This window comes from Amphiura filiformis, chromosome 14 (genome assembly GCF_039555335.1).
Source record: "Amphiura filiformis chromosome 14, Afil_fr2py, whole genome shotgun sequence".
NCBI lineage: Eukaryota > Metazoa > Echinodermata > Ophiuroidea > Amphilepidida > Amphiuridae > Amphiura > Amphiura filiformis.
In genome coordinates, this window is record NC_092641.1 from 32,721,732 (window position 1) to 32,790,656 (window position 68,925).

The 68,925-nt window shown below is 36.6% G+C and overlaps 2 protein-coding genes across 3 annotated transcripts; both read right to left on the minus strand.

Annotated features, from left to right (window-relative positions):
- Window positions 1–7,792: 7,792 nt before the first annotated feature.
- On the minus strand, window positions 7,793–37,091 carry LOC140169977 (uncharacterized). Of its 2 annotated transcripts, XM_072193290.1 has the most exons (11): window positions 36,751–37,091; window positions 30,212–30,240; window positions 25,379–25,486; window positions 23,984–24,097; window positions 23,539–23,652; window positions 23,092–23,205; window positions 22,645–22,758; window positions 16,747–16,860; window positions 15,055–15,171; window positions 14,515–14,617; window positions 7,793–13,538 (listed from the first exon to the last, which is right to left on the minus strand). In XM_072193290.1, the coding sequence occupies exons 1-11, from the start codon at window positions 36,819–36,821 to the stop codon at window positions 13,313–13,315; spliced, it is 1,224 nt and encodes a 407-aa protein (XP_072049391.1). In that variant the 5' UTR covers window positions 36,822–37,091; the 3' UTR covers window positions 7,793–13,312. The 2 variants fall into 2 exon arrangements, with proteins under 2 accessions (XP_072049391.1, XP_072049392.1); XM_072193291.1 differs by lacking the exon at window positions 25,379–25,486.
- An 8,875-nt stretch (window positions 37,092–45,966) lies between these two features.
- LOC140169978 (uncharacterized) lies at window positions 45,967–60,248 on the minus strand. Its single transcript, XM_072193292.1, is given in 3 exon segments — window positions 45,967–46,622; window positions 46,625–48,272; window positions 60,002–60,248. Coding segments are annotated over 2 exon segments (1,707 nt in total). The 5' UTR covers window positions 48,212–48,272; window positions 60,002–60,248; the 3' UTR covers window positions 45,967–46,502.
- Window positions 60,249–68,925: the final 8,677 nt, after the last annotated feature.

Consider the following 68,925-nt stretch of genomic DNA (forward strand, 5'->3'; position numbering starts at 1 on the left):
ATACTTCAGCTTAAATGCTATTTAATATTAAATCAACATATTAAAACCCTGAAAAAAGAGCTAATATCATAGAATGGAGAATCGTATACATTCACAACCCTCTTCAGTTTCTACATGAACGTGCGACCCCGCGTGCGACGATGTGTATGTAAAATATCCATTTTATTACAGCCCGTAAAAAGTAGCATGTATTTTCCAGGTGTGTGGATTTGTACTGTGCAAATTATTAATATTTTATATTTGCGTCTAGAATTTAAAGGTGGAATGATGCTTATCGAGAGGTCTAATCACTCTTCAGTATTTTGCGAGTGATAGCGTGTAGACCTACTGGGTATCTGAAGACTACTAGTATACTGCGCCAATAAAGTATCCTTACACTTGGAAAAATATTCACAATTTCCAAACTGAACAATATTGGGGTAAATTTGTTTTCTTAACAGATGCACTATTTAATCCTGCACATTATGACACCACATTGAATCCAATGTGACTTCAAGAAGCAAAGTTACAAGCATTTGATTAGAGGAAGGTCCAGTTTTAAAAGTGACAAACTGGCCTATTCAAAACTGCACAGACTGGTTTGAGAGTGGTGAATGGCTAATTTATGCGTTTGGCTTTAATTTAAAACAAAAGGAACAAAATAAAACTGAAACAAAAGAACTGACAAAAAAAATGAAAAGTACAGAGAAGTAAAAACTGAAATAAAAACTGCTTTAAATAACGCTTCATTGAAGAAATTGTGTTGTCTCTTTGTTGCGCTTGTTGGAATCTTTTTGCGCTTTGTATAGGCCAGTTTGTCACTTTTAAAACTGGACCTTCGCCTATTCAATTGCTTGTAACTTTACTTCTTGAGGTCACATTGGATTCAATGTGGTGTCATAATGTGCAGGATTAGATAGAAATTTCCCCAATATTGTTCAGTTTTGAAATTGTGATTATTTTTCCAAGTGTAAGGATACTTTATTGGCGCAGTATATAATCAACTGCCAGATTATACGGAAAGATTAAAACTCTGACCACCTTGTATTCTTTTTCAATTAACAAGTTATGCATTTCTACGAGTACACCGTTGTTTATTAGTACCAGTCAGCCGGTCCCTGTGTGATTGGTCGAGCTTTCGTCCGCTCAGCCGACTTCATCAGGACTGATGAAGTCTAAGACATATCTGACGAAAGCTCTACCACTCGCACAGGGACCGGCTGCACCGGTAGGCCTAGTGTGATAATCGATGGCGTACTCGTAGAAATACTATAAATTATGAATACCCGTCCAAAAGCTTATCTACTTAGGGACGCACCATTAGATTCTCAGGGTGGGGGTAGGAAGTTTTTGAAAAAAAAACTTCACCCACTACATGAGCAAAAAACAAAAAAAAACTTCCCCCACCTAACTGGGTATAAATGCGGCGAAAAAAATGTCTTTCCCCGATCCCAACTTCCTACCCCCCTGAGAATCGAATGGTGCGTCCCTTATCTTTCTAACTTATAATTGTGCATGAAATATGTATTTTAATCTTTTCTTGGCATAAAATAAAATTGGAAGACACTGAAGAAAAACGAATTTAGTGATTGTCAAAAGTGAAATTACTGTATGGCGTTTTAATGCAAAAGGGGTTTTTCTGCCGAAAGCAGTATGTATTGGAATTGGAACCTGAAACACGACGGAATTTGGCGGAATAATAGCCGGATTGCCATGACAAATCATTCTGTCAGGTACTGTAATATTAATAGCGCTCATGTTTGGGCTACCTTTTCCATGTTGCCACGAAGTTCTTACGGTACAAAATGCTCCATGTGTCTGCATGTCAGGCTAATGAATTATGCATTAGAAAAGCCGTATGGCAGGGACGGTCATAAATTCTTTATACGGGGTTGTAGTAAAATGTTTGCCTTGAAGAGTGATTATAAAAATGTTTTACTTTAGAGATCAAATCAAAACTCGACCGCCGGTTGCCCGCCGGTTCCGGGCGGTTCCGTCCGGTTGTAAAATATACACAGTAATGAGGTCAGTCGTCACACCCTGGTTCATATGGCCGGTTGGTATCATCAAGTGAGTGAGTGAAGTGATTTCAAGTGGTTTCTTTTCAAATTTAGTACAATAGGAATAATCGATTTCCCTTCTCGGAGTTCTTCTCAATCAATGAAGCTACTTTTAGCATTTTATTTTGATAAAATATAAGCAGAGACTTGGTCTATTTATTTCTAATTATTTTACATCGTGACAGGTTAGACAAGACCTATTTTAAAGTTTCATTTACGAGGGGAAAACGCAAGGGTAATCCATTTTTCATAAACTATGTTTATAATCGAAGGAAAGAAATCAAAAAGAATCAAAGAAATCAAAAAAGAATCAAAGAAAGAAAGAAAGAAAGAAAGAAAGAAAAAAGAAAGAAAGAAGAAAGAAAAAAAGAAAAAAGAAAGACAGAAGAAAGAAAAAAGGGGAAGAGAGAAAAAGAAGGGAGAAAGAAGGGGAAGGGAGAGGGGGAGAGGAAGCGGGAGGATAGGGGAGAGGTGGAAAAGTGGTGAGAGTATGAGATGTGTCTCTCACATCACAGAGAGAGAGAGAGAGAGAGAGAGAGAGAGAGAGAGAGAGAGAGGGGGGGGATAAAAAAAAGTTCGTAACATGGGCCATATTATTATTAGGCCGGTATATTGGGCCTATAATGATGTTGGCCAGGTTCGTTGAGGTGATGTGCAAGAAGACTAATGATGCATAAAATATATGCGAATCCCATCACCCTCGGCACCGCGCCCTTCATCAGCACCAATGAAGATTAGCCATGGGAGCAGGGTGGCAAGTCAGTCCCCTAACCTGCTCAGTCGACAGAAATGTTGTGACAAAATCTTCCTTTTGGCCCATTTTGGGCTATCATTTTCTTCGGAAGGGGGGGTCATATATTTTTGGAAAGAAAAATGGGTGGGGGTCATAAAATTTTTGATGAACAAAATGTAGGGAGTCATAAGATAACCACAGATAGTGTGTTTATTTTATTCAAAAAGACTGATTTCAATACAATTTTACATAAAATTGTTGTTGCCGAAATAGGGGGAATCGCATTTTTTGTTGACGCCGACTTTTTGTCAATTTGGGACCCCTATTCCGAAGAAATTGATAGCCCCCATAGTATTAAAATGCCAAATTGCCACGCGCTTCTATCTCGGTAATGCCATTCTGTGAGTAGATTTGCGAGAAGTCCCCTTAAAAATTCCTTTTTTTTAAATCTCGAACTTTAACTTTAATCTCAAAAATGAGAGTATAATCATAAAATCATATGAGTGCTTCAGTTTCAGTTTCAGTTTCAGCTCCTTTGATATAATACTCTTTAGCTGGATCAAAATAGGCCCACCGGGACTAAATTAACCAAAAGTTGTAAAAGGCCTATCATTGCCTATATGCATCTTCCTTTGGCACGATTTTAGGACATGATTGTCCTCAATTTTGTTCATTTTAGCATTGAAGTTGCAATTTTTGGCATAAATCACAAAAGAAATCCCCAGTTGAAGTAGAAAGCAAATGAGTCCATCAATATCCCTTCAACTGGGGATTTTTTGAGATTTATGCACGCATCATGTCTTCTGGAGGTAGATTTGAACTAATACAGGCCTATGTGATTCACAAAATTATAAATTCACAACTTCTAAATTACTTAACCTATAGAAATCATTGAAACAGTGTTCTGAACTGAAATTAACTGATCTAAACAATGGTGATATATTCAAACAATTTTAACCATAAACACGAAATCATTTCCAAAATTAATTTGCTTTGATGATAAGTCAATAGACACACGACTAAGAAAAATCGATCACTGTGTAGTACTTTCAAGTATGCGCTATTGTGACCGTGAAATTTCAAGTATGCGCTATTGTGATCGCGAAATAAACATATCGAAATTTTGTTAATCTCTCCGGTTATGTGCTTAAACCAACCGGCGGTTGCTACTCATGCATTCTTGAATATTCATATACCAATGACCTCTGCCAACCGGACGGAACCGCCCGGAACCGGCGGGCAACCGGCGGTCGAGTTTTGATTTGATCCCTAATAATACTTGATTCTGGACTTTGAAAAGAATATAAAGCTTTGAATATGTAAAGTTTTTATTGTTTTAAAGAAGTTAATCTGAAATAAGGTATCTGTGAAGGATTTTAGGGATATTTAGAGGGCCTGCACCCCCGCCTTACACAAATGTCGATTTTTTTTTTGGTGAACGGCACCTAAATAGTTAAGCTTACCGATTTTCTATAATCTATTACTAGTATACCGTAAAATTCCGTCTACAAGCATATATATGCCTCTAAACGAGGTTTTTTTGACACAAGAGACAAGAGGCAGACACTCTCAACAAAAACGTTAGATTTGGAGTTTGAACAACTATATTACTGATAAAGGCGGCTGTACAAACATGTATATTTGTAAGACCAATCTATTGCAATGTTTTTGAGAAGGGTATTGGCCTTTCATATCTTTCGTTAAAAAAACCCCTCGTTTAGAGGCATATGCTTCTAGACGGAATTCTACGGTATTGTGAAAAACCAAGTAGCTGTGGTGTTTCATTTAATATACTAGGAAAATAGTATAACAGATGACCCCACGTTCACTTTGGCTAAATCAGCTGTATTTTTGCTGAAAAGGGTACGTAAAATAGCACTCGACATCCGCCATCTTGGAGCAATTTGGTGTCAATCAAATACGGGATTGTCAATTAAATACGGGAATAAGTCTGTTTCACTATTGAAGTAGTACGCACAACGTTCGTCGTGCACACGTACGTACACTTTAGGCTAAGTGTTACTATGTGTATTGAAAATGCCTAGCAACTGTCACTCAAACTTACGATGTGTCAATTAAACTGCCAAAAGTGATTTTTATACAGGTATTGAATACGAGTGTCACGGCCCTGGTTTAGTGTGCATTCAAATTCAGCCTATTGAATTCCTACTGAAGACCTACTCGTATACCATGTACATGTCAGATGTATGTGCTTGGCATGTGTAAAATACATCTGACTGGGCGTAACGCATAAAGGCATTGACATCATCGAATGGCTGCCTATAGTGCTGTTAGTGTTAGGCCTATGTGGGGAGGGGGGGCTGTGTTTAGTTTCTATAATACATTTATTTGTCATTCCTTTCTTTTTCTTTCTCTGTACTTATTCTTTCCTTGCTAAAGTATCACTCCCTCTTCTTATCTCCCTTCCCTTCTCCATCCCCTGTTACTTTTTGTCCCCTCTCATTCCTATCATTTTCCTTACCTTTCTATTTATTTACTTATATTTATTTATTTCTCTTCATTTCTTCCTCTTTCTCTCTTCCTCCAGTCCCCCTCTCATTTTTCATATCCCCTCTTCCACCTCTTCCTCCCTCATCCCCTCCCAACACCTCTCACAGAAGAGCTGTTCCCCTTTGTTGGTGCCAATTTAGGCTTTTAAGCATTTGTATGTGTGGTGCGCCCTTAAATTAAGCGATCTAAGCTCATCTCTGGACTTGCGCAGAAGTCGTGTAAACAATTCAGACAGACAAAATGGCGGAAAGTTACCCGTGGTAATTACAGTATTGTGAATAATCAACGAGCAATAAAGAAGTATTTGTTAAGTCAATAGCGTGTTTGGTGCGTATGTTCTATGAATCCCAGGTACATTCTGCAAGGGAAAGATCTGTCTCAACTTAAATAGGCCAAGAGTTCGTTCGTCAGGGCGAAGTTTTGGTAAAACCCCTACACCCTTCGGTACGCCACTGTTTATGACATTCTCCTTCTTAAAATAAAATAAAATGTCAATTTGTGAAACAACTTTTATATACTTATTATATGTTACATGTATACAGTACTATAGACATGCAGACATGGCAGCCTTGATGTGTAATCATTCAGCAAGCGCATTCAATTTATTTAAATGAAGCACCTAAAGTCAGTGGGGTGACAGCGAACTGTACATCAGCGGCTAATGTGTGCCTTTTGTGCTAACGGCTACTCAATCACGCGACTTTCGTTTGATCACTTATTGACAGTAGCTTGCTAGGTAAAGCTTTAATACATTGTCGGGTCAGCTTACCGATTTAATGGCGGAAGCCCTTTGTCCCAAACAAAAGGTACCTTTCGATGAATAGCTTGTCAGATTTCAAATCGGCACAAGTGAACCATGCGTTACATATAGTCTATTGCTTCTCCATCTTTAACAGCTCCATTGTGGTGATCTGGCGGGCGTTTTAAAAGGACCGTCTCTGAGCACAACATGATGCGTGCATGGGCATATATTACGATCAGTACGAAAAGTCCAATGCGATTTTTAATGTATTTTCTAAAATTAAAAGAACCCCTTTTTAGTGGGAATTGTTGTAAGTTACACAGCTGAAGTTGTGAAAGGGTTTATTCTATTGACTCTAGTATATGGACAATATAAGTGTGCTTTTTCATTTAATGACATAAAATTTGAAAAATATTGTAAGGAACACTTGAGGTTTTGACTTTTAAAATCTACATTTTGGTCAAAAAATGTGCTTGGATAGGTAGTTTTCAACATATTTTCCACATTCACCTTGCTATAACATTGAATTGTGTTATCTGTTGACCTAGTGACTAAAAGTGTTTTTAGGGGGAAGTGTTAGCTTTCGTTTGATATAAAGAAAATTCCGATTGGATGAAGGGAACACTTGAGGTTTAGACAAAAACCAATCAAAGAGGCCCATTTCTTATCTAGAAGCTTCACAGCTCCTACATTGCTATGCACTCAACCGTGTAGTGTAATTAAATACTGTGGTGGAGACATTCGCTGCTTGTTGTTCTTTGCTTGGAAGTTCTTGGGAAGAAAATGTGTGCTCAGGTGTATCGAGGTGGAAACTGTGCGCATGATGGTTTATTATAGGAGAATCGTTTTTGTATAGAAATCTTTCCATATGGGGAGGGTTAGGGTAGGGAAATTAAAAGTAGAGTTGCACCCTACTCTGTAATCGCTCCAATATAACCAACACAACTAGCACTAGTACCACCGGCAGCAACACGAGACCAACACCAGAACCAATACCACCACCAGCACCTGCACCAACGTAACACTACCACCAACAACAGCACTAACCCGCAGTACTCGCACATTATAAGGCATACGGGCAGTGGCGGCGCTACGGGGAGGGGGGAATCAAGGGGGAATTTGCCACCACCCAACCCCCCAAAACACACACATTTTCACTTTTTGTTGCAATTTTGTGCAAAATTAGTTGATTCCCCTGAAATTCACTTTTCCCCCATGCCCTCCCCGAAAATAATTCCTGGAGCAGCCACTGTATACGGGGATGTGCCGCTCCAACAGGTGAGTAGGTAGGTTTTGAAATCCTATACTGGGTTTATATCTTGAAGAAAAAATCCTTAGATGCGGGTCTCCTTCTTAGAAGTTTCCACGCTACGCGCGAAAAATGCATTACAAGCTCAAATCCTTAAATATGGGTTCCTATTTTCAAAAACCATTAGGTATGGGTACTTATTATCGGAAACGCATAATGGTTCTTAGAAATGGGTAAGCATGGTAAGGGTTCGGAAGATAGAGTCGTACGTACCCGTCGAAAAATAATCCAAGTAACCGCCTCCCCGGATACCAACAGCATGCAATAGCAAAACGTACCACGAAGACTACAATAAGGACGGTTACAAAACTACAATTACAACTATGATATAGCTAGCTCCATCTTACCTTCAAATATACGTAAAGTTAAAGGTTCTTGCTCGGCAGCGAAGACGTATTTTACTAAAACATAATCTTACTTGTCTGGTACATGACTCAATGAAACTTTTATACAATATATTGCTTTACGTACACAGTATTTCTGTTTACGAATCAAACGTGATGAGTGGAATCTATCGAGATGCATTATAACATTCACTGAAATACAAAACACAATCTATAATGTAGAAAATAACTCGCTTATAGGGGACTACCATAAGGCCTATCTACGTGACAAACAACACAAGAGCAGCACATTTGCGTAAAGAGGCAATCTAAAGTACCACGCTTTTAGTTAGTACAAAACCTACTCAATAATGTCAAAACTAACTCGCTTACACCATTATCAACGTAACAAACAGAAAAAGAGCGGCACATGATCGTAAACAGACAATTTAAATTACCACACTTTTCGATTATACTATATATTTATAACTGATGAAGTATTGAACACTTTTCAATTGTTAACTAAAGCTTTCTTATAAATATCTATCAAAAAGTAGTTATCGTATACCAAATTTGGGATGTATTGATGTCGAAGCATACATTTAAATGAAAGTAACCTTGGATTTTAAAGTTGCAGCAAAATCCTATAATAGGATTTTGCTGCAAGTTTTAAATCTATGGTTACTTTCATTTAAATCATGTATGCTACGACATCAATATTGGAACCATTGCAACAAATGAGGTGTCATAATGAGCAGAAACAAATTCTGCTTCGACTGCATATCCCAAATTTGGCATACGATCAACAGCTTATGGAGACGGATTATGTTTAAAATAACATTATTTTCCCTAATTGTAGTGATTTTTGCTTCCTTGTAGACTGGTTCTATTTTGCGAATATGTGCTTATTTAAGCATCAAGCGGCAAATTCACATAAAAGCTGGCAACCGAATTATTTCGGTTAATTCGGGTATATGCCGAAATCACACAATTTTCTCTGCCACGCTATATCAACACCGTGACCCTAAAAAAGACCCACCAAATCTCTTCATGATCATACGATGGCAACAATTAAACAATTTATTAAAAACATGTCGAATTAATTGTCTGGGCCTTTTATGACAAAATGTAAGATATTTGCGCGAAGGACATAATAGTTACCAAGTTATGAGCCTCAACAGGTCCAAAGTCAATTTACATGTTGTACAGGGGTGAAAAAAGTCGCTCCGATTTTCGTAAAAATGATGCAAACTTGTTCTTAAGTACAACGGAATTCAGGAAAAGAATAGTTTTTATTATATCCTTCAATAATATATTCTCGTTCGTTAATTGGTTAAACGAGTATCATGTGACCAAAAATAGTTTAGCTATTTTACAAAACAGTCAAAAAGCCGATAGATGAGGGAACGAGGTACTATTCAAAGTACTATCTCCCCGGGAAATAGTTTTACTATCTCCTCTGAGCGCGTATGACCTCATATCCGCGTCGCAGTTCCTAGTGGTCCGTGCAACTCGCCACATACACGGGATATCACAGCCGGCTCTGGGGTATTAATGTGTCGCAAGTCATGTTGTCTTATACGAAGCACACAAGCAGCACAGAAGTGCAACTAAAATACGGCGGTTTCATGCCATAATCTGAGTTACATCAGGATTAGTATCTTAATATTGACGGCAAAATACTGACAGAGAACATGGTTACTCGTTTCACGGAGATATATATATGAGAGGTATAACAACATTTTCACGGTAAGCTTTAGCCACTCAACTGTGTGCGTGTTTTGTGCATGTAGGCCTACGTGCATTCAATCAAAACAAAGCGAGGCCAGCCTTGACTAGGCCTAGCCTAGATTTATACCGAGGCCTATGACTATGATAAAGGCCTTGCGTTTCTAATATTTTAACCAATTAATGAACAAAGAATATATTAATGAAGGATATAAAACAAATATTTACTGCTGGTGGAATCTATTGGTCCCCTCGGTGAACTGGAGACCGTGAGCCTACTATTTTCCCTCGACCTGGCGGTCTCGGGAAAATAGTAGGCTCACGGTCTCCAGTTCACCTCGGGGACAATAGATTCCACCAGATCCCTCATGAGCAGTAAATATTTGTATACTATCGGCGATGTGAAGTTCATTAAGACAGATGATAAATACATACAAATGCCATTGTATCCAATGGAATCTTACATATCTTTTAACTCTTTGCTGTGTAACATGCTAACTAGACATCGCAAGTATTGCAAACTATTCTTTTGTCTGAAACATCTAAGCTAGGAGAACAAATTGTTTCAACTTTTATGAAAATTGGAGCAGCTTTGACTTTTGACAATACACAACAAGCAAATCGACCTTAGATCTTTTGTGCCCCATAACTTCTTAAATATAGGTCGCACACGTACAAACAATTCTGGGATCCGTGGGGCCAGACGCATAACTTGATATGTTTCAAAGTGTTATTGGAATAAAATAAATTTTTGCCCCTACACGATCCAATAAGGGTCATTTTGAGGTCTTGTTGAGGATTACGTTCTCAAAATATTGCTTGCCAGACAGCAGATTCGAGTTCAGCATACCCAAATTAACTATATAAAATAAGCTGGTTGCCAACCTTTACATAAACTTTGTTGGAACGCGATTTTTCCAAAATAGAACCACTCTTTTGCAGTATACCGTAAAAAATATTTAGCATATGTACTTATTATCGAGCGCTTTTGAAAACATTTACCAACTGAGCTAATGGGGTTGAGATACACATTTACAGGTTTACTTGTTCGATGTGTATCGATGATTTTCTCAAAACCCTTTACACTTTTGTGGATGGGGCTGTTTGCATAATTATTTTAAAAGCGCTCCATAGTAAGCATATTAAAAGGGTGTCCCAAAATGATTTATACCGTGTTTGAACAAAGTATAAAAAATATATAGTCAACGATGTATCTAATTTTAATAAGTGCAATACAATGACACATATATGTATCCTACCTATTCTGTGACTTTCATGGGAATAGCTTGATTCGTTTTGGCGTGACATTGATATTACTGAAAATGGACGAAAACTGCATGTGTGTAATTTACAGCACAAAGGCTTCATAACACTTGGATCCTTTATCACCATCGTCCAGCCGCACTGTGCAATATATTGGAGAAATCCTACATTCTTTTACAGGAAATACACCAAATTTGGCACAAATTTAGAGCTTACAATGCTGAATAATTCTGGATACGGGATTAAGTGAAACATTTCAATATGACTTCAAATATTTAGGTTGAAAAACGTCTGTGATAAAACCTATTGTTGGACTTGCAGTTGAATATATGTGTTGAAAGAATCTGTTAATCTCTTGTCTGTGCCTTCCCAAGTCAAAAACCTAATACGGAATTTGGTTTTAATTATTTTTTTATTTTTTTACTTACATTTTTGTATCTGTGTCAAGAATAGACCACCTTTTCAAGGAAGTTGCACTGTTAGGTCAATCAAATCAAGGAAAATCAGGGCTTAACCCACCACTAATTGCAACAGAAACCATTTAATCACCATTCATTTCAGAAAAGTATGAACTTATAAAGAAAGGTATAACCCAAAATTTAGCTAATTTGAACACTTTTTCCAGTGTCTAATTAATGACTGGGTGGGCCTTATAAAACAATAGCCAGTGGGTGACTAGTGTTCTGAGCGTTCTGCTTTGAGCCTAGTATGATAAGTTCTGTTTTGCTTAATGAGATTAATTGTGTTGTAATTTAATATTCAAACAAGGATATAATAGTTTAAGGTTACACGAAGAAACGTATAAAAAGCGTATAAAAGACGTATAAACTTGTTCTCTAAAACCGCGTTTTCTCAGCAATCAAATATCGCAGTGAGTCAAATGTTGGTGCATGGATGTATCTTTACATTATTTTTGTGTGTTTATACACATTTTTAGAATCCGTTTGAAAATCCTTCGTTTAAATCATTTTTACGCACCATGTTCACAAGATCAAAAACGCGTTCCATGCAGTTTTTTCAAATGTTCGCTCCGTATAAAACCAAGCAGAGTGATTGTTTTCTCCTTTTTTGTATTGTATTACAAATCGACCAAAGAAATAATGTTGCCATGGGGAAGAACCAAATACAGTACCGATTAAATTTTATTAGCCCGTTTTTGGGAACAATTTTCGAGAATCTTGTACCACAAAACACTGTTATGTTACATTATCGATATCTGGATTGTGGAACGTTAATTTCGATTTCTAACTGCCTACATTATTTCTCAAAGGTCTGTCGCTTACTTTACCATTTGAATTTCACTCCAAGTTACTTTTGCAAAAAACGAGATTTTTCGCCATCGATACCTCCGACATTTACAGCGGTGATGAGCTTGTTTATCATAAGAGCCTGTTATGCACTATTCCATAATAGTCAGTTTGAGATCAATCAATTTCATATGTACCCCAGTGGCTCAATCGGTTAGCGCGCCGGACTCACATTTGACTATATAATACTATATTTTTGCATGAGCTGCAAAACTTTGGTACGTGTTCGAGTCCCTATGTGGTCCATTCCATTTATTTTATTTTATTTTTCTCTCACTTTTTTTCTTTTTTCTTGTTCGTTTCTTTCTTTCTGACTGCAGCGATTGATTGTTATTGCCCGGTTTTTTTCATTATATAATTCAGGAATTTTTAGGCTATACTATAGTCTAATAGGCGCGGCCTATGAATATATTTTTACAAATTAGATTAACAAAATATCGGTTGTTGGTTTTGTGATTGTTGTTGTAGTTAATATTGTAGGCCTATATATTGCATAATCAGGGTATAAATAGGCCTACTAGGCCTATTATAGCATATAGAAGCATTGATTTATTTCACGACAGATATCATCCAGGATAATTTTAAAAATTGAAAATTTAGAAAATCCAAAGGAAAATTGCCGAAAACGGCTGCCCACAATCACCCCCCCCCCCCCCCATCAGCCCATATGGTCCTATCATGGTCGCCCCCTCCCTATCCCTGCAACATATAGGATGACTCAGTCACGAGCCGCGGTTTGTCCGTGGCACTAGTTCAGATTGATACACTATTGTACGCGTGAGTTTAATCTTTTCTACATGGCTGTTTCCATTATTAACTTACGCCCCTCTGGAATCAAGCCTTCAAAATCAATATTTAACCTTAAATGTTTAAAATAGAAATTAATCAAAGTATCTAAAATATGTTAGCACATATTTGGTGTAAAGTTAATAATCACAAAAAAAAAAGATTATTTTCCTCAATTTTGTGGGACACACTATAGAAAAAGGAAAACATAAAATTTGGATTATGTAAAATAGATGCTTCATTCTATGAAATGTGTTGTTCTTTTTTTGTGACATTGGCCCTATTGGCTTTATTGAGCAAAAGGTCAAAAATATGACTTTTCTACCATGTTTGGCTAACAATGTCATATTCAGTTGAAAATTGGTATTTTTAAATGGTTAAAATGTCACAGCACCTTCAAATAACGCATTTCTGAGAATGCACAGTCCCCTTAAGACTTAATTTATTGCGTGCAAAGTTCAAACTAACTAGTAGCATTGCTTTCTATTACTATATAGGTAACTCGCTAACCGGTCATAAACCTTCTCTTTACAAACCTACGTGGGTTTATTTGAATGGAAATCAATTTTTTTTAAAGTGGCAATTGATTACTTTTTCTGCAGTCTTGAATTCTGTTGACTATTTTAGTTTTGATTCCATTAATTACGTTGAATATTTTAGTTTCGATTCCTGAAATCTGATCGTAGATGCTTTTGTCGGCTTTACCACTGTTACTCTCAGAAGAATGCGGTATTCTGTCACGGTTATCATTGCCGTGGTTATCTTCGACCCTGGGTGGGGACTGATTGAGATAACTTCTGTAAAATATTAAGATATAGATACTTTGTTTAGTATTATTTAGGTGAAAGAACTGATGATAAAGAAAACATGAGAAGGCGAAAGAGTAGCGGTTTATCAAAACAGGGTACAAAGCAGAGCAAGTAGCAGAGAGAGGAGGAATGAGAACAATTAAAAAAAAGTGAAAAGTGAGAAGGAACATTTTAATAAGAAAAGGCGTATAAGAAATGAACAAGGGAGTACGAGGTGAGACCATCAAAACAGAATTTGAAACAAGGAAGAGAAAATCACCTTCACCTGATAAAGTAACGGTAGACACTTCTGACGAAAGTTCGACCACTCTCACCGGTACTGTGATAATCGACGGCCTACATGTACAGTCAACATTAAATAGGTAAATGGGTAAATTTTCTCGGGAAAATTTTCTGGACACGTAACCAATGCGTATCAATGTGGGTGTAACCTCGAGCCTGATCCCTGACCCCCGGCGGTGACCTCGCTATTCAAGTCTTGGTCATTTTCAATTGGAATAGTATTCTTGGCCGTAGTTTCGATAGAAATTCTTGCATTGCAAATGTATTGAATATTCAGTTATCTTAATTTCTTCACATTATCATCAAAACGTAATTTTAAAAATATCTACCTGCGGAAAAATATTTATCTATGGAATGTCTTACCATAACATTATTAACTTGCGACAAGTAACTTATTTTGCATCAAATGAGGAATTCTTCTTATTCAAATACATTCGTAGACCACCCGCTGTGCTCGGGGTCACATTCCATATGCTAATATATCTGCACCCATAGGTGTCACCTGTCCAGAAACTTTTCCCGTGAAAATGTACCCATTGATGCTGGCTGATGCACTCGTAGAAATACTACAGCTTATTATGAACTCCCGTCGAGAAAGTCTATCTACTTTAAAAAGGAAATGAGTGTAACCAAAGATCATGTTGGTTTGACCCAAAGATGAACAAATGAACAAAATTCTTACCGTCTTTTCCAGTAGCGAAATAAAATTGCGCCTAGAATTGTAAATCCCAAAAATTCAAGGTAAAAGAGTGCTGATGATGAATGTGCAGCACTTACTGCTTGTCCTGTAAGGCAATAAATGATTCGTAGGTAATCTGATGGAAACTGCCGTAGGTTTTCGCTGAAGTTATTCAATTAAAGTTTTTAATATAAAAAAAAGACAAAACAAAAAACAACATCAACAAAAATAAAATAAAAAAACAACAAAACAAAAACAAAAACAAAAGCAAAACAAAAACAAACAAACAAACAAACAAAAAATTGAAAAACAAGACAAAATAAAAAAACACGGGCGTACTTAAAAACAATTATCATGTTTCTCGACATGATTAACATGTTTATCCATATACCGGAAAAGTACCAGTAGCAGTTAACAACAAATTGATCATCATATTAATTCAGTAGTAGCTCTGAAAAGGTATGTCATTTGTCGATGCGTCTGAATATTACTTGAATTTTATTACAGTAACTTCATGCGAAACGTATATTCTGATGCACTTACCACCTTTTTCGCAAACATTTCCGGAGTATAGGCCGTTACAGGTGCATGAGTAATTTCCCACGTTGTCATGGCATGTACCTCCGTTCAGACAGGGGTTGGACGCACACTCGTTGAAATCTATGAAATGAGAAGAAAACAGGTGAGCATGTTGAGTGTCATAATGTCATTTAACGTTTGTACGAGTAGGGGTGATCAATCCCCCAATGATAACTTATATGATAGTGTTTCATCAATAAATTCATTAAATATAATAATAATAATAATAATAATAATAATAATAATAATAATAATAATAATAATAATAATAATAATAATAACACTAATGATAATAATAATAATAATAATAATAATAATAATAATAATAATAATAATAATAATAATACTAATAATAATAATACTAATACTAATAATAATAATAATAATAATAATAATAATAATATAAAAGTCCCTTAACAAATATACATCTTGCAATGTTTTGTATTATTGTCCCCAGTCTTCCCAACAATTTATATGAAGAGCTTTGTTGCAAAACCCCTGACATCCACTTTTGACTGAGAAAAACAGCCTTTTTTAATTGTGCAAGTATTACTGGTTCGATTTGATTCAATTTGGGTTTGGATAAAGTGTTGATGAATAGAAACTAAAAGAATAGGTTTGGTACAATTTTGAAGCCTTCCTATTTATTTTATTATATCTTTTATATCGCGCCTTTTGTGGATGTAAGGGCTTTTGCAACAAAACAAATTTACCCCTTTTCTAGAAACCACCTTTGCAATCATATTTGAGCCCATTTGTTTGCACTACTTTATGTAACTTGACTAATGCTTTCCAAATCAAAAAGAAAAATTGAAATATCTCATTTACTTTTCTAATTATGAATTTTTAATTAAATTCGGGAAAATGGCATTTTTTGAGTATTTCCGAAGCCACACCTTTTGTTAATTAAAATGATTTTTTCAAAAATAGTGAACCCAAAACAGTTCCCTTTGGTTTTAATAGGTAAAGAACATTCCATGCTACTAGTATACATCAAAAAATTAAAGCAAAACAATTCTATATTAATTTTATGTTCAGATTTCCGGAAATTCCCTAAGATTTCTCAAACGGGAAATATACCATAACTCCGGAAGGGAAAGTGGTATGAAGGTCAAACAACCACCAAAATGTGTATTTTTACCCACACTATAATGTCATATCAATAACTCAATTTCAGCCAAAAGTGGATGTAAGGGGTTTTGAAACAAAGCTCTTCATATATTTATATAAGAATTATCAATGAAATACCCAAACAAGTTTTAGATATTTAACAGTAGGCACCACTTATAATTTTGTATAATAATTAATGAAACTTGAATGTTTTGAACTGAGCAATTGAGATTTAATATGTCAAAATAAAATCTGTTTTTACATTTTCTTGTTTGGGTAATATTGCCCGTCGTAACATATTTTAAAAGAAGAAACAGGAACACAGATTCAACTCGATAATTCATAAAGAAATGATGTGCGAAACATTCTTCCTAAATTGGAGTTTCATGATTTTGCGATTTTTAAAAATCAACAATAATTTGTGCATGTCTTCCCTGATGATCAAAGGAAAACAACAATGACAAACAATGGTACATGTAGTAAATTATTTAGTCAGCGCACAGTGCGGTACTGCCACGTTATACCTGCCGGTATTCTGTAACATACCCTGCTCACACCATGATCCAAAAAAGCCGCGTTGGCATACACACGTAAAACCAGCTTTTCTATCCGTACACTGTCCACCATTAAGACACGGTTGTGAAGCACATTCATTTTTTTCTGTTATGAGAATCCAGAAAGTTGATAATAATTAACAAAATAGTGAAAATATTAATGATGTTGCATGGAGCTGTCTGGCATTTGTTATACGTGTGCAGGTGATTAAACAGATTAAACAGAGACATGATAACTATTTACTTCAATCGATTTTCAGTAAATAAAGTAAAATTATTACTTGTATTTGACGTTCAAAAGCGGTGTAATCCCCCCCCCCCCCCCTCTCTCTCTCTCCTCTCTTTGTGAAAGCAGCTATCAAAATGCAATAATTTTAGTAAATTAATACCTATTGTAATAACCTGATAGCAGTAGCATAAGAGATTCAATAGCTTTTTTTCTATTCCCTTTGAATTTCAAGTGCGTGCATGACCTAATTTGAAACGCGCGTCAAGATAAATCGAGTAGTGTTATAGAAAGATTGAACTGAATCATTGATTTTCTGAAAATCGGTGGAATTGCACCCGGTATGCATGGTATGCCTTTGTTTAAACAACTGCGAATCACAGTTTAATCACTACTGCGAATTTGAACGCACTGCAGCATGTCATGAGGGAACGGTAACTAAGTGGTACGGGCATCGACTCCTGTGATCTATGAATGGCCAAGTGGACACGTGTAAGACGTCATCTTACACGTGTAAGATTGCATCTTATACGTGTAAGATCGCATCTTAATTGCAATTCTGGGTAAAAACCACATGTGCCTGCTAACGGTCAAAAAAATTTTACTGCATGAGGTGAAAGGGCTTTGGTAGTAGGTTAAAAAAAGTCACATCAAAAAAATCCTCCGGAGCTTGTTGCCATAGCAACGGCAGTTTTTATGATTTTCGTGATTTTTGCTTATTTTGGGGTGAAAATAAGGGAAAATATGTATTCTTCTGAATTGCTCCTGACTTTAAATTTGAGGTCACATTAAAAAAGTAACCTTACCACCATAAAGTATTGTCTTTGTGCTTTCCCTTGATGAAAAAGAAAAAAATATTTCAATAATATTTCCCCATGTGCAATTTTAGGGCTGGGCAACATTGCCAATTTAGCACTTTTGAAAAAATGCAATTTTTACCCTATCTTTGAAGTCTAAAACTAATTTTGCTTGAGCACCCAGAATTATTTCCTCTTTGTTGGTACTTGGGCAGACATTGCCCCTTCCAAATTTGGTAAAAAATCTCTGGGGCTATTTGACCTGTAAAGCCAGTGTTGCCAGAAAGTTTGATAATTTTCAAAAATGCATTTTTCAAAATAATGCATTTTCTACATATTTACTCATGTAACCTTTAATACCACCAACTTAATTGAAATATTTGCACACTTTGCATACATGATTAGACACACACTGCAACGGAAGCAACACTTTGAGGCTGGGTTCAAGTCCTGTCCTGCAAAAACCGGTATTGCCAGAAAATCATATTTTATTAATCCAAATTTCCAATTTGTGCATTTTACAATTATTTATTCAATTAATTTTATAGTATCAATGTTAGTTGAATATAATGTGCATTTAAACATCATCTGATACAATACAGGTTCAGACACATGGGCGAGTTTCTCGACAGGTGGCTTAGTAAGCCTTAGGCTTTGGCGACCTAGAGGATACTAAGCCTACTTTTGACCCACAATAGTAATTTTTACATAGAAATTTTTTGGAAAATGATATATGCACCTTAAAAAGTGTATCAGCTTACTAAGATGGACGTTTGGATCAAAAAAAAGTAAATCACAATATTTTTCTGTGACCTATTTTTACCTATGACCTCTTGGAATTCATAAGTAGGCCTAAAATGCAGGTTTTTAATGATTTTGGTCATTTTGGGCAAAAATGGACCCTTTTAACCACCATCACAAACAGGTTTTGAAACTTAGGCAATGATGGTATTGCCAGATTATATGACAATTAATTTACCCACAGGCTTACCCGTAATTTGTGAGTTCGTCAAACATGCGTGCATTTGTTTGAAAACGTAGCCATGTAAAATTAATGATACGCACAATAATATAAACTTCAAACTCCCATGGGGGCATCAATATTGACATTTGCATTGTTTGACACCCTTATTGAATTTCTCTCCTAAATTAAGACATCCGTTCTGATACCATCAATTTGACTTCTACTTTTACGTTGATACAGGACCTGTTGAAGATATACTTGTCCAGGGTGGAAAGGTAACATCACATCGAAACAACCGTGCAGACAATATTTACCATGTTTACAATGCAAATAATAATCCAACTGGTGAAGAAGCTAGTGGGTCATGATAGGCTGTTGCAATTAAAACACTCCCTATTTTCCCGATTTCCCCTTGTTTCTAACACAATCCTCAAGATAATTTTCTATCTGTATGTGTAGGCCTATATGCTATCAATTTGGTTAAAAATTGTCATTCCAAAAGTATCATGGTATGATCATTGGGTGGAAGGGAGAGCAGTTTCATATCCCCGCCAAGACCCCGGCGCAGATTTGGGGGAGGGGCAGTGGGCCCGGCCCCCTCATTCCGGCCGCCCCCCTTCCAAAAAAAAGGAGAGAAGAGAAGAGAAAGGGAAGGGGAAAAAGAGAAGAGAAAAGGGAGGAAAGGCGATTATTTTAGACATTGCTTGAAGGCGGGTCCTCGTCCTAAAAGCATGTGAAAATTACTGCGGGCCCGCCAATATGCAGGGCCCGAGTGGGACGGAAGGGCCACTCCATTTCGTACATTTTTCTCTATTTTTTCTCAAATCCCCCCTCTGACTGCCCTGGATCCGCCACTGCCAAGGCCACATCATTTCACATTTCAGGTGGGATAGACCTAAGGGGGGCAGCTATGGCTGCCATTGAGGTGTAGGAATGCATGAAATTGGATTCATCTACAATATAGCCTCGATTCTTTGTTAGCCTTGTGTGCCATGTTTCGCTAAAAATTGTGTAGATGCAGTCTACGAAAGCCTGTTGAGTCAGGTTTAAAACTCATCATTTTCATAATAGATTACACAAAATATCTGATATATTTACAGGCTAGATCACACAAATTATGTCTGGAAAATGTACTTAAACCATTGCTATGACGTCTATTCATTACTGAAGATTATTTTCTACGAATGAACACTTGACACGTTTCTATGCAAGAATCCACAGTTTTAGAGCGTATTGTTAGTATAAAGCAATGGTTTAAATCAGCGAATACACTACGTAATCAAGAATCAGCAGTTTCGTGTATTCTCATTAACAGGATTATCATAAAGCCTAAAATATTGTTTGATTGGCATAACATTTTAAGCTATTAGGAGAATTCAAAGAGATGCCAGTTTACAAGGAAACGGCCTTTTACGCCCATTTTTGCTAATTTTACTGGGAAATTAGCTCTATTTCTGATATTTGCTTAAAATGAGCATTAATGGTCGTTGCCATGGAAACTGCATACTTGTTGAATTCTCTCAATAGCCTAAAATTAAAGAAGCCCTATTTATCAATAAAGTTAAGTGTAATTTAAAACTTTTGTAATGCAAAAAATTGCTAAAAATGGTAAAAAGGGTCCATTTTTACCCAAAATGAACAATATCATTGAAAACCGGCATTTTAGGCCTACTTATGAATTACAAGAGGTCATATGTCAAAATCATAGGTCACTTTTTTGATTTAACATCCATCTTAATAAACTGATACACTTTCCAAGATGCATTTGTCATATTTCAAAAAAATGTCCATGTAAAAATTACTATTTTGGGTCAAAACTAGGCTTTAGCCTATAGTATCCTCAAGGTCGCCTAAGCCTAAGGCTTACCAAGCCACCTGTCGAGAAACTTGCCCATGTGTCTGAACATGTATTGTATCAGATGATGTTTAAATGCACATTATATTCAACTAACATTGATAGTATAAACTTAACCGAATACATAATATTGTAAAATGCACAAATTGGAAATTTGGATTAATGAAGTAAGATTTTCTGGCAATACCAGTTTTTGCAGGACAGGACTTGTCCCCAGCCTCAAAGTGTTGCTTCCGTTGCAGTGTGTGTCTAATCATGTGTGCAAAGTGTGCAAATATTACAATTAAATTGGTGGTATTAAAGGTTACATGAGTAAACATGTAGAAAAATGCATTATTTCGAAAAATGCATTTTTTGAAAATTATCAAACTTTCTGGCAACACTGGCTTTACAGGTCAAATAGCCCCAGAGATTTTTTACCAAATTTGAAAGGGGCAATGTCTGCTCAAGTACCATCAAAGAGGAAATAATTCTGGGTGCTCAAGCAAAATTAGTTTTAGACTTCAAAGATAGGGTAAAATTGCATTTTTTCAAAAGTGCTTAATTGGCAATATTGCCCAGCCCTAAAATTGCACATGGAGAAATATTATTGAAATATTTTTTGCATCTGGGGAAAGCACAAAGATAATACTTTATGGTGGTAAGGTTGCTTTTTTAATGTGACCTCAAATTTAAAGTCAGGAGCAATTCAGAAAAGTACATATTTTCCCTTATTTTCACCCCAAAATAAGCAAAAATCACGAAAATCATAAAACTGCCGTTGCTATGGCAACAAGCTCCGGAGGAATTTTGATGTGACTTTTTGTAACCTACTACCAAAGCCCTTTCACCTCATGCAATAAAAAATTTTTGACCGTTAGCAGGCACATGTGGTTTTTACCCAGAATTGCAATTAAACATCTTAGAATCTAGCGAGATGCTTAAATTGACGAATCTAATATAAAGAACCCATATTTAAACCCCAAATCATCTTACGCGTATTCATAATCGACCAATGAAATCTCGCCATAGCATTTCTTATACGCGTAAGAATTACCTATTATATCTGCACGGTACATCACTTTTATTAGTCATGCCTTACCTTTGCATAGGGGCTGGTATAAAATGACACCACTGCCTGCCATGCTGAATGCAATTTCATGTGGACATAATATATTGTACTAAAATTTCTTTAAGCTTAAACTACGAGTAGCACTCATACAAATTAAGAATATGCCTCGTTTACAATGTTCCGAGCTATCCTTATCCTCGGTACGCCGCCAATAATATCGCGTATCGTCCATCACTAAAATCCCAATCTTACGCGTATAAGAAGTCGTGGGTGTTACAAATCTCAAAACATCTTTACATATTACTGGTCGAACTTTGTTACGCGTGAGATGATTGGTTGTTTGTGATTTCTTACTCTGTGATTCGTCAATTTAAGAATCCCGCTTCATTCTTACACGTATAAGATGCAACCTTAAACGTGTAAGATACAATCTTACGCGTATAAGATGAAATCTTACACGGCGCGGTCGTAACCTCACACGTTTGTCTTACACGTTTTTTTGGACCAGTTGGCCATTCATAGTATGTGGTCGGGGGGTTCGAACCAGGTTGATTCCATTGCGTTGTGACCTTTTCAACTATTTAACCTATATCCACTCACATTTATAAATAGGTATTGGCATATCGGCATATGTTTGGAAGGTAAACAGACTCGCAGAGAAAGACGTGAACACACTGTTTGGAATGGAAGAAGGAATGAGAATAAAGAGAGAAGATGAACAAATAAGCTATTTGTTTGGTAGCCATTTGGACTCCTCGAGTGGCAAGCACTAGTTCGGCGACCGGTAGCCACGGACGTTTTGCTGGTCCGGCCAACTAAACCATAACTATAATCATTTAGGGTGAGTGCTTCATCGCATCACGTGTGATGCATACATGCGTAGTAGACATATTGTTTTGTAGTATTATAGGTACGGTTATTAATACTGACATAGCAAACTCGCACTGCTTCCTTGAAAACCGCATGGTCATGTTGGCAGTTTTGCAGTTAAACTTACCTTCTTGGCACCGTGGTCCTTGGAAGCCGGGTTGGCATTCACACTTGTAGGCCCCTATTCTATCTCTACACTGTCCACCATTTAGACACGGTTGTGAAGCACATTCGTCTATTTCTTTTATGAGAAGCAAGAAAGTTGGTTTAAACATTATTCAAAATTATGTGTGTAGCTTTTGTGTGTTGGTGGGATGGGTGTGAGGGGAAGTTGTTGAAAAAATACAAGGCTTGCCACCTCTAATGTCTCTACACCCAGATGTATAAATAAGTATCATCATAATCCTTGAATATAAAACAGTCTCGCTGTGAACAAGGTGTTGAGAACCTCGCAACACATTATACTGCGGACGAATTCCACAACAACGCTTCTAAAGAAAAATGGGCAATACTGCCTGTAAACATGGTGATCACAGTCGTAAACAATTATGAAACAGTTTGCAATACAACTTACCCTTTTCGCACCGTGGTCCTTGGAAGCCCCGTTGGCATTCACACGTGTAGCCACCTATTTTATCTCTACACTGTCCACCATGTAGACACGGTAGTGACGCACATTCGTCTATTTCTTTTATGAGAAGCAAGAAAGTTGATTTAAACATTATTCAAAATTATGTGTGTAGCTTTTGTGTGTTGGTGGGATGGGTGTGAGGGGAAGTTGTGGAAAAAATGCAAGGCTTGCCACCTCTAATGTCTCTACACCCAGATGTATAAATAAGTATCATCATAATCCTTGAATATAAAACAGTCTCGCTGTGAACAAGGTGTTGAGAACCTCGCAACACATTATACTGCGGAGGAATTCCACAACTACGCTTCTAAAGAAAAATGAGCAATACTGCCTGTAAACATAGTGATCACAGTCGTAAACAATTATGAAACAGTTTGCAATACAACTTACTCTTTTCGCACCGTGGTCCTTGGAAGCTCCGTTGGCATTCACACGTGTAGCCACCTATTTTATCTCTACACTGTCCACCATGTAGACACGGTAGTGACGCACATTCGTCTATTTCTTTTATGAGAAGCAAGAAAGTTGATTTAAACATTATTCAAAATTATGTGTGTAGCTTTTGTGTGTTGGTGGGATGGGTGTGAGGGAAGTTGTGGAAAAATGCAAGGCTTGCCACCTCTAATGTCTCTACACCCAGATGTATAAATAAGTATCATCATAATCCTTGAATATAAAACAGTCTCGCTGTGAACAAGGTGTTGAGAACCTCGCAACACATTATACTGCGGAGGAATTCCACAACTACGCTTCTAAAGAAAAATGAGCAATACTGCCTGTAAACATGGTGATCACAGTCGTAAACAATAATGAAACAGTTTGCAATACAACTTACCCTTTTCGCACCGTGGTCCTTGGAAGCTCCGTTGGCATTCACACGTGTAGCCACCTATTTTATCTCTACACTGTCCACCATGTAGACACGGTAGTGACGCACATTCGTCTATTTCTTTTATGAGAAGCAAGAAAGTTGATACTTATTAACATTTTTGAAAGTAATGCATTTGCATGAACGTGTCTGCTCTAAAGGCTTCGATGTATGTGTGCAGCAGGTAATGCGTGTGGGTTGGGGGTGTACGTGGGAATGTGATTGGTGGGTGAGTGTATTTTGTGTGGGGTGTGTTTATGAGGTTGTGTGAATGCCTATACGTTTTGCATTTCCGTATGTTGGTGGTATCAATGATGTAAATGCATATCTTACATTTTTTTCTTATCAAAAGGGGCCTGCAAAAATATGCTTGGCATCAAATATACATGTACTTCTTATGACAATGCTTTGGACATGCGCAAACGTCGTCTCTGTAAACTCGTAGAGAAAAGTTGCACCACAATGTTGCCACCTCACTTTTAGTTCCCGCCTAGCAGAGGTACTCAACATATAAACTGTGAGCTAAGTTCCAGCAACAACTTTCTGTTCCAAGATGTACCACAAAAAGATACCACAATAAGAAAATGTAGTTCCGCAGCTTTTAACCTCATGGCCATGTTGATAATGTTTTAATCAATTTCTATAAATCAACCAATGAATTCACCACGAATTTCGACTAATGAGGTATTAATACTAACTTGGCAAATTCCCACTGTATTCCTTTACAACCACATGTACATGTACATGTACATGTGAAATGCATATAACCTATCCTGTTTAATAGCACCATGGTCGCAGAAAGCCGTTTTGGCATTTACACATTCTAACTGAGAGGATACTTGCTCCACAGGAACTATACGCTGGGAGCGGATTGACAAGAAGTCCGTAATCCAAGGCCAATGTGTATCCATATAATGTGTATCCATTGATCACATGCTGTGATGCGTACATCTACGGCAAGTTCATAACACATTAAGCCGATCGACCACATTAACGCTAGATACCCATGAATTGACTAATAAACTGTTTTGGACTTAAATAATTATCATTGCTTTGCCTCATTTTGTCTGGCTCAAAATGTAAAGTGGGCATATCTGATATATTATCTTATCCCAATTGATTTAATATGAAGCATTGTTTTCATTATCTTTTGAATGATATATCAAAGACCACATGCTTGATGCCACCCTACTGTTGATGTTATTATAGATACTGCATTGGGAAGTCGAAACTTAAAAAAGCTTAATAAAAAGAACGCTCTTGATTACAATAATGTTTACCATAATTACTGAAAAGTACAGCATTTGTATACTATTGTATTACTGGGGGGGCACAAACATAACCATCAACCATATGACTTACCATGCTCGCATTGCAATCCTTTGAAGCCCTGTAGACATTCACATGTAAACGCATTAGTTTCATCTATACACAATCCACCATTACGACACGGGTCTGAAGCACATTCATCTTTTAGATACGAAAATATTTAATAGTATTCCTTATTTTAAATAAATATGGACGTGGATCGCTATTATGTCTAATGAATGGGTGTTTGTAAATAGTGTTGTGTATCAAGACGGATTAAAATGGGTCCAAAATGAATGAAAATAAGTTAACAGGACTGAAAGCTATATAAAACACAATGACAATCAAAGACAGAAAATGCACCATATTTGGGATTGTATATAGCTGTCAAACATTAATGTCTATCCCTTGCTGTTTTTATAAAGCTAATGGGTCCCAAGTGTACTTTATGCAGCATCTAAGAAAACAATGCAATGAATAATAGAGTGACAAATGGGAAGTGTTGATTTCCCTCCTTTTCGTGTTCGGGTGGACTAGTAGTAGGCAAAGAAGATTTTCACAGCATCCTCGAATACACCATGTATTGTAAAGGCCACTTAAGAGGGCAATCAGCCCATGACCTACGTCGGGAAAAGGCCTATGTTCGTTCACGTGTAAATAGCCAATTTCAAACTGTAACGAATTTGATCAGCATATTACTGTTTGACTTTTACAAAGTTTGATAAAAATAATAAAAAATACTCAAGAATTTTATTGTTACGTTGTCCGAAAAAAATTGGGAATATAAAACGGTTTTGGGGGATTTTCTCAAAAAATGAGCATTTTTGCCCAATGTGACCTCACAGATGGATTTATCAAGTCTTTGCCATTCTAAATGTGTATGCTTTTATATACTTTAGATCAACAATTTAGCAGTTATGAGGTCAAAAGTTTCAATAATTCCAGGGTTAAGACCAACCTTGAGCAGAAATGACAGATTCATGTAAAATGTCTTATTTAGTCTTTAATACACGGCTTTCGGCTACCCGAAATAATACAGGGTGTCTCAATAAAAATAGTTCCAACTTACACCTAAATGGAATCTGCGAGATTCCAACTTACACCTAAATGGAATCTGCGAGATTTAGGAAACAGAGCAATTTTGAATTAATGTCGTGATTACAACATTAAATCCCCCATAGAGCTCCACGTTAATTTTATGCCATTATTTCGGCTTAAGGGATCTGGAATGAGCGTTTTGAGCGTTTCGACAGTATTTTTTGTGGGACATGAGAGCACATCAGACATATCGAATAGCATTCTGAATACGAAGAATGTCTTTCTAATATCAAATAATTTTCATTTTTGAAATTCACGATATAATACAAATTTTATGACAAATTATTAAAATTTGATATTTTTCACATTTTTGATATATAGCAGTCCTCGAAGTAAATTTTATAAATCTAATGATATATTCTTAAAGTGTATGTAGCTGGGAGGAAAGGCCGACGATCAATTGAAACTTTTGACCTTTCCTATTGAAGATATGGATTTTTTTCCCAAAAAGACGGGTTTTTTTTTTTGTTTTTTTGTGAAAAAATCCATATCTTTAATACGAAAGGTCAAAATTTTTAATTGATCGTCGGCTTTTCATCCCACCTACATACACTTTAAGTACATATTATCAGATTTATAAAGTTTACATCGAGTACTGTTAAATATCAAAAATATCAATTTTTAATCATTTGCCATAAAATGTGTATTACATTGCGAATTTCAAAAAATCTAAATTATTTGATATCAGAAGGGCATTCCTCGTATTTAGAATGCAATTCGATATGTCTGATGTGCTCTAATGTCCCACAATAAATACTGTCCAAAGGTTCATACCCCAGTTATTAGGCCTACAAATATTATTTATTTAGATCGATTCCACAATTAGTTATACCTATCACATGTTGTATTGTATTATCAGGTGTAATGTCCAGGCCCAGGGGCGTAGCGAGGTGGAGCCGGGGGAAATTGACCCCCCCCCCCCTCCGAATATTTTCAGGCATAAAATTGGGGACGGCAAAGAGTAAAGTGTCCTTAAAATAACTAAAATGGAACAGAAATTGACAAATGGGGACAAAAATGTGGCTTTGCCCCTTCACACTAAAATCCTGGCTACGTTACTGTCCAGGCCTCATGGAGAACATAATTTTACATAAATGACGATGGGTCTGTCGTGACTCATAAGTGACGTCGTATTGCATATCTTCTATACCAAGAATATTCCTGTCGTATTGATACAGGAAGTATCAAATATCTATATAATAATACTGGTAGTCTGTGACTCTGTGACTCTGTCCCTCTATCCCTCTGTGAGTCTGTCTGTCCGCCTATTTTCTCGGAGACTAGGGGTCGCACGTTCCTCAAACTTGGTGGGTGGATGCAGCTTGACCCCACACAGAACAAGTTTGTATTGGTTAGTGGGTCAAGGTCACCCAAGGTCATTCAGGGGTCAAATTAGTAAAAACTGATTTTCTCAAGGACTGGGGGTCGCACGTTCCTCAAACTTGATGGGTGGGTGCGTCTTGACCCGGGACAGAACAAGTTTGTATTGGTTAGTGGGTCAATGTCACCAGAGGTCATCTAGGGGTCAAATTAGTAAAAACTGTCATATGGGCAAGAAACTTGGTGGGTAGGTGCATCTTGACCTAGGACAGAACAAGTTTGTATTGATTAGTGGGTCAAGATCACCCAGGGGTCATCTGAGGTCAAATTAGTAAAAACTGTTTTCCGCCTATTTTCTCGGAGACTAGGGGTCGCACGTTCCTCAAACTTGGTGGATGGGTGCATCTGGACCTCAGACAGAACAAGTTTGTTTCAGTTAGTGGGCCAAGATCACCCGAGGTCATCGAGGGGTCATCTGAGGTCAAATTAGTAAAAACTATCGTATGGGCATGAAACTTGGTGGGTACAGTCAACTTTTAAAGTCAAATGTTTGGAAGGTCATTTTGGGGTCATCCGGGGTCACCTAGGGGTCATCTGAGGTCAAATTAGTAAAAAAATGTCGTATGCGCATGAAACTTGGTGGGTATAGTCACCTTTTAGAGTCCAATTTATGGAAGGTCATTTTGGGGTCATCCAAGGTCAAATTACTAAAAACTGTCATATGGGCATGAAACGTGGTGGGTACAGTCAACATTTAGAGCCAAATTTTGGAAGGTCATTTCGAGGTCACAAGGGGTCATCTGAGGTCAAATTAGTAAAAACTGTCCTACATGTATGGGCATAAAACTTGGTGAGTACAGTCAGCCAGGTAATCGCGACAGCCGAGAACCGCCAAATACGGGTAACCGCCTAGTCATTATAGATTGTTCATCAAGTGGTTAAATGTTCTCCTAAAAGCATCTCAAGACCCAGTACCCCCAAACTTGACGCCATAACATTGTCACAAAAAAATGACGAAAGGTAGCTATTGCTCACACCCCCTCACCCTTTTTGCAAAGTCAAATATGAGTGTTCCAAAACGCTACTAATTCAACGACGCAACTTGAGAGAGCAAAACGTGGGGGCGTGGGTCAAATTTTGACAAGCCATATCTCCAAAACCGCTTGGAGTTGAGCATTCATTTTTTCCATGTGTTCATTATGCTCATAGAGGTATGCTAGAAATGATTTTCAGTCAAATTTGAGGGGATGACCACTGACCAACCAACCCATTTTGTTGATGTGGTTGGAATGACATATATGTGAGTAGGCAAACCTAACTGATGTTTTTAAAGCAAAGTCATCGAGTCCCAAAGCCAATATCTCTCAGAAATGTTGTCCAAGAACATATTTTCAACATACCTGAAGTTGATGGTGGGGTAAAATGTCTGACATTGGTTTTCAGGGGGGTCAAAATGTACAAAAAATGTACAATTGGAGTTTTGCATGGGTAATATCTCAGCTAAAAGTATTCTAATAGGCTCAATATGGGATAAGAGTAATGTCCTACCAAAGGGCTCTGACTGGCCAAAAAATGGACAGTAAAATTATTTTTACTTTTGGAGTTCTTACCCCAAAGTTGGTCCTGGATGGACGAAGTTGCATTTGAGGGCCCTATATCTTTTAAAGTAAAGGAGTAAAATAAGTTTTCTGATGCCAGATTTGAATTTTACACAAAAAATTACCCCAGGATACATACTTTTCAAAGTTGTTGGGGGTTCCCTTTATACTAGGACCTCCAAACATCGTCTTTCGCGTTGCGACACATTTTTACGCTGACCCCCCCACCCCTAAATTACAAATTGAACAAATTGATGCCACGGAAAATACCACAACACAGAAAAAGAAAAAATTGAAGAGGAGCTGCGGTGCACATCCCTGGAGTTGACATGAAATGGCTCTAATGAATCTCGCGAATGGCGTTTAGTGGCACAAAATACGCTAGTTGATGTGCGACTAGTGATTTTCAAAACATTACTTTAAGAAACTTAACTGACCCCATGGCCCTGTGGTTGCTTGAGAAATGAATTACCTATATTTTTAAAAGGCATATTTTGATTATTTGTAACCCAAAGAGAAAGGTGTGAAAACATTCTTTGAGAGACTGATTGATTGGTCGGTTGATGTTTTCAACCTATACTCAGCAAGACTTCATTATGTGTATTGCCCCATTGGCACGGTCCAGGTCTATTTGTACAATCCCAATCATCTCAGTGACACGTGAACGGATTTTAATGATTTGTATACCATATGCATCTTAAAGACGAAACGTCATAGTTCTTGAATCTACAAAAAAGTTTTGATTTTACTGCCGACATTTTAAGTTACGTCTCCTAATCCACATGGCCTATTTTTATTGAGACACCCTGTACATGGCGTAGTAAGGTATTTTAGTGGGCCAAAGAAATTGCACTATTCATTTATGACTTACCATTTTCGCGAGAAGCGTCAGATTTTGATCTGTGTAAAAATATTAAGTATTTGCATTATTCAAACTTGACAATATTTATTAGTTGTATAAAAAATATATTGCAAATTTGATTTAATTTTATATAATTATGGTAAAGGTACAAGAATTTGTCAAATACACTGCATGCAGAACAAATTTATAGTTTAAAAAAGTAAGAGACACTGTGACAATTGCCAAAAACTTGTAGGGCATATGTGACCTGGCAGCACAAATGAGCCGTAAATTCCCTATAATTGTATTCTGAGTTACGGTGTAAAATGTGTACGAAGGTCATATTCATCGGTAACTTAAGCTGGCCCGACATCCGTCTCATTTCGATAGTCAAAACTAATCAATAATCCTATTGTTGAAGTGGATAATAAGCTTCTACCTTAGATGGCTATAGAACTTTTAAATGCTCTGGTCTTTGTTTGCTTATATTGCTAAATCCTGTTCAAGTGGTGGGTCACCAGGCATTGTATTTTGTACAGGTATGCATAACCAACAATTAACAATGAGAGAACTTTCTGAATTATGACTGTTTGATATTTATTGCCAACAATGTGGAAAAAGAGACACATGTAAAAACGTAAAAGCTATAATTTTGTTGAAGGAGCAAAGTTTAACAAACCATAACCCCGCTTCTGGATATCGTTTGAAGTCAAATGATATACCATTTTTAAGTTTATGATGTTTATTTTTAAACACGAAATAAAACAAAATTGACCGGGGAGGAATTTACGGCTCATTCGCCGTGGACGGTCACATATACTATGTAGGCCTATACAATAAATTGATAGTTTTGCTTTATTTACATGTACATTTATATAATGCGCCACGCAGAATTAGCGCTCTCAAATGTTAAAATGTCAACGATTATTAATATATACATGATATAAGGCAAGGGCATAGCAAGCGGGCGGGCAGTGACGAAGTCCATAGGCGCGAGGTTTCGGGGGCAACGCGCAAAAGCGAAATTGAAATAAGGGCTGATAAAAGAGATGTTAAAAGGGCCCCAACTGCTCCTTGTCCAAGGGCCCCGAGGCTATTGCTACGCCCCTGATTTATAACTTATAAGGTCATATGGATTGATGGCAACAGCCATATTTCAAAGTCTTTCATTTTTAAGTAAACAATCGGCGCGTACAACATAGCTCCTGCAACCGGGCGTGAATTGTCTTGGTGAGTCAAAAAAGGATCATGATATGTGTGACCATGGTGACAATATGACCTTGAAGCGGTCATCACGTGTTTACGGGCGTCAAAAACAGAAGCGAAGACGAGGTATCAGAGGGGAATGGGGTATCTGTCTGTCCGAAACATTTTGCCTATGCCAGAAGAGTTGAAAAGCATTAATTTCTAGCAAAAATTAGTGTTTGACTGATTATCACGAACTTACCTTTTTGCGTAGTTTTCGACAAAATAAGCAAATGATTAGACATTGTTGCCAGAAAAGTTCTAATGTCGGGTTTTATATGAAGTGTATAAAAAACTTTCATAACATATAAAAACCTTTTTTTTAAACTTACTACAAAATATTCTAACACGATGTTGTTTAAGTTGACAGTTATTTGCAAAAAATTGTTTGCAAAAAATATTTTACAATAACAGTTTGACAATGTTTCAAAATAATGTTGTAGTGTGTTTTCATACAAAACGCTTTAAACCACTTTCACGACCTTTATAAAGGTATAAAAAACATTCATAACATATAAAAAACGCAAAGAGTACAACACTTCCTATCACCATGGAAATTGACATTTAATGTTATTAAAGCCAAAATAGATCCCCTTTAAAACGTATGAATTGTTTTGTGTTTGCTGGGTAGGTAGCTAATAGCGGGAGTGCAGGGGTGCTTCAGACACGTTAAAATAAGTTTTGAGTGATTTTCCATTGTTAGAAATCAACCGTATGTGTCCTTGGATTTTTAAAGCCATAATGTACAATTTCTGTCAAATTTGAATTTTGTTATTCTTCACCCAAAATGCTTAAATTATAATAGCAATAACAATCGGGAAGGGTTTCTGTCTATTTTAAGCAGAGATAAGAAAGTCAAGTAAAAGAAACGCCACTGGCTATTTTGGCTGTTTAAAACATAGTTCAATGGGGAATTAAAGTCATTATGATTTTATGTCAAAATTGCTCTGTTTACCTACAAACATAACAAATTTGGCCAATTCCATTTCGGTGTAAGTTGTGATCTGTGCAAATGTTACAAATATGCCAAAAAATCAGGTTTGAGAAAGAAAAAAAAAAAAAAACTAAAACAAAAACAATTTAATCGCAATGTTTTTCACATTTGAATTTCGGACTAGCGCGGTATCCGACTGTTGCAGTGCAGTGGTTTCCATTTTCGGATCTTTTTTGGACTATCTCAGTGATTTCATTTTCGGACTGGCGCGCCCCTAAGTAGGCTATAGGGAATTTTGTGTTGTTGGACTAATGGCGTGTGGGACTACCGGCGTATCGGATAGCGGTGTGACTAACGGCATGCACCCGATTTTCCAAAAAAAAAAAGTTAAATTAGTCTTAACCTTAGAATACCAGGAGGTATCAGAGGGGAGTGGGGTATCTGTAACTGACTTTATATATCAATATACGTTTGAGACTAATTTGACAGTTTTTTGATGATATCGTCGGAAATACATCGATATGGAACTCCTAAATTTCAATGTTAATGAGAAAAATAGGATCTTTCATTTGATATCAAATTATTACATTAATATCGTCAACAAAAACACTGTAGATTATTGTCGTGATTATCTCGCTGTCAGTAATTCCATAAGGAATTACTCAGCAAACACAAAAACGTTTTAAAAACGTTTTAAATAAGTTATATTTTGGCTTTTGGTTTAGGTAAAAACGTTTCAATAACATTAAAATGTCGGGTTACATAAAGGTCATGATAATGTTTTAAAACGTTTTGTATGAAAACACACTACAACAATATTTTTTAATGTTTTCAAAAAATGTTATTGTAAACTATTTTTGCAAACATTTTTGCCAAATATTGTGGCAATACTTAACTATCATTATGTTAACATATTTAAACCCAGCAAACACAGAAATGTTCTTAAAATGTTTTTTTCAAAACTAAATGTCGGGTTATATAAATGTCATGAAAATTGAAAATATTTTGGGCAATCATTTTTCGCAAAAATATTTTTTCAACCCCAAAATAACATTTTGTTTAGAATGTTTTGTATCAAGTGTTCAAGAATGTTTTTGGAATGTTATTAAAACGTTTTTATACCCTTTATACCCCGACATTTAAACGTTAAACTGCTCCTTGTCCAAGGGCCCCGAGGCTATTGCTACGCCCCTGATTTATAACTTATAAGGTCATATGGATTGATGGCAACAGCCATATTTCAAAGTCTTTCATTTTTAAGTAAACAATCGGCGCGTACAACATAGCTCCTGCAACCGGGCGTGAATTCAGCATCGAAGTGGTTACGTAATTCTCTTGGTTACCGGATCATGCTACTTTGGTATGCCTTCGAGTGCCATATACTTTATGTGGTGATCATTTCGATCGTGGTTCATTACTCTAGCGCGTGATCCCGTTGACATAGTAACATTACGTAACTTCGATACTGAATTGTCTTGGTGAGTCAAAAAAGGATCATGATATGTGACGTGTCATGTCAAAAGGAGACACTTTTGGGCAGGATCGTAAATGGAGAAATAGCCAAAATCTGCCCGCGGGTGATTTTTTCACAATTTGGGTTTGTTGTGAATTTGTGATGTTATTAATGTTAAAAATATTGTCTGATAGTTTCAGACCCGAATATAACTAGCATCTTGTATTTTTGGAGACATTTTCAAGGCAATTCCTACTCTCAACATTGTCAATAATATTTTTAAAGGCCGATATCTCAATTTCCAATTTTATAATACCATAACTTACAAACTCAATATCTTCGCTTAGGAATGTCCGATTACATTGGGAAAACGGCATTGTGGAGCAAAATATCTCTATATTAAAGATACGTAGAAATCTCCAAATTGATAACCTGCCCAAAAGTGTCTCCTTTTGACATGACACGTCACATATGTGTGACCATGGTGACAATATGACCTTGAAGCGGTCATCACGTGTTTACGGGCGTCAAAAACAGAAGCGAAGACGAGGTATCAGAGGGGAATGGGGTATCTGTCTGTCCGAAACATTTTGCCTATGCCAGAAGAGTTGAAAAGCATTAATTTCTAGCAAAAATTAGTGTTTGACTGATTATCACGAACTTACCTTTTTGCGTAGTTTTCGACAAAATAAGCAAATGATTAGACATTGTTGCCAGAAAAGTTCTAATGTCGGGTTTTATATGAAGTGTATAAAAAACTTTCATAACATATAAAAACCTTTTTTTTAAACTTACTACAAAATATTCTAACACGATGTTGTTTAAGTTGACAGTTATTTGCAAAAAATTGTTTGCAAAAAATATTTTACAATAACAGTTTGACAATGTTTCAAAATAATGTTGTAGTGTGTTTTCATACAAAACGCTTTAAACCACTTTCACGACCTTTATAAAGGTATAAAAAACTTTCATAACATATAAAAAACGCAAAGAGTACAACACTTCCTATCACCATGGAAATTGACATTTAATGTTATTAAAGCCAAAATAGATCCCCTTTAAAACGTATGAATTGTTTTGTGTTTGCTGGGTAGGTAGCTAATAGCGGGAGTGCAGGGGTGCTTCAGACACGTTAAAATAAGTTTTGAGTGATTTTCCATTGTTAGAAATCAACCGCATGTGTCCTTGGATTTTTAAAGCCATAATGTACAATTTCTGTCAAATTTGAATTTTGTTATTCTTCACCCAAAATGCTTAAATTATAATAGCAATAACAATCGGGAAGGGTTTCTGTCTATTTTAAGCAGAGATAAGAAAGTCAAGTAAAAGAAACGCCACTGGCTATTTTGGCTGTTTAAAACATAGTTCAATGGGGGAATTAAAGTCATTATGATTTTATGTCAAAATTGCTCTGTTTACCTACAAACATAACAAATTTGGCCAATTCCATTTCGGTGTAAGTTGTGATCTGTGCAAATGTTACAAATATGCCAAAAAATCAGGTTTGAGAAAAAAACAAAAAAAAAAAACAAACAAAAAAACAATTTAATCGCAATGTTTTTCACATTTGAATTTCGGACTAGCGCGGTATCCGACTGTTGCAGTGCAGTGGTTTCCATTTTCGGATCTTTTTTGGACTATCTCAGTGATTTCATTTTCGGACTGGCGCGCCCCTAAGTAGGCTATAGGGAATTTTGTGTTGTTGGACTAATGGCGTGTGGGACTACCGGCGTATCGGATAGCGGTGTGACTAACGGCATGCACCCGATTTTCCAAAAAAATGTTAAATTAGTCTTAACCTTAGAATACCAGGAGGTATCAGAGGGAGTGGGGTATCTGTAACTGACTTTATATATCAATATACGTTTGAGACTAATTTGACAGTTTTTTGATGATATCGTCGGAAATACATCGATATGGAACTCCTAAATTTCAATGTTAATGAGAAAAATAGGATCTTTCATTTGATATCAAATTATTACATTAATATCGTCAACAAAAACACTGTAGATTATTGTCGTGATTATCTCGCTGTCAGTAATTCCATAAGGAATTACTCAGCAAACACAAAAACGTTTTAAAAACGTTTTAAATAAGTTATATTTTGGCTTTTGGTTTAGGTAAAAACGTTTCAATAACATTAAAATGTCGGGTTACATAAAGGTCATGATAATGTTTTAAAACGTTTTGTATGAAAACACACTACAACAATATTTTTTAATGTTTTCAAAAAATGTTATTGTAAACTATTTTTGCAAACATTTTTGCCAAATATTGTGGCAATACTTAACTATCATTATGTTAAAATATTTAAACCCAGCAAACACAGAAATGTTCTTAAAATGTTTTTTTCAAAACTAAATGTCGGGTTATATAAATGTCATGAAAATTTAAAATATTTTGGGCAATCATTTTTCGCAAAAATATTTTTTCAACCCCAAAATAACATTTTGTTTAGAATGTTTTGTATCAAGTGTTCAAGAATGTTTTTGGAATGTTATTAAAACGTTTTTATACCCTTTATACCCCGACATTTAAACGTTTTCTGTAAAACATTTTTGTTTGCTGAGCAGTAGATTATCAAAAAATGTTTTTAAGGTTATGAAAACGTTTTATACTCTTAATATACCCTTTATATAACCCGACATTTAAACGTTTTCTGACAACGTTTAATAACCTTTTGCGAATGATGTCGAAAACGTTTTGTGTTTGCTGGGTAGTCACATTTACAAGAGACATCTACGTGTTATTTTTGCATGAATGCTTGAAAGGGACAACATTAATGTTATACGCCAGTTTGAAAGAATTCCATGTTCCAAATATATCAGGTCACCTTCCTTTAAATATCAATATCAATTTGATATTTCTATATACCAAATATGATCTTATGTCAAATGGTAGCTGTTTGAGTCGCGAAAGATATAATAATAAACTTACCCCTGTTTCTTACATGCTTGTGAAACAGTGAGAAGAAACAAACAGGCCACAATATGACATAACGGCGTCATTATAAATCTGTGCTACTCCAGTGCACCATTTCATGTAGACAATTCACTGTTGAATTGGTATTCTTTGAACAACAGAATCGAAATTCAAACAACGCGATTTTACTGATTCTTCTCTCACCAAACTGTAGTATAGCCTATATATGTATCAGTGTATAGGCCTATATTGTACTCCAAATTATATGTGGTAAAATAGTTACTAATTTCGTTGTAGTTCAATGGTTGTATGCATGAATACAAACTTAAAACATATTAATGGCCGTCTCTTCAACATGTTCAATATATTGCATGATCTGATCGTACATGATGTTGCATGCATGACTACCTTTTCCATTCTAGAGTATTTACATAATTGAAATAATAATAGTGAAACTTGACCTTTAATTTTCACAGTCGTATGAAAATACATACGTAGTAACGTAACCTTAAAGGGGCATTAAGAGGTGGTGCAATAATTATGTGGTGAAGAATTTTGAAAAGCCAGGGGGGAGATGTATTTGGGCAGGTTTACAAGGGGTGGGGTGGGGTTGGGTGGAGTTAGAAGCGATTTTTGGCAGTCAAAGGGGGAAAAAGATTTTAGGCACAAATGTTTCTAAAGCCTTACTGAACATGTTCATCTGGACTGTTATCGAAAATTGTAACAAGATTTCATAGTTCTAGTCCAATAAAACAGTTACTCACTGTAGACGTTTCGAAGTTTAGCAGACTTCTTTCTCAACACTATTGATGTTGTGACGATCTTCTGTTTACCGCAAAGGATGCTGGTTGCTTAGCAACGCGGTTGCCAGATGTATTTTTCTTGAGAACAGATGGTGAATGTAGTTATAGAGGAAGGCGATATTTTAAACTCGCACGATCTGGTATCGCTTTTCACCTGCACCCCTATCCATAAAGTATTGGAAATTGTCAGAGAGAGGCTTAGCAAGGGTGGTTTGAAGGAGTACAACAAGACACAAGGGTTTAATCTAGCGCCTGAGGATGTTGTTGAATTGTTGGACTTATACTATCTACCACGTATATCACCTTTAGAGATAAGATCTACAGACAACGTTTCGGCGCAGCAATGGGCAGCCCAGTCTCACCGCTAGCAGCCAATATTTTATGGTGTACTTGGAGGAGGCGGCTATTGCTACAGCTCCTATCAATTGTAAACCAAAGTTGTGGAAACGCTATGTCGATGACATACTGGAAGTTGTTAATAAGGATGCAGTGCCACAGTAGTCCATACAGGACCAACGCAATATTTAGTACTATAATCAACACCGTCAGGCGTTGGTCCTTACACATTCGTTCGCTACCAGGTGGATGTCAGTTCATAAGAGCAATGTCGGGGATTATAGATCACAATTTTTCAATCGATGGGGAGAGATGAGGTCCCACCAGGTCCGACCGAGTCTCCTACACAGGTTACGCTCCCTGTGGAGGGGCGGAACCAAACTGGCTGATGTGGAGACTAAGCCAGTTTGCGTCGGTCTGATACTCGTCTATCCTCGTCTTTGACCATGCGCAGATCTGGCTGGTCAGGAAGATATTTAATATCCCGAATTTATAATATGCCTACCAGTTCCACCGTATAACCGATTTGCTAGAGAATATTTGTTACTATGTTTAATAAATTCGTATTAATCGTATAATAAAATGTGGCCAAATGTATATTTGTGTACATAGTGTGTGGATCCACTCTTCTACGGACTTGGCTACTAAGCATGTCGGGAAGGATATGGCGGTATGCTGACCTGGGTCAATATGTTCTGGGCAGATGAGGTCCCACCAATTGCCTACGACCTTGTGTGCGATCATGTGTGACAGGCAATTCCCGATAATAATAGAGGTTCCCTGTCGCTACCCACAGCAGTGCACCCTCATTATAACAAACAGTGAATGAAACCAAACCAGTCGATGAGTTACGTCATGAATCCAAATATGGAAAATAGCCCCGCCCATCATTCGGGCCATCATTCAACCGCATCTATTACATAACTGGGACTCTCAAGTCATCTCAAGTACTTGGTATCCCAGAGGATGATTTAAGCACTTCCCAGCAAGTCTTGCGGTTAGCACAGCTGTGTGAGTGAACATGACACCACTGCCCGCCCACAGCATACACACGTGCATGGTTAAATTTGAATTTGGACAGATATATCCCGGAGATATATTTACAATAAGAACACCTTCAAAAAGTTGGTCGATTTCACATTTTATGTTATCTACAGAAGGTGTGAATTATCCTTCATGCATACATCACTTTAAATCTGAAATCGACCAAGTAATAATGACACACGGGCAATTCTAAAACAACATCTTTTGCACAGAGTTCAATGGGATTTGAAAAGTGGCAGTTGAAACTCAAGTGATAACACTTTTACAGTGCATGATGGGGCTTCCTTAAATCATCCTCTGTTGGTATCCCAATCGATTGATTTTGATAATGCAATCAAAGCAATACAAACTTTTGAGGTCGCTTACCAGTGTAAATCGGGCTAGTATGAATTAAATGAAAGTTTTTTGTTGCTATATCAGTGCAGAGATAATGTAGGCCTAATCAGTGTTAACAAAAAGTCATTTGTATGATTCTAGGTTTGTTTTCTTTTTTTATTTAATATTGTCACATTTGTCGATAGGCCTAACCGTGATACCATTAAAAAAGCTAAAAGAACATTAATTATACACACCGTTTATTTGGAACTGAACTTTGATTTATTAAAGTCATAATGTACGATCTTATAATAATTATGAATTTGGTTAATTTTTTTCAAACCTGATTTTTTTGGCATATTTGTAATGTATACACATGTCACAACTTGCACCTAAATGGAATCAGCCAAATTTGTTGTGTTTGTAGGTAAACAGAGCAAAGTTCGACATAAAGTCATAATTCAAGAATTATGAGTTTATGTCCTCCTATAAAACTGCGTGTTAAGGGGTGGAGCAACTAAGGTGGCGATCTCCGAAAAGTTTTTCGATAAATTCATTAGTTTCTCAAAAAGTAAAAAATCTCAGTTTAATAAATAACGGTTAAAATGAAAGCCATTATTGGGGGCCTAATTATCGTATCATTATAATAGGTCTGGGACCAATGCAAGCATTTGTTTCGGTGTCCCAAGTTCATAGTCAAATATGCTGATGCTATTTTTTACAAATCGCCTGGAATTGCATATTTAGGTTTCAGCGATTGCTGTAAAAAGATGAGTATGTTTCTATGTTTCTGAAAAGCGTTTCCGCTTGGAATGTAGATGCCTATTGTGGAGCTTAATGTAAAATCCTCGAAGTCCAGCATTTTTTGCCTTCAAACGTAAATTTTTGACGGTGGTGAGTTTAGTCTCCATACTTTTCCCTTTTGTTTATCATATTTTTATTTTCATAAGCCATTGAAGAAAAAAAGGGCTCGACAGTTTGTGGAAAAAGTCCCATAACTATCGCATGAATATCGCGTGCGCACTTTCGGGGGTTGATTTGACAGGGAAGCCCCGCAATCCGTTAGGGTAGTGAGCTTTTGACGGAATAATTTCCCCAAATTGAGGCAAGTGTCAAACTGTGTTCGTAGCCCTATATTATATCTACTACGAGACACACTATAGTAAATGTATTTTTATATTCCCACCATGAAATATTGTCCCATGAAGTCTATGTTGATCCAATAGCCCCATTGGTTTATACAGGGATCAAAAAATAAATATGCTTCGATTTCATTCAAAGCGTATCAAATTATTTTGTGCGTACGACCTGGTTGTGGAGTTATATGTACCACAAGGTCGAAGGTCAATTTACAAGCTGTACATGGGTCAAAAAATTAAGGTTGCTTTGGTTTTCGTTAAACTTAGAACAAATTGTTTGTCTAGCTTCAGGGAGCAAGACAAAGAAGAGTTTACATATAGTATACTGGTTACTCTGCGAAAAATAGGAAATAAGATAGTATTGGCAAATATCCACAAAAGCATTCATTGTCAATTTATTTTGATAAATTGTCACATTTTATGCAATGTATTATATCCTTAAAGAGGTACCAGCATATCTGGATTTATTCATAAAATGTTGCACAAGCTTAGCATTTTATCATGAGCATAACATAATCCATGATAATAAAATTGTCCAACTCGCCAAGGTCCTGACCATCTAAGAGTGATATGCAAGGACAAGGTTACTTGCCCAAATCCTAATATAAACATTTAGTAATTGTTGGTATTTAGTTCCTGCATAAACCTGCCAGTTGACCAGGCCAACGACGGTGGACCTTTAAAACTAACCGGTGGATTTGCGAAAATTTTGTCGACATAAATGACGTTCGCGGAGAAACCGTGGCCCAAAAGTGGTTATTTGAATTAGGGGAAAGACAGAACCAAATTTCCCAGGTGCATAAAGATAACAGAGAAATTCATAGAAAAATTTATCCCTATGAATTGCCACACACCGAGCGATGTATGGTATATTTGCAATCCTGCCGTGGATTTGCGAACAATTTGTCGACATAAATGACGTTCGCGGAGAAACGGTGGCCCAAAATGGGTTATATTTGGTAATATGCAGACGAATGGTCAAATTACCGGTAATAGAAAAATACCTGTGATAAATTTATCTGTACAAATTGTCGCACTCCGAGTTACGTATGGTATATTTGCAACCCTGCGGTGGATTTGCGAACAATTTGTGGACATAAATGACGTTCGCGGATAAACGGTGGCCCAAAATGGGTTATTTTTGGCAATATGCAGACGAATGGTCAAATTAATAGAAAAATACCTGTGATAAATTTATCTGTACAAATTGTCGCACTCCGAGTGACGTATGGTATATTTGCAACCCTGCGGTGGATTTGCGAACAATATGTCGACATAAATGACGCTTACCTTTTTCGGTAGGCCTGTCCTCCATGCTAGGTATGATCATCAAATTTCTAAGTAGCCTTTTTAGTACTTTTTTGGTCCTGGTGACAACCCTGCAAGTAGGATATTTCACATTGAAATTGATTTGTTTAGAAAGGTGATTAGGCCTATTTAACTTACAAAATGAGGGGTCAACCATGTCTGTAGGAAAAAAAATTAGCAAAGTAATGGGCAAATGTATTTTTCCAAATTCTGTGACCATCATTGGCGGTACCTTACAATAAATTACTGTACAAAAAAGCAAGTACCCGTACATATATGCAACATTTTTCAGCACAGCGATCAATTTTACAGAAAAGAGATTTTATTTGAAAAAATCTTACTATCACTGTATGATAACTTCAGTATCAAGGTATACCAAATTTCAATTTGTGTGTATTTCCTACACAGTTAAGCTATTTCTGTGGTCACAAGTTGGGAGTTGAAGGAGGCCCTCTATTATCTATAATAAGCAATGTGTGCATATGCAATTGCAATGCACGCATCCAGGGCACGCGATACGTGATTATAGCCTACTTTTCTGGTGTAGCCTTACTCCGTACGAAGGCTGGAGCATCAATGTATTGAAAAATGCAGGGTCCATCGATCATGTTAGTAAATGAATATTTTGTTTTGGGACTGATTATTCGGACTACCACCCGGCATGCAGGTATTCCTGCATTAAATACATCAGAATTATCTGCAGGGTTACCATTGCAAGATGGCTTAAAGCTAGCATTTCAAGTAGGCCCTATCTCTTATAAGCTAATAACAATTGGGGCCCGCTGGAATCTCTTGAGGCATTGTCTTTTTTAAAGACATTTCTTGTTTTTAACTATAACGTGGGAGAAGTTTGATGAGTTGAAACTAATCAAAAATACCTTGATTGATGGGTTGGTTGATGAAGAGGCTTTCGATTAATCTTTTTTGCACAAAAAGTTAAAGTACAAACTGAAATCGATTGGAATGTAGTTAAACTGGAATCGGCTGTGATGCAATTAAAATTAAAGTAGTCGAGTTTTTTTCATCACTTTTATTTTATATTATTTTGTGATGAAAATGGTCAGGAAAACATTTGCATTCTTTATGTTTTATATTCGAATGCAATGTAAATTCATACGTGCTGTGACAAACAATTTTGAAAAGTTTAAACTGACTTTCAGAATGATAATAAATTCAACTAACATTTGGGATACTGTTAAATGGAAAGAGTAGAGGTTTTTTACTTTTTATATTATTTTGTGATGAAAAGAGTGAGGATTTTAATTCATCAATTGCAAAATTTTGATTTATGCTTAAATTGTTTTGTGATGAAAAGTGAGAAATTGTTTAATCACTTTGCAAAACTTGTTACGTTTTATTGTTATATATTGTTATGATTTATATTGTTTTATCATGAAAAGGGTAAAGAATTGATATATTACTTTGTTTTTTATTATTATTCTCCCCTAAATCGTGCGGTATGATTATTATTTCATTTGATAATATATTACTATTATTTGATGTAGATATATAAATTACAATAACAATAAATCAATACAGCAGGATTGGATAGAATTCAAAATTATTCAGCATTGTACATTTTATTACATAATTATAGTTTTACATAGATATATAAAAGATAAAATTAAAGCACAATAAACATTAACACAGCATAGCCAAACAGTATTATTTGCTCATTTACAATATACTGTAAGGTAAATGTCCCTGATAAAAATGCAAAACATCTGATGATTAAATCGTTATCATAATGGCCCGTGTATAATCCGACCGTCAGACGTCTTGTTAGCTTTTTTCGTTGGGACAGACGCATCGACTTTTTTCTGCAGCGTATGTCTTGCGACAGACGCTGTAGGCAAACGGTTCTATACCACTTAGGTCCATATGCACAAAACAAGTTAGACCAACTTTATTCCTGGTCTAACAATGGAGGTTAGACTTACGGATGAATACTTTTATTATTTTCTTTTCCTCCTTTATACTCCTAACAAAGTCCAATAGTTAAAACTACATCCATATAATATTAAGCGATATGTATTTGCCCTTAACAGGATCTATATAATAAGGCATGTAAATACCAAAGAGTTCGTTCTCCACAGACTAATCTCCAGTAGCTTCCACTAAGACCATGTCAAATTTGAATTCGGACCTAAGTGTCTATTACATAGATTTCGATGGAAAAATGTCTAATTTCGGGCGGCAATTTCTCATATTAACTCTCACAGTAAAACACCAACAATACCAGATGGAATATTTATATGCCAAATGATCAAAAACTCAACATAGGTTGACCTGAACCCGCTGAATCGTAAAAACCTTAAAATTACAGTGCGCACTCGATGTTGAAAGTTACAATAAGGTAGGTCGCATATTTACTAAAAACCAATCCCGTGCGGATTAATTTTGGTAATATTTCAACAAAAATGTCATATAATGACAAAAAAATATACCATTTTGAAGCATCAAACCCCAAAATGTACTTTTTTGCTATATAACTTTCTAAATTTCAGTGATTTCAAAGCAGCCTTTTCAGATGCCACAACAACAAATAGTTCCTCGTCGTAATTCTTTGTCTTAATTATGATAATAAATCTCCAAGTTAAACGGCGAAGATAGTCAACAGGTTTTTTGTAATTTTACCTCATTATTTCGGCTTAAAATAAACAGAAATCCTTCCTAACAGTTACAACTATAATATTATTGTTTCATTTATGTAAAGATCTAAACGAAAATATTGACAGGAAATCGTACATTATGGCTTTAAAGGAAAGAGCAGTTACGTCACGATTTGATTGACGCGTGAAGAGTAAATCGGATAGAGAACGAACATGATCATTAAAAATAGTTGAGCAAGGTTATTTCTATTTTGTGAACTTATTTCTGATATATTTAAGGTAAGAATGTGACCCGAATATTCATTATTTTTTATATCAATGAAAACCAGTATTAAGGGATCGGATAACAATGTTTGCACAGAATTTTTGTGGGACATGAGAGCATGTAGCTGGGAGGAAAAGGCAACGACCATTTGAAAAAAATTTATCTTTTTTTACATTTTTTCCCCAAAAGACCTAAAACTTAAAATTTAAAAAAAAATTATATTTTTAACACGAATTTTCAAATGATCGTCGGATTTTCCTCCCAGCTACAAACTTTTGGTAAATAAATCCAAGTAATGTAAATCACCCACAGTAAAGTGCTCAACCAAGAAGGGAGCTGGAATACATTTAAAATAGACTTGGTTATTTATTAAAGCATTATTTACAATATTGTTTCATGCAGATGCAGGCCAGCCGAAGCCGACCTACACTCGTCAGAATATGCGAATTCTGACGAGTGTAGGTCTCGGCTGGCCTGCATGAAACAATATTGTAAATAATGCTTTAATAAATCACCAAGTCTATTTTAAATGTATACTTTAGGTGTGTTCCAGCATATTGCTACCAGCGCAATGCGGTAATTACAATGCCTAAGTATCCCCACGCTTTGTGCTTGTTTTGCAGGCTGTATCAAAATGATTGGTAACCATCCTCCGAGTGCTAATTGACATAAAGAGGCTGCAACATGCATCAATATGCAACATAAAGAAGGTCCACTTAATTTGACCATCAGTTAACAATTCTGGCTATTTTCAGAGGCTCAACGTTTCAAGAAGAATCAGCCATTTCAATATTAAACCATCAAAGCAACGAGGTAGAAAGGATAGAGCGCCCTGCTCACCGAATCTGTGAAGCCGGTTTGGATCCCGGTTTGGGTGCTGTATAGATACACACAGTTGAACAAATCATGTATTAAAACGCATTAAATTCCCCAGTATACCATTGTTTTTATCAACAAATTGCTAAATTATAAAGGCAAGCACGCCTGAATCTGGTATTTCATCAGTTTTGCCACGCTAAACAACTCTACCACTTTTCGATATTTCGCCTTCAGTCGCCGTTCCAGTAGCGCCGCATGGCAACGGGCGAATGAACTAGATTTAGGAGCGAGCTTGCCTTTATTATTCAGCAATTTTTTATAACAAAATGGTATACAGTAAAGTTGAATATGCTAAAACAAGTAATTTATTTAATTTTATTAATCCATACATGCTAGAGTAAATTCAGTTCCCATTTTAGTTGTATTTGATGCTGATTTTGTTAGGTCCCTTCATTTCATAATGGCTTATTCAGTGTGTGATTGTCTATGAAACGGCAACGTACCAGCTCGAGCTCAGCGATCCACGTTTTTCTACGTCATTGGCTGATGGTATACTCTTCATTTTGATTCAAGCTGGTAGGCTACTGTTATGCTGGTTTCATACTACCCTGCCGCTTGCCGCTGAGCGGCGTGGCGCACGCGCATTGCAGACAAACGGACACAATAAAGGCTTGTCATTGGTTGAAACGCCCTGCCGCTTGCCGCAGCGGCAAGCGGCAGGAAAGTATGCTGGAGGCTTTAGAGAGTTTGCGATTTCCAAACGTACGTATCAAACGTACGTATCAAACGCCCGTACATCTATTCAAAATCACTCTCATGTGACGGGATTTTGAATAGACTTACGGGTGAATGATACGTACGTTTGGAAATCGCAACCTCCCGAATCACTCGTGTTCTTCTAAGTCCCATATAACATGTATAATCCACTGATCAAGGTGCAAGAAGACAAAAATGGGGTCTTCGGTCTTGCGTGAGGTTTGACCCAAGCTTGTAAGGTTGGTAAAATATGTGGGCTGCCACTCCCCCTCCGCTCCAGCAGTATCAACCGGGTGCAATGGGAAGTTGCGCACCCCCTCCAACTATTAAGAGAAAATGGTCTACCGACGGCCCTGCATGGTTCCAATGGTCAATTCCCTGCTAAAGAATCTTCCAATTTCTGGAATCTTGGATCAAGCACCACCCTCCGACTCATCTTATACTTGGCTCTTTCTAACATCCTTCTTCTGACATCTTCAGTAGATAATCCTCCGCTTCCGCTTCTCTTTTGACTGATTTTACCAGCATTTCTGTCGGCAAAGTCCTAACTAATTTCCTAATCAATTTCTCTTGCACAAAATCTTGTCCTTCTTCGCCATCTTCAATATCAACAATTCCCATATTGTCTGCTTGACCAGCAGAACGGTCTTTATTTAATCTCAAAACACTTGGTTCAGGCATGGAAGTCACACGTTGCCAGATATCCTTCTGTGGATCAGATCTCTCGCGAGTTTTCAAGTTTTCTCGAGTTTTCAGATTTTCGCGCGTTGTAATAGTCTCGTGAGTTTTTAAATCCTCACGAGTTTTCAGACCGTCTCGTGTTTTCAACTTCTCGCGAGTTTTTAAATTCTCGTGCGTTTTTAACTTCTCGTGAGTTTTTAACTTCTCGCAAGTTTTCAGAGTATCGCGCGTTTTTGAATTTTCACGTGTTTGTAAGTTAACGCGGCTTTGCGAATTCTCTTCTGTTTTTGATGTTGCGCCTTCTTTTGGTCCCGGAGACTTTGACACTTTCTTGGGAGATTCTTTTGTTTTTGTTGCAGAAACTACCTTTGATTTGCCTGATTTTTTCCGCACTGTCTTTTTACCATCATTTTCTGGTAAACATTCGGCTTGATCTTCACCTTCTAAATGAGATGTAACTTCCAATGATTTTGCGCTCATTTGCCTTACTACGGGACCTTTCCTTCTTATCGAAGGTGAATTTGGAAGACTAACACTTTGTCGTCCTGGTTTTGGTAATGGGATAGTAGCTATAGACGATTCCGGACTTGCAATGGTAGCTTTCTTCATCGAGGCAGCAAAAAGCCCAAGTGCTTTGATTTTCAATATCGGGAACTTTGTTTTCTGTTTTTGTACCGGAGCTGGACTAACCTCCGGCACGTTATCTTTAATAAGTTCCGGGTCATTGTTTTTCTCCTCATCTTGTTCCTGAGTGACTTCACTAATTTTAAGAGCACCATTTTGCTCCATTTTATTTTCATTCGGAAGAGGTAGCTTATTTTCGTTTAAATTAAAAGGACGGACTCTTGTAAACATTGGACGTTCTCTTGGAGACGTCGCCATCCGTTTCACATAACCATTAGTTAAGTTGTCTTTTCCAGTCCTTCCATTCGGCAATTCTTCTGGTGAACCAGGTTGTCCGATTGGAGGTAGAGTACTATCAAGTTCTTTTTGTTTGTGTTGGGATGTCGGTCTTGACGATGAAACAGGCCCGGTTGACACCAGTGCTTGTGGCGACGTATCCTCTTCTTGACCATCCTCATAATAATAATAATCGTCATCGTCATCATCAATTGTATTTACTTGGCAATCAAGATCCCTCTTTGATTCAAACTTCGGCAGTTTATATCTTTCTCGTTCCTGTGCTTTCACAAATCTCAATTCTTTGTCCTGATCGAAAACTTGCTTGATAAAAAAACATCTTTGGTTCCAAGAAAGCGCAGATTCTCGTTTCTTCTTTTCATTGTCGAGTTTATCTAAGAGTCTGTTGAGTCTCCTTTGCTCTGCTGGGTTTTGCACGTTCATAACTTTGGGGACCTGCCCCTCGTTGATTTTAAATTCTCTTATGGCCTGCGACATGATTTGCACTTATCGTAACTTGTAAACATCTTGCTCTTCATATATCAGTCAGCACTGTGATCTGAAAAATATAAAGGGTGATAAGGATTAAGCCGACTATAATGCCAGAATCATAGGTCACTTCTAGCCTCAATCTAGTCTTAAAAGAAAGCCCCCATTGAAAATCATTTCTCAGGAAAACAGCAGGCCAGTCAGTATAGGTTTATTTTACCTTGAAGGCAGTCTTGCAAATAATGGCTAATTTCCTGAAGCCATCTGCTTGGTATCTACTGGTCAGTACTCTCATTTCCACATCGGGTTTTTTTTCTTTCTTATTTAAGTGTGGCTTTAAGGCAATATAGCAAAATTAGTTCGATCTTTCGATCGACCACAGACGTACGTTTGGTCAATCCTTATTATGAAATATCAATTGAATGAATATTCATTACGTTTTGTTACTTGGAGAGATTTGATCATGTCTCACCTCCTTTTTCAACCAAATCGACGGTAATAACTCTTGTAGTGAGGGATCAACATTTAACCACAAATTCAGGCAAAACTCACTTCTGGGAACCAAATACCACACAAGGTCATTTTTATGTAACTCATTGACCCATTTGTGTTATATACTGCCTCTAGCTATAATGACATCCTTGTGATCTGGTCAACTCATTGACAGATACGAGCCTCAGGAGGGAATTCAATTTTTGATCAATTCTCTCCAGGAAAAGAAACGTAATGGTTAATTGTGATAACATTTAATCTTTGCATGTATGTACTGACGAATACAAATTTATATACCATTATTCTGATTAATGATATATATAGTCAATTAATAACAAGCACCGAAGCAGTATTGACGGTCGAACCCACGCTCGAACCAATTTGGCTTAAAGTTTCGGCAGTTTTCTTTCATACAAATGGTGGATTCCTGTGTCTAAAATTAAAATACATCCAGTTTAGCACACTATGTAAAATATTCATATCTCGAGCAATGAATGAAAAAGTGCTTGTTTTAAATAACTGATATTGTAATGTTTCATTAATAAACCCATCCCAAAAAGAAAGTATCCAGTTTGATTTTGGTCCATAAGTCAAAGATGGAGTCTTAAATCAAGACCTACCTAAAGTATGTTACAGACAAATTTATTCGGTACAGTTTGATACCTCATTTGTCCAAATCGATGCAGAATTGATGACATAAAGACCTTTTGAACGCACCTACCCAGGATGTTAAAGTTCATCATTCCTATTGTCAAAGATTCTTCATAAAGGTACACCATGACAGAGACAGACTAAGACTGACTTCACTGCATGTGTTCACAGATTGAATACAGATACTCTTTTACTCCTTCCTCAATGTTTTACCCTTCACTCTTCACAGTCAATATGTCCTCCTGCTGCATCAATGACTGCCAGTGCCAGACATCTGCGGCACATGCTCTCGGTGAAACAAAATGAATATTGAACAGCAGGACCAAATCAATAGCAATTACTACAACTATGATTGAGGTGATTTCATTCAAAGGTCATTTTTGTCATCAATTCTGCATCGATTTGGACAAATGAGATATCAAACTGTATGGAATAAATTTATTTATAACATACTTTTGGTTGGTCTTGATTTATCACACCTTCTTTGACTTATGGACCAATTAAACTGGATACTTTCTTTTTGAGATGGGTTTATATTCTTGTTCGTTGATTGGTTAGATTCTACAGTGGCGAACGCAAAGGGGGGAATGCACCCAGTCGGGGAACAAGTTGAGGGTTACTAATTACGTCGAGTAAAGCAAGCTGAAATTTGTTGAACCATAGACCTGAAAAGTTTTTTCAGGGTCTATGGTTGAACAGTCGGGGAAATCGAGACCGCGCCCTCCACCACCAAGCACCCCCCCCATCACTTGCGCATACCCCTGACATTGTATTTACATGTAAATATGGAGAAAGTCAGAAATCCTGAGTCTGGCACATCCCATGTACACTGTTTGAAGACTCCCCTCTTATGGGTGCAGCTAGCCCGTCACTCAGAAGACCCGGCAGTTAGAAGACCCGCTATTCAAAAAACCCATTATTCAGAAGGCGTGCTATTCAGAATTTCCTGAGTAGCGGGCCTTCTGAATAACGGACTTTCTGAATAGTGTACTTTTTGTTGAATTTTATGTTAACGTCGCGCTACTCAGAATTTATCTGACTAGCGGGCTGCATCCAACCCTTAGCGGGTCATTTTAAATGAAAATAAGCCCGCTATTCAGAATTTGACGGATTTTCTGAATAGTGGGTCTTCTGAGTAACGGTTGCCGCCGCCCCCCTGTTACAAGACTTACCGATTCGCATTTTGCCTTCACGGTAATAGATCAATCAGGTATGTGTATATATAATTCTGTTTTCATTCATCTTACAAATAATATTGCTCATTGCATCGACTTTACCATTTTTCTAAAATAATAATTGTTCAAGCATTAGAAATATCAATTTTTATAATCAGCCTAGGTTAACATGATGTCTAAAACCATTGTTCTGACTTCGTCGTCGACACAGGCCGTTGAACACGAAAATCTGCGGCTCTGCGGAGAATGACATAATTATACGGCCTATATATTATTTCTCTTTGCAAAAAAAATTGTTGCGTATATTTGTTGTGTATTGTATTAGTTTTTACCCTTCGATATTTAAAGTGTTATCAATAAAAATCAATAAACATGTATATATATCATTGGGAAAGTTTGATTTATTAGTGCTTTGGACTAAAATAATAATTATGTTAATAAAATGATGATTCAACGGCCCGAAATTTGCATAAATATTGCAAATAATTAAAATACAGTGTACCTAGAAATTTAGCAATTTACGCAAAATGCCGTCTCTTTAACAGCAGCATTTTGCGCGCCAAATTAGCTGAAATTGATCAGTGATATTAAATGGAAAGACCTTTTCTGAGACATATAACGAAGGAATTTTGAAAATCCGTTTTATTTTGCGGAAAACATGCAATTAGGCTACGCCTAAATGCCGAAAATCGCAAACTTTTCATGGCATTTTCAAGGTCGTTCGACGTTCACATCACGCAATTATTATTTTTCTGTATTTTCTTTCTGTAACTTTTAAGATCATGTCCTTAGCTACAGGGTGTCCCAATAAAAAGAGGCTCCTGGTTGCGCCCTCTTTTTCGCCTATTTCTGAAAAGTTGATTAAATATATTTTGGTATACAAAGAAACCTTTAATCGTTAGCTTTTATAAACCAAAACAATTATATCAATCGGCTCACAACTTTTGAAGATATGCTCTTTTGCATAAAAGTACCCGTTTTTCACTCTGTCCACGGATAACAAACAGAGTGGTTGGGATGGCTCATGCTGTGGAGTGGCCTGCACGATCACCAGACCTCACACCACTTGATTTGTTTCCTTTGTGGCAAAATCCGAGATCTTTGCAAACGTAGGCCTATTACTGAATGCATTCGCAAGTATCCGGCGCACAAGGATGGTACCCAACGCAATTAATGCAATGAGGACCAGGGCTGAAACCTGTATTCGCCAAGGAGGCAACCAGGTAGAGGGCAGAGCAGCACAGTAAACTCACTTCAGAAGAAGCAAAGACAAACCAAACAGCCTTTAGGGCTACCTTTAATCCTTTAATTTTTGGGACACCCTGTATCAATTCATTGCATATCTGAACAAAATAATTAGATTCAGGAGGTGAAAAACTGCTCGCAAACTATATCCTTTCAACGTTCAAGATGGCCGTCGTTACCATAGTAACAACACGTGCGGACAAATCTGTAGTGGTTTTTCGAAGTCAATTGTATTAGTAGGCCTATGCTGACCAAATAGAAAAGTCGTGTGCAAAAATCCCTCTGATCTTGACAGGGTTAGGCCTACCTTAAGCAATTTTTGAAATCCTGAATTACCCATTCAATCTTGCAGATAACTTTTCGTTCATCCCCTGATTGAATGATTTGTTTTTATTTGAACGACCATGACTAGGGCCTACTCCGACACGCCGCAAAGAAAAGTGTCAATATGAAGTGATCACAATGATTTAAAACTATGCTTAAAAATACACTTAATTTTAGAGTGCAGGCCTAGTCGAAATCAGGGGCGTAGGCCTACTGAAATTTTTCAGAGAGAAAATGGAAACGGCAAAGAGTGTCCTTAAAATGTGGACGAAAATTTGGCTGTGCCTCCTTACACTGATATCCTGGCTATACTCTACTGGTCGAAGAATGTCCTTCTGATATCAAATAATTTTTTGAAATTCGCAACGTAATACACATTTTATGGCAAATGATTAAAAATTGATATTTGTGATATTTAACAGTACTCGAAGTAAACTTTATAAATCTGATGATTTATACTTAAAGTGGATGTAGGTGGGATGAAAAGCCGACGATCAATTGAAAATTTTGACCTTTCGTATTGAAGATATGGATTTTTTCCCAGAACACAAAAAAAAATTACGTCTTTTGGGGGAAAAAATTCCATATCTTCAATATGAAAGGTCAAAATTGATCGTCGGCTTTTCCTCCCAGCTACATAAACTTTTAGAATATTTCATTAGATTTATAAAATTAACTTCGAGGACTGAACAAAGGAATGAACAAATGCATACAAATCTTAAATATCAGGGCAGCCAGCATCCCACAGGGGCAAGACTTATGATATGGTGGCAAGAAGACTTGCTTCGGTCATGATCTAATTGCAATTTCAAGCCGTTGATTTATACAGAAAAAATACTAAATATTATATTTCTAAATGATAACCTCCTCTCATACCATTAATCACATTAAATAAAACAATTACATGTACACAAAATATACAAAATTTACCAACCGCGAAGGACTCTGACCGCGAAAGACGGGTGACCGCTAGTAGGACTAATTGTAACAGTGAAAGTCCGCTCGATGAGCAGAATTTCAGCTTTCCCGTGCACTTTTGGGTCTATATGCCATAATTCTAAACGTCATTTGCGCCTAAATAGTAAAATACAGTAGGCAAAGCCTTGCCTCCATAGGCCTAAATGGAATATAAAGGCCTACTATATATAGGAATGTATAATGTATTTTCATGAAGATGTCGTGACCGGCTATGAGATAGGACACATGCATATAGGCCTAAAAGAAATCATTAAATGGATTTGAAATTTATTGACATTATCCTACATAACATTAAAAGAATTAATATTGATCAGGGGAAAAAGAATGCGCGACTTGTGATAAAAGTCTCGGTCTTGCTTTCAATCAATAGCACATAAACCATGGAAATAAGAGAATAAGATTTAAGAATATTCTCTTATTTCCATGCATAAACTGACTGAAAGCTTCATTGTTTTATTTACTATATAATTATAAACCTCGATTCTGATCTGAAGAAGTCAAATAGGCCCTACAACTAATGTATTACAAAATGTGTTTTGTATTCAGTCTGTCGATATTATGAATTTAGAAACATTTGTGAACATGAGTGCTCGGCTGCATTTATCGCGAATATCATTATTGATTTTGCATATAAAAATTATCAAGGAATTTATGATAAATATTTAATGATAGGGTACCTGCAGGTAATATGGGACCATTAAGGACGTTTAGCTTATGTGCATAAAAACTATAGAAGATATGCCCAAAAGAGATTGTTATGATGAACAACCGGTCCTTTAAGATTAATAAAACAGGCAATGTTATCTTGTTTTTATGTTTGTTTGGACGCTATGACGTCAAAATGACGTCATCGTCAAGTGTCCCATATTACCTGCATGTGCAGGTAATATGGGACACTGTGTTATCTCTATGGTGAAAATCAAAATGTTCAGAAAATCACTCTTTTGTTCTAAAAACATTTTTGTTACATGATTTTGAATGTTAAATGCAAATTTCAACAAGAAAATTCAATTTTCTAAATAGTTTTGCTTTTCGCATTGACAATGCACACAATTTCCTATGTGTCCCATATTACCTGCACTCATTCAGTTGAAAATCAGAGAAAATAATCATTTATAAAGGAAAGTGCCACTTTTCAGTGGAATTTTACCTGCTGATAAGCTTAACCCATCACCTAAAGATCATAAAAAGTGACAAATGCACCCTCAGTACCAGAGTATTTGGATACACAATCATAAAATGTGGTGTCATTGATTTTATATCAGGCCAAAAAAACGACGTAAATTTTTGGGTAATTTCACTCTTTTTGGCATTGATTTCCAAGAGTTTGATACACAGACTCCAAAACTGCATTTCTAGAAGCACAATTGATGTCTCTAAACACTTAACAAATCAACTTAAAGTGTGTACCTTCTCTAAGCTACTTTTTGTTAAAATGAAAACAGGTGTCCCATATTACCTGCTGTCCCATATTACCTGCACCTACCCTACTTGATGAATTCAAAGGTCTGAGGCGGGTCTTCTTCCGATGGCTGTAATTGTACATGTCAAATCATATGAAAAATCGTGTTTTGATCAAATATGATACCGTAAACGTTCGCCTAATGGCGCTTTTGGATTCTTAGAAATGTGAGAGCGCCATCCTTGTAAAATCTCAACAGCATTAAGGATACGTGTATGTTAAATTGAGCAACCTGGACATAATGCCTCAGAAAAAATATCGTGACTTGACCCAATACTTTAGGTCACTAGGTTAGTTGCTAGAGCAGCAAATGTTTTGGGGTTTCTTCGGGTATTCTTTCTCAAAGTGCCATTGGACTTAATTTGTAAATCGATTCATACGTTATACCTAACTCATGTTGGTAAATCTTTTTATAACATTGTAATTTCGTCATATTTTTTTTATATTCTTCAATTCAAAATTACACCCTTCTATTGTCTGACCCGTTAGCTCAGTCGGTAGAGGGTGCGCCTTGAATGGTGAATGGTACTTGTTCGAATCTTGATTTCTGCCCCCACTTTTATGTGAAGAAGGGTAAAGAAATGTTTTTGGATTTTGTCCCCATTTTACGAACGAATATTGTGATTTTAATTTAATTTTAATTTACTTTTTTTTTTTAGATAAATAGGCACTGCGAACCAACGGCAACAAAAACCGCTGACAAAATTTGCTCCACCTGCTACCTATCAATGCGTGATATATTCCACTACATTTAACAGTTAAATGACCTTTGAAAAATAGAACGGCTTCAATGTTTCAAATTGTGTAACTACATTACTTTATTCATTTATGCATTATAAATGATCAGCTATTTTTTCTTTTCTTAAAAGGATCGAACCCAAGTAGATCAGACCCAGACCATTGATCATATAACTATCAGACCACGAAGTAGTTACGTAACTCCGTGATGGTATCGGAACCAAGCACTGTTTGTATGGCGATCATTACGATCACGCTATTTTGGTATGCCTTTTTTGTGTACTGATTGTTTCGATCGTGGTTCATTACTTAAGCGCGTGATCCCGTTGACATAGTAACATTACGTAACTTCGATACCGGGCTTCGATACTGAATAGTTGTTGAGTGCACATAATATGGAAAGCCATTGGGGTATTGTGTGCCTTCCAAAGCGCCTTACAACATGTTCTCATTGTGTTGTGGAATCCTAGCCAGTATTCAATGATAGCTATAGAGGCCTTGCGTTTATCGATTGGCTCTAAACAAAGGATTTGAACCGGTTTCTTCCCCGTAATCATGGCGCAGTGCAGTCCATTCAATCAAATGTTGTCATCAACCTATTTGATCGTAGTGCATTTTGTTATGTATGTGAGACGAACTAGATGCAATCATGCTTTTGTTGAATGCATTTGAGTAGTCCGCCATATTTACGGGATGATACGTCATATGCACAGCATCTATTCAGTTGGTCGTTGTATGATTGTGTTCGTTCACTCATTCAAATTTTATTTATATCATTTGAAGACTGAGCCTATTATGATACATCCTCCGTGGAACAGTTTCAAACAAATATAGCTAGGGATTATTGGGGCAGGCCCTGGCAGAGGGTATCTTTTGAATCCTCTTAGAGGGCTATCAATTTTTTTCAGAAGGGGGGTCCCAAATTTACAAAAAGGCTGCGTCAATTAAATTGCGCACCCCCTATTTCGGCAACAAAAATTTTATGATCCCAAACCCCAAAATTTTATTGAAATCAGTCTTTTTGAATAAAATAACACACTTTCTGTGGTCATCGTGTGACTCCCTACATTTTGGTTATAAAACATTTTATGACCCCCTCCTATTATTCTTTCCAAGACTTTATGACCCCCGTATATTTGGGACCCCCCCCCCTTTCGAATAAAATGATATGCCTCTTATGACCACTGATGCATAGGCAAGGACACTCGCGCGAATTGAAAGACTTGTCAACAGTTCGTCTCACACACATAACAAATGCCTATACAATCAAATAGGTTCATTACAACATTTGATTGAATGGATTGAGTTACTCTAAAATGAAACGATAAAAACAAAGAATCATGAAAAAAGACACATACAAGATAAAATAATAAAATTATATAAACAATGTTAAAGATAAAATCAAGAAAATAGAGAATACAATTTCCTCAAATCAGAAAAAAACATTGACAGACATCATAATCTGTCAGAAATTACTGCATGAGATTCGAACCATCAATCTTCTCCACAAGTTCTCTTTATCCTCGCACTATAGTCTAATGCTCTGCTCACTGGGCCACAACGTATCAGGTGAATGATACCGCATTATCATGAACAAGTTTGTTCGATCTTGTTCATAAGTGCATGTGTCGATAGGTTTCACCCTTTAACTACACGTACCCTTAATGATCAGTGATAATAGTCGGCTTTTACAGGGATGGCGCTCTCTCATTTCCATGAACTCCATAGCGCCATTAGGCGAACGTTTACGGTATTCCATTTGCGATCCATATCCCCTGAAAAAGATTTAACTTTTAGTCCTCTACAGAGGAGTATGGGTACCCAGCAAACACAAAACGTTTTCGACATCATTTGCAAAAGGTTATAAAAGGTTATCAGAAAACGTTTAAATGTCGGGTTATATAAAGGGTATATTAAGAGTAGGCCTATAAAACGTTTTCATAACCTTAAAAAACATTTTTTGATAATCTACTGCTCAGCAAACAAAAATGTTTTACAGAAAACGTTCACATGTCGGGATATATAAAGGGTATAAAAACGATTTAATAACATTCCAAAAACATTTTTGAAAACTTGATACAAATCATTCTAAACAGAATGTTATTTTTAGTTGAAAAATATTTTGCGAGAAAGGTTTGCCCAAAATATTTTCAATAACGTTTGAAAAACGTTTTCATGACCTTTATATAACCCGACATTTAAATGTTATTAAAAGGTTTTTAAGAAAACATTTTAAGAACATTTCTGTGTTTGCTGGGTTCAAATATTTTAACATAATGTTATTTAAGTATTAACACAATATTTTGCAAAAATGTTTGCAAAAGTATAGTTTACAATAACATTTTTGAAAACATTTAAAAATATTGTTGTAGTGTGTTTTCATACAAAACGTTTAAAACGTTATCATGACCTTTATATAACCCGACATTTTAATGTTATTAAAACGTTTTTACCTGAACCAAAAGCAAAATATAACTTATTTAAAACGTTTTTAAAACGTTTTTGTGTTTGCTGGGTAGGCCCCTATTAGCGAAATACTAATTCCAACTGTTCATGTGGTATAGAGGGAGTATGGGTTTCAAAACAATTATCTCTAAGCATCTCTAGCCAATTCCATTTGAATCACACACTTCCTCTGTGTCACACTCTTTCTTTTAAGAAATTCAAAAATTTCTGTTAAATCTTCCACAGGGGTAAGCCGGATTTAAAATGGAATAAAATCATTCATATCATGGTAACAGACTTATGCAAGATTGGTTTCTTTCTGTTAAGAATTTTACAAATGTGCACTTCCAAGCAAACATGGACATGGCCCAAAACATATGCTCAAAACTTTAAAACTATAGTGCTACAGCATCAAATTTGGTATTTTACAATGAAAGAGGTTACAGGGTGATTTAAAATGAACTGTACCCAAATTCAAAAATTAAAATTAAATACTTACCGACATTTAAATAACTCGTGTTTGTAAGCTGTAACAGGATAGTATGTTTCCTATTATTGGTGGAAAACCCGTGTCTTTACCTCTAATGGTTTTGAAGAAAAGTACATTCTTAGAAAACACACCCAAAACGATGTTGCACACGGATGAGTACGAGCGTATTTTATTCAAACTATCGATTCTAGCATTTTGCTCACTCAGCTGCCCTCAAAGAGTTTCAGTTCAACATAAATTGCGCGTGTTTATTTAAAAATGAAAATAAGATGAATTGATAAATAAATAAATACAATTAAAATTAAATACTTACCGATATTTAAATAATTTTCTGTAGCTGTAATAGGGTAGTAGGCTAAGTTTCCTATTATTGGTGAAAAAGTCAGGTCTCAATTACAAGTATATGAATATTGCACCAGCACCGTTTCTATTTGAATTCAAATTTCCCTCTACGATTTCAAGTCAACGGGTGCTTTGTTCTACATGTATTATTTAACATGTAATCTTTGCAACCTGACATTGTAATTGAATATCAATTATTATTGATTTAATAATGCGAAATGTACGTAGTCATGGTAGTTGCATTTTGTTATTGCGTTAGAAAACACGGATAAACTTACTTCCGTGTGTTGGTCTAAAAATTTCTACTACAGAACACTTATTACTGCTATCTATGATATTTTTGTGATATGTACAATCTCCGCAAATATATATAAAAAATTGGGTGAAGTTGGGTACAGTTCATTTTAAATCACCCTGTATAACATGCTCTTTACATTTAGTTGTCTCGCAATAACGTTGGTACTACAAATAGGCCTAGATATAATGTTTACCTTGGATTTTCTTTGAAAAAGAAAACGTTTTTGGCCGAATTTGTTACTTTTTTTTTCAAATTGCTCAAGGAATATTGCAATTTACATATTCTATTAAGTTTTTCTTGATTTTTATTTATTTATTTATTTTGTTAATGTATTTATATACATAATTCGTTTCCATCTTGGGAGGACAAACTGTAGCACGAGTTACCGCAGCACGAGTTACCATGTTTTTTGTGAAGCAAAAACTATATATCGAGGGTTGACAAACAGAAGGCCTTAACTCAAAAAGTGCCTTTTTGAGAAAAATGAGTAAAATAATATTTTGCATTGAGATGTGACCAAGTATTTATTGTGCTATAGATGCAATAGGAAGTTGAATTGAGTTAAGGCTTTATGATTTTAAGAATATGTGGTACCGTATTACAGATTATTTTGGTACCAAAATCTCAAAATGGCCAAAAGTGAGTTAAGGCCTTCTGTTTGTCAACCCTCGATATGAAGGGCAAATCTTGTTGAGGTATATCAAGATAAACCTTAACACAGTGTGTTTCGGACACTATCAAAATAAAAAACAAGTGATTTTTTAGTCCTCTGCTCTTTTTGCAGGTGTCCCATATAGCCTATAACGATCCTGTTCACACATCAAAAATTGTCAAAATTGTCAAAAATTGTCGGCACTAATGTATTAATTCAACATTTGAGAGGCGTTGAGAGGACGTGCAACATATTCAGCCGTTTTATACGTGTAGGCCCTATTAATCTGTAGAATTGTCTTCATCGAGTCAGTAATTCAGGGACAAAAAGAAATGATGCAAGGAATCCAACTAGCATAAAAGATAATAATAACAGATTCCTGCAAAAATAAACAGTTTTGGAGAAAATCTCAGAATTTGAATTTAGTTTACTGACTCGAGGAAGGTATGCGAACTATACTATGGTATAGGCCTGTTATATTAAAATTATAATTATTATTGTACTCACCGTTGTAAATATTCAATCGATGAACCCTGCACTGAGGTTTAACACGGTGGTTGCTATCGACTAACATTACTAAATAACTCCATTTTAAACTTTTATTTCATCACGAAATCCAAAATGTTCATACATACATCGCCAATCCATCATATAACAGGTTGTACAATTATTGTATGATACCATGGCAACAGACGCTAGTCATGGTCAAGGGTCATCTCATTTTGTTAAGAACTAAAACATAAATGTACCTCACACTCTCATGTATATGTGTGTACATTAGCGGGTAAAATGATCACCCGGGGGAGGAACACTCGGATATTGATTGGGAATAGGACTTGCATCTGTGAGCAACATTTTTATCAGCTCAGCTGCCCAATGTTGTTGTGGGCCTTGCAGCAGCGATGGATGATCTTTGTTTTAATATTAATAATGTGGCTAATGATAGTTTCACTTTTTCTAAATTTTAATGGAAACTATTATCTTGAAGCTTAAGGGATCGGATATCAACGTTTGCACAGTATTTTGTGGGACATGAGTGCACATCAGACATATTGAATTGCATTCTGAAAAAGAGGAATGTCCTTCTGATATCAAGTAAATTTTTTAAAATTGGCAATATAAAACACATTCTACTGTTAAGTGTATGTAGCTGGGAGGAAAAGCCAACGATCATTTGAAAATTTTGACCTTTCGTATTGAAGATACACATTTTCCCCAAAAGACCAAAATAATTTTGGGAAAAAATGTTTTAATCATGTTTATACACTAGGCCTATAGGCATAACAGCTCTATGGTACAGTGGTGAAAAATAAGATGTGATTGACAAGGGACTAGGCCTACTTTTACATAAAAATGGCACCTGGTTCAACAAATTCCAATCACCAAGGGGCCAATAAAATAAAGATGTCCTGGATGAGTAAATAAGCATTTATAGTTACTTTGAATTAGAAATTATTAGGCTCACTATCCAGGGGCCAGTTTCATGAGAAAAGTGTCCCCTGGTCAACTGAAATTGAGATGGAACCAGGGGCCATTTCACGTCTCCCACATCTGCTTATTTTCACCCTTGCTATGGTACCTATTTTTAATGAGAGAATAAGTATAACTATATTTCTGTCTCAAGATTAATAATATATAAGTGTTTATAAGTTGGAAGTATATAAAGCATAACTATGGTGGTTGAGAAAAGCGTGAAAAACATTTTTTGGGGGTGGGGGGGGGTCAAACTCCCATTATGCCCCCCCCCCCCGCGTAAATATTGAACGATTCCTTGGGCTGTACACTAATTATGTGCAAAGCGGGAGGAGGGTAATTATTTTTTGGCAGGCCGAGAGGGGGAAGCAACATTTGTCATGCATTTGAGATGAGAGGGAGGCAACTTGGTTTTTGGCATGCCAAGAGGGGGAACATGACAAGCATTCAGCAGTTTTGTGTTGTTTTTTTGTTTGTTTGTTTGTTTTTTTGTTTTTTGCAATTCCCTCGGACAGATAATTGCAGGCTCATTATTAAACCATCGTCGCGCATCGTTTTGACGATACTTTAGGCCAGCAAAAATAAAAGTCCCACCCCGGTTATTTTTATCATTCCATGTAGGTGTCAATAAATCGAGGAGGCCTCAGGGACAACAAAAGTATACATTTTGATATCGAGCTATTTATTCAACAGATCCCTGGCTCTATAGCTCCTTTGTCGCTGATAAGTTAAAAGTTAAAAGATTGATTGTTTTGGGGTTTATGAATGGAAATGACCGAAATAGCTGTTCAACTATTTGCTCCACACTAATAATAGCCATAGCCATGTATTCAGAGGGGCCGCAATTTAAGGTTAATTAGCAACTATTTCAAACTGTTGCGATTTGGTAGTTCTCAGCATCTTGCGAATGGTAGTGAGCTTTGGCAAAAATTGCATTGATCAATTCATAGCGAGTGTGTAGAAGAATTCAAATATCACAGATATACTTTTGTAGGTCCTGTGATTCTTGAGTTATGTTGTAAAGAGGGCTGAAACAACAACACTTTTGTAAAACGTGCATAACTCATTAACAACAATAAATCAAGCAAGTTTTTTTTAAGTATATAATTTGTAGAACAAACTTTTGCCAAAAATATATTGATTTAGATAATGAAAATCGATCTTTAGACTGGTTCAACCAACAATGCTACTTCAAAAGTTCCAAGGAGTGAACCTCCAAAATATATAATAGAAAATAATTAATATAATTAACTCTAGAAGCTCCGCAGCAACACAAATACGGTATGTCCTTAAAACGTTATTAAACATGTTTTGGTTTTATTCAAAAACGTTTTAATAACATTTAAATGGACATTGAACACCTAAAATGATGCAAAAGGTGAATTATTTTCTCATATTTAATTTCTTTAAACATTCAGCTTGAATTTGCTCTTTATTTGTAAGAAATCATACATTTGGTTCTCATTTTATAACTCTTAACAAGATAACGCAAAATTGAAAGTAGGCCTAATTGTAATATTTCCTAAGTTCCCTCGATACTAATGCACGTATTAATTTTAACCCTAACCCGCCAGGGGCTTTTTGGCGACGGGAAGGGGAAAAGAAGGAAGGAATAAAGAAAGAAAACAAAGAAAGAAGTTGTTTGCTCTGGGTGGGATTCGAACCATGCCAAAAACCCAGCCACATTTTCACCAAAAGGCGCTATTTGGCTACATTTGAAAGATCGTAGAGATCAAACGTTAAAATGAGGCAAAGAAAAAAACTCCATCAAAATCGACCAATTAGTTACCGAGAAATCCTGCGTGCAAATTTCCTTTGAAAAAAACAAACAAAAATTGCCGCCGTTGCCATGGCAACGGTATTTGCGACATTTTTCTTCACTAAAAAAGTTTCATCAAGTTACACCTTCCCGCCAAATTTGCATCCTTTTTGGAACTTTAGGCCTACTTTAGAAAAAAAAAAACCTTTCTGTTCTTGAGGCGTAGGCCTAGACACGTGTAGCATATGAATTGACCAACCGCTTTTCACGATCATACAAAGCAAGGTGGTCAAACTACTGAAAAAAATATCCAAAATGGCTGACTAAAGACGGCCATAGCAACCAAATTCCACATAGCAACGCAGTAAAATTACTATAAATCATGTACTTTTTGACCTGGTTGAGTATCAAATGTGTCTTTCCTAATAGTTACATGAAAGCACATTGATGGAATGAAGATAACAATTTGATCAAAGAAGGCCAAACATATCCAAAATATTCAAAATGGTCGAATAAAGGTGACCATAGCAACCAAAATTCAAATAGCAACGCTGTAAAATTAATTAATGAGATTGTCTGCTTTATACCTCGTAAAATTTAGAAAATGTATATTTTTTATATTTTAAAGGTCATTGGCCGTTTTGAACCATAAGGGGTTGTTTCTGACTAATTTAGTGATAAAAAATCCATTCCAGGTAGGCCTACTATTGTTAGGTTTTCTGGCCATCTTCATCATTAAATCCAAGATAGCCGCCATCGGCTGCACTACTAGAAATCCACTGAATTTTGTATTATGCATTTATTTAAATGAAACCGATAAAACCATGTTTTGAGTGCATCTTATTCACTGTTTTCACTATTAATTCAAAAGCTATTCAATTCTTGCAATATTTATCCACAAATAAGATCGTCTGCTACCTCATCCAAAATGGCTGCCGGCGGCAATTTTGAAATTTGTAAACAATTTTGTATCTTTTGAACGCTCAGACAATTGTCCCAAAATTAGTTTTACCAAATTTTAGAATTTCTAATTAAGGCCGTGTAAAATTAATATTTTGGTTCTCGTCCCTCCCTCCTCAATTTCTGGGATTTGTCAGATTTTTTTTTTTTTTTTTAGATTTTTCAATTTTTTAGACTTTGGAATGATTTATGAAATCTTCATACATATAAATAAGTTTATTAGAGAACAAGCATCACTTCCAAGTCTTTTTTGTGGTACTCTAGGGGTTTATCCTCAGAATCTCACATTTGAAAAAAAAAAGGGCCTCATCGTTTCCTCGAGCACTGTTGGAGAAGACCGAAAACTACTGACAATGCTAATTTTACATTGAAAAAAAAAAAAAAAACACCTCCCTCCCTCATCAATTCATGAAAATCCTCTGGACGAGAACCAAAACATTAATTTTATACGGCCTAAGAAGTAAATCTTGTAGCCCATTATGAAGATTCTGAGCCAAAAAGTGTGTGGTTTTTTTTACATTTTTTTAATGTAATTTAACGTTTTCAGTGAATTTTGATACTAAAAATAGATTATTTTATTCTCCTCCCTTTTGAGAAATATACTTTTACACACACACTACATTTATAATTAAACTGATCAGCCTTAAAGTTTTACCTTTTAGTGGGTTAAGCCAAACCTAAGTGGATGAAATATATCAAAACTTCTGGCACTGATTGGTTTCCGTAGTTGAAATATGGAATACGAGCTTTGTAAAACCTGGAATGCAAGCTGTCTGTAGCAACAAAATCGTCTGCAAATCGGCTTTTTGGAAGTCAAAAGTTTGATGAGATTTGTACCGCCTAAACATATAATATCAGGTTAGTAAATATTTCTGCCTTGAAAGTTTCTCCATATAAACATGTAAACCTAGGTTTATAATACTAATATAACAACTATTTTAAAGCGTGAAAATGCAAAAATGTTTGTTATTAACAATAAGCTTATTCATCATGCATGTCATGTCATTGTCATGTTCATGTATTAAGCTTAATACATTATAAGTTTACTCTGTGTGGTCTAAGCTTCAATCAGTTGCCTGTTGTGTTATTACAACGAAAAAAAATCAATGCACGGACAAGAATTTCTTGATGTTGAAAGTTACATACACACATAGAAAAGGGTACAAACCGACGCTAAGGTGTGGACTACTTTAGTATGGCCAAATTGGTCAAGCTGGGAGATTCCACGTTTGTTGATAGAAAGACAGCTTAGGCTAATAGAAATTGGCACTCCATTCGTGGTGGATAATAATAAAGTTAAATAACATGTATAGGCCTAGCCTATGTCCGGCACTTAGGCAGGGTATTTTTTGTTGGATTATTTTATTTGATCCTATTTGTGACCTCTTTCCTTTTCTCACAAGTCTGAAACATCGAGTCGTAGACGTAGTACCGTCCATGCGAACTTGGATGTAAGCTTAAGCGAGTTTAGGCCTACATGTTGACGCACTCAATTCAAGAAAGTAGAAAACTTGGAAGTATGACTATATCCCGGGACTATATCTGCCTCTGTATTTTGCAAACTAAAACAAGAATAGGGCCTACTCTATTAAATTTATACGAAAATGAGAGGCCTATGACTGAATTAATTTAGATGCCAAGACACTGAAACTGATATCGTAAAAGTCACAGCTGACACCGGCGCTTGCACAAAGTTATGAACATGATGAATGAATGCAGTTCAATGAACAATGGTTTATACTCATCACATGTAGTAGGCCCCTATATCGCCATGGTCGGGGCACGTATGTAGGGCTATTTGCATGCTTGTCATGGGTTGACCTGGCTAAAAATCCTGGCGTTTGCGGGCCGAATGCGGGGAATGTGGCAACCCAAAATTTACGGTCGACCTGGGAGAAACCGATTTACGATAACTTAGGTGGTCTATCGTGTGCGATACGCTATTTTTGGTCGACCTGGGATTTTTTTCTCCCAGCTTGACCCAAAACGCTTTAGTATGTACATACCAAGGCCTTTTTTATAGGCCTAGGCAAGACTAGGGCGCTAGTAAGTTCATATCAAGGTATTTATAGGCCTAGACCATGTTTGTACCGGGAAATAGGCCCAAGTTTGTTTATGCTTGATCCATAGACAACTTTGGCCAATATGATTATGTTTATGCAGGTCAGACTATATATTATGTTTAATCCATGGCCATGGCCTAGGCCTAGGTCACGTTAATATTTATGTACCGGGCCTAGCCCTAAGCCAAGTTAGTATGCTGATAACCAGGCCTAGGCATTAGCCAGGTCTTGCAAGTATGTTTATACAGTAACCATAGACAAGGGCTAGTACCGCTGATATGTCCGGCCTAGGTCAGGCTATGATGTTTCATCTGTGACCTTGGTCTCACTAGTATGCATATACTCGGCCTAGCTCTAAACCAAGCTAGTATAAATGGCTCCGCTAAGCAATATGTTGCATTTCACAATTTTCTGCACTTTGCGGGTTGTGATTCGCTGCACTATGCAATACTTTGCGTGTCGTGATTCGCTGCACTACGCAATACTTTGCGGCAGTGATGTATCGTTCGAGTCCGGACTCGGACTCGAGTCCGGACTCGAGTCCACTTTTTGTTGGACTCGGACTTGGCATGGACTCGGACACGAAATGACTCGGCTCGACTCGGACACAAAAGGACTCGGACTCGAAGCCGAGTCCGGTCCGAGTCCAGTCCAATTAAATCCATGTAAAATGTGAAATGATAAATCTAAAAATGTCAAAATTGTTTGATTTTTTTCTTATTTGAACATTGTCCAAATTAATTGGGGCTGTCAAATCTGTGATCTGTCATATATCCTACATATCCACCAAATTTATCTGGCACTTAGCAGAATCATAATTATTATTGTTATCATAAATTTATTAATAAAATAATTGATAATTAATTAAACGCATAATTTAATTAAATATTTGGACTATAAAAAATATCTAAGATATATATCTTTCATGGAACTTTCCAATCCATTAAAATTTAAGAGAGAAACACATGCACACTGGACCCTACATCTGCAGATCCCACTCAATAAATTGGTACGTCTACTCATCCATGACAGGGCTATGGTGTCTGTAGTTTGTGTGTGCTCACTGCTCATGCTCCCACATGCACAGCACATTTGTGTGGGACAATTTTGAAGATGTTCAGAATTAAAGGTGAATTTCTGTTCTAAAGTATGATTATTATTATGAGGATGATGATAAGGCCGTTTAAAATTAATGTTTTGGTTCTCGTCCAGAGGATTTTCATGAATTGATGAGGGAGGGAGGTGTTTTTGTTTGGTTTTTTTTCAATGTAAAATTAGCATTGTCAGTAGTTTTCGGTCTTCTCCAACAGTGCTCGAGGAAACGATGAGGCCCTTTTTTTTTCAAATGTGAGATTCTGAGGATAAACCCCTAGAGTACCACAAAAAGACTTGGAAGTGATGCTTGTTCTCTAATAAACTTATTTATATGTATGAAGATTTCATAAATCATTCCAAAGTCTAAAAAATTGAAAAATCTAAAAAAAAAAAAATCTGACAAATCCCAGAAATTGAGGAGGGAGGGACGAGAACCAAAATATTAATTTTACACGGCCTAAAGATGATGATACAGAGATGCCAACATTAACATCCAGAAAATAGGGAGGATTCAAACAAAAAATAGGGAGGTTTTCAAAATTACATGCAACTTCAAGGGCACAAAATTTGCCAGAAATAGGGAGGTTGGCAAATTTGGGTGTCAAAATGGACAAAAATGTTTACAAAAATAAAGAGCCTCCCTCAAATTGAATACATTGCAATTCATTTACACGTATGCTTCACAGCCTAGTGACACTTCTCTAGTCTTGCCTGAGTTAACATAGTTAACATGTAGTGAGCCACACACACACAAATACCCCCACATGGCTGCTGTCTGATACAGGTGGTCTGATACATGTAGTTTTTCCCATCAGGAGTTACATGTACCTGCTCATGGGTATGGGTCTTTGAAGTAATGTGTGTAGTACTGTGTACCATGTGTATACGGTTGGTTGGTTGACCTGAGTTGTGTCTTTGAAATGTCAACTGTGTGGGGTGGGGTGGGGTTTGGTAGGGTGGGTGTATAACTATAGGGAGAGCGGTGTGTGGTGTGGTGTAGTGAGTGACCTTTGACCAATGAACTTCTTTTTCTGCAATTTTATCATCAGAGTGCCATAAAATTATGCGGAAACTTTGAAATTGTCTTTTTTCAGCAAATTGTAGTGTAAATTTTCAAATTAGAAACAAAATATAAAATTTTGCTCCATTTTTTGGAAATAATGACCCATTTTTTCAAAATGTTATACAAAATGACCCCCTTCTTTCAAAATTTTATACCCAATTTACCCTTTTTCATTTTATTATACCTAATGACCCATTTTTATGCACATTCCTAAAGCAATTCGCTACTTGCACGGTTCCGCCGTTATGCACTAGGTGGGGGGAGAGCCGCGAACTGGCAGCATACATGAAAGGAAGAATTATGTAACCTTACACAGAACGTTATGACTAGTTCAATTCCCATTCATGTATGCTGCCAGTTCGAGGCTCTCCCGCACATAGTGCATAATGGCGGAACCGTGCAAGTAGCGAATGCCATTAGGCAAATACATGTCACATTCAAGTTGAATGACCTCCCCCACCTCCGGGCATGGGCTCTGACCGAGTCCGGACTCGATCCGGACTCGGGTCTTATTTTTGTTGGACTCGGACTTGGCTCGGACTCGGCACCCCTGGACTTGGACTCGAGTCCGGACTCGGACACAAAAGGACTCGGACTTGGCTCGGACTCGGATACAAATGGACTCGGCTCGGCTCGGACTCGGACAAGCTGGGCTCGGGTACAAATCTGCTTTGCGGGTCATTATTCCCTGCGCGATGCAATACTTTGCGGGTCGTGGTTTGCTGCATTACGCAATACTTTGGCTTTGCGGGTTGTGATTCACTACACTATGCAATTCTTTGCCGGTCGTGATTTGCTACGCAGTACTTAGCGAGTTGTGATTCGCTGCACAACGTTATACTTGGCTTGTCGTGATTTACTGCACTACACAATACTTTGCGGTATTGATTTGCTATATATGCAGCACTTTATAGAGAGTTGTGATTCGCTGTGCTATGCAATACTTATCAAGTCGTGATTCGCTGCGCAACGTAATACTTATTACTTAGTGAGTTGTGCACTAGGGCGCACACCACTA

Coding starts and splice junctions, on each gene's coding strand:
- LOC140169977 (XM_072193290.1), bottom strand. CDS start 36,821: ATGACGCCGTTATGTCATATTGTGGCCTGTTTGTTTCTTCTCACTGTT. Junction 23,653..23,983: donor AGGACCACGGTGCGAAAAGG/GTAAGTTGTATT, acceptor TTCTCATAAAAG/AAATAGACGAATGTGCGTCA. Junction 23,206..23,538: donor AGGACCACGGTGCGAAAAGA/GTAAGTTGTATT, acceptor TTCTCATAAAAG/AAATAGACGAATGTGCGTCA.